Raw genomic sequence first — 72,089 nt, 5'->3', positions numbered from 1 at the left:
GGGTCATGAAATTCTACTTCTGGTGGAGGGCTCAGATTTATCATAATAGAAAGCAGTAGAGCTATTATCTCTAAATGAATGAACAATGAACACAATGATATTTTTTCTTATGTTAGTTTACCACTATCTTCAACTCATGTTTACCTACTCTTTGCTTCACAACTTCAGTATTTCTGTGACAATCTTTCAAGCATTATTAGATATGCAACTCTTAACTGAAACCTGAATTTTGAGCAACATCAAAAACAAAGCTCCTGGGTTGAAATTTTCTTGTTTATATTTCTAACTAATGGTTCTGAAATGTACTATGATCATTCAAACAGAAGTGATGGTTATGAATGTATTACCTTTTCTTGTTTGCCTCCATTGGGTATGTCTAAGAACCTTGTTTTGAAATATTAGCTAGATTCAACATTAGACTGTGTACTGACTGCATACTTAATGCTCTAGTTATAAGGAGAATGTCTAACTGAAGATATTCATGGTAAAGCTTCCACTTTGTAGTGAGTTATTGAAACACCACATGACGGAACAGGCAGGAAAGATAAACCTATTGCAGCATATAATAATGTCCCATCTGCCAGCACTGACAGTCTTTGTTATCTGGTCTTTTCCTCACACAAGGGTCTCTCAATAACTTTGATCACATTATTATTATTCTATCCTACATACATTTTTCATAAGCAATTATTAAGAGCTTTGTTTTTAACAAGAGTACCATGAGTATCACAGTCTTTTTGCACACATTTGCTGGTGCATTTACATATGTGTGGCTTAATGACATTGCAAGCCATACTGAACATAATTCTTGAAAGATGTGATTAGAATTTATGCCCTAATTTCCTAGAGCTCTTACTTCCACCGAGATAAGTAAACATCTTATCACTTAAAGTCATTCATTATAAATTCATGTAAGTTAAATTAGTTTTCAAACTGAATTCAGGAATCACCCAACTGATGAGCATAGTAAATTACTGCACAATGAAGCAGGTTGCCAACTACAGTAGGAATTGTTTACTGAGATTTTTCTGCACAGATCTTAGCACATATAAACAGAGTTAGTTTACCCACTTATCATTTTAACTGCTAAGGCACTATACTGTAAGTGCTATATGTCATTTCTACACTGTGCACATTGGAAGAAGGTGCTTGGTTAGACAATTGCTATAGTTTCTCTGTTTTCTCCCTAAAGCAAATGTAATACACTACCTTAAATGCCAGATGGAAAACTAATTATCTCCAAAACAAACACAGCTGTAGCTAAAATAGTACTACCTTCACAACCAGTATGTCTTAGTCTGGCCTGAAGGAGTATACCTAGAGACAAAAAAGTATAATATTTCCACATCTAGTTTGTCATCTCAGACTGCAAATAAGAAAGCTTATTGTAGGAAGGATAAAAGGAGTTTATTCCTGGTTAGTTTGTAAGGGAGGATTGAGGTTCAAATGTCATGTCCATGACCAAGAATTATAGATCCCAGGGTAGCTCTTATTTTAGGCTATATTAGAATTAGAATGTAGATATTAAAGTTTCCTATCCTATTTCAGGAGAATCTAAAAGGTGAGATTTTCTAAAGACTAAGTGAATTCTGGCTGATTTTTGTATATTGACTACAGATATTTTAAATATACAAATTAATAAATTTACCTATTAATTTAACATATTTTTATTGAAAACCTCCTATATGCCAAGCATCATATTAAGTACTAAGAACTCGGTGGTAAACAAAAGGAAAAACAAATCTCTGCTTTCCTAGAGTTTGCACTGCAGTTAATGAAGATGAACAGCATAAAAACAAATAAAATATAGACTGTAGTAGGTGGCATTGACTGCTATGGGGAAAAATTAAGCAGAAAAAAGGATATTAAATATTAGAGAGTAGAGGTTGCAATTTTAAGGAAGAATGCAAGCAAAGCCTCCTTGAGTAAGTAATATATGTAAAGACCTGAAGGAAGTAAGAAAGTGAACTAAGGGATTTATAGAAAGAGGAAAGAACATATTAAAAGCTCATGAGGTGAAAACATTCTTGGTATGTTTCAGGAACACCAGAGAGGTTAATGATTCTGGAAAAAAATATGAGGAGAATATGAATAATAGGATATGAGTTTTGAGCATTAACAAGGAAACAAATAATGTGGGGCATTATCAACCACTGTGATAATTCTGACTTTGAAAGGGTTAGAAAAGCATTAAAGGATTTGGCCAAAAGTTTAAACATGATCTGACTTACATTTTAAAAGAATCATTCTGGCTGCTGTTATGAGATTAAGTTGATGAGGGCTACAGGAGGGGTACAAGTAAAGGGTGTGTTTTGATCAGTCAGGTAAGAGATGATGGTAGCCTTCACCAGGGTGAAGGTCATGGTATTGGTGAGCAAAGGCTGAATTTTGGATGAAAGCTGAATGTATATTTGCATAGAATTTGCAAGTAAATGTGCCAATGAGAAAAAGAAATGATTCAAGAAGGATGCAGGGGAGATAGAGAAGGATTGTTGGAGTAACATTTGTGAGTATAAGAGAGTAGACAAACTCTAACACACAAAGGCTTGGCCTTGCATAGGAGCCAAGGACATTTATGTAGCAGTGAGTGAAAGGGAGAGTATATGTCACAAATGCTGCTCATGGAGTAACTTTTTCTATTGCTTCTATTTTTCCCAGAGAAAGAGAAAAGAAAATAAACAGATATGACTGACTAATGGTTTCTGGGCATATTTAGAAGCTCACTCTCATTTAAGATTAGTGGGCATGAGTTTAAAAATCATGTAGTTAACACATGCTTTACCAGCCACATTTAGCTGTGCACCTGTGGCATGAAATAGGTTTACAGCTGCATTTAACCTGGGCTGGGTATTAGTCACAAAATTAGTGCCAGAGCTCACAAGCCTAAGGATCAGATCTAGATCTAATGGGCTCACCTTGCTTGGTGTAGCTTCAAACACCTCTTGGAAATGGAAAACTCTCTTCTATCAAGACTACATTTTCCAGTCATTTTTCAGATTTTAGCATAGTTTGATTAAGGTTCAAGACATAAATTTAGATGTTTTTAAAGAAGAGTTTATTTATTATGTCACTTTCAGTATGTAATTAATGTCACATTATAAATATACAGTTTATTATTTCATTTCAGCACAATAATAATATCACTTGGTAATTTTAAATACAATATTTAAAGCATCAATTTTCTTTAAAAAAATTTTTTTAACGTCTATATTGGAGTATAATTGCTTTACATTGTTGTGTTAGTTGCTGCTGTATAACAAAGTGAATCATCTATACTTATACATACATCCCCATATCTCCTCCCTCTCACATCTCTCTCCCACCCTCCCTATCCCGCCCCTCTAGGTGGTCACAAAGCACCGAGCTGATCTCCCTGTGCTATGCGGCTGCTTCCCACCAGCTATCTCTTTTACATTTGGTAGTGTATATATGTCCATGCCACTCTCTCACTTCATCTCAGCTTACTCTTCCCCCCCACATGTCCTCAAGTGCATTCTCTACATCTGCGTCCTTATTCCTATCCTGCCCCTAGGTTTTTCAAAACCATTTTTTTTTTTTTAGATTCCATATATATGTGTTAGTATACAGTAATTGTTTTTCTCTTTCTGACTTACTTCACTCTGTATAACAGACTCTAGGTCCAGACACCTCACTACAAATAACTCAGTTTCATTTCTTTTTATGGCTGAGTAATATTCCATTGCATATATGTGCCACATCTTCCTTATCCATTATTCTGTTGATGGACACCTAGGCTGCTTCCATGTCCTGGCTATTGTAAATAGTGCTGCAGTGAACATTGTGGTACATGACTCTCTTTGAATTATGGTTTTCTCAGGGTATATGCCCAGTAATGGGATTGATGGGTCATATGATAGTTCTATTTTTAGTTTTTTAATGAAGCTCAATACTCTTCTCCATAATGGCTGTATCAATTTACATTCTCACCACCAGTACAAGAGGGTTCCCTTTTCTCCACACCCGCTCCAGCATTTATTGTTTGTAGATTTTTTGATGATGACCATTCTGACTGGTGTGAGGTGATACCTCACTGTAGTTTTGACTTGCATTTCTCTAATGATTAGTAATGTTGAGCAACCTTTCATGTGTTTGTTGGCAATCTGTATATCTTCTTTGGAGAAATGTCTGTTTTAGGTCTTCTGCCCATTTTGGGATCGGGTTGTTTGTTTTTTTCTTTTTGATATTGAGCTGCATGAGTTGCTTGTATGTTTTGGAGATTAATCCTTTGTCAGTTCCTTCATTTGCAAATATTTTCTCCCATTCTGAGGGTTGTCTTTTTGTCTTGTTTATGGTTTCCTTTGCTGTGCAAAAGCTTTTAAGTTTCATTAGGCCCCATTTGTTTATTTTTGTTTTTATTGCCATTTCTCTAGGAGGTGGGTCAAAAAGGATCTTGCTGTGATCTATGTCATAGAGTGTTCTGCCTAAGTTTTCCTCTAAGAGTTTGATAGTGTCTGGCCTTACGTTTAGGTCTTTAATCCCTTTTGAGCTTATTTTTGTGTATGGTGTTAGGGAGTGTCCTAATTTCATTCTTCTGCATGTAGTTGTCCAGTTTTCCCAGTACCACTTATTGAAGAGGCTGTCTTTTCTCCATTGTATATTCTTGCCTCCTTTATCAAAGATAAGGTGACCATATGTGCATGGGTTTATGTCTGGGCTTTCTATCCTGTTCCATTGATCTATATTTCTGTTTTTGTGTCAGTACCATAATGTCTTGATTACTGTAGTAAAGCATCAATTCTTTTAAAGTTATCATTAGAACTTCCTGCTAGTCTACTTAGTATTTGACTGCCTAAAGTTGATAATTTTATTATATTCTCTATCAGTAAGAAATATTAAGTTATAAATTTATAAATTTCCATGTGTCATGATTTCATTGCTAAACAAATCATTTAGGATAGCGATGTTAACATCCAGAAAAAAAATTGATATGCTATACATGATATGATATACCTGTATAAGATATGATATACATATTATATATGTATGTTATAATATATATGTATATATAAAATCAAGTTTCCCTGGAGTTATTTTTGGATATTGTCTACCTAACCTCAAACCCCATCTAGCTCATAAACTTTCTAAAAAAGAAAGAGACTAATTAACTAAGTTTTGTTAAGAAAGAAGGAAGTGACTCCAATTATTTATCTCTCCATTTCACAACCCCACTCTTGGGCTCAGCTGTGGTCAATACTCTTAGAATACAAGTGTTTTTTGTTTAGGAAACATATCAGTTAGGACTAACACAATATTAACAGTTCCTCTAGAACATGATTCAAAATGCGTTATATACTTTGTTTAAAAGCTTGACAGTATAAAGTAACCCTAGCTAGGTAAGTAACAGCCAAATTCTGCAACTTGTAGGTGATTTTAAATATTTGAGTCACTTATGGCCACTTGAGACCACTGAATGCTAAAAACAGGTAACATAATCAGATTTGCAATATCAAAGTTAGTCTGAATGCTTCTTGACAAAAAGATTGAAGGAAACATACCTTAACATAGAAAGATGGATGAGACGCTAATGAATCTACATGGAAAAATAGTAATGTCATTTCCAAAACAGGTCATGTCAGAGAAAATACAAAGAAAAATCAGAGGTAAAATTGTCAGAGATTGAAAATGGAGGGTAGTGAGGATGGGGGTATCAACAGTGACTTCTTATTCTTTGGCTTGTGTGATTGGATGGATGGTACTGACATTCATAAGACTGGAAAACACAAGCAAAAATTATGTTTGAGAAGAAATATTAATTTTTCTGAGGCTGATAGATAACAGGGTGTTGTTCAGTCATCCGTCTCAAAAATGTTACTTGAGAAGCTAATTGTAAAGGTCTATACCTCAGAAGAGATTTTAGGCTAAAAATGTAAACATGAAAGTCATCTTCATATGGCAATATGTGACCTAATTTACATGGGTGAAAGAAGTTACGGAGAAAATACGGATAGAGAACTGAGAAGAAAAAAGGCCACAAGACTGTTACACGACAGGTTACGCAAAAATTAGAGGAAAATGCTGCTAAAAGGAGATTGAGAGGAATAAAGTTTTAGGCTGAAAACCGAGGGGCTATGTCATGGACACGAAGGTAAAAGAATGTTAAAAACAGTAAGCAAACAACAATGTGGAATCATTTTCAGAGGTTAAGTACATTTGAGAATAAAAAAATGTCAAATTAACTTTGATGGAAGACTTTTTTGTTATTAGCCATGATTGTCTAGATAGAGAAATGGTAGTGGAAGTTTATTTAGAATGGTTTGAAGACCAAGTGGGAGATGAGGACATGAAGGCTGTCTATTTTGAAATGAAGCTGTTGGTTTTGATATGGTTTACTTGACATAGTATCTAATAGATTTGGAAGCCTCTGAAGGAGAATATGTATGGGACAATAAGGAGAGTTAAAGAAAAATAGATCCTTTAGATTGCTTAAAAGGCTGGAGGAGATGAAATCCAAAATATTGTAAAAAGGAGGAAAGGCAGGGAAAATTGCACTATTTTAAGCTGGATATAAGTAGGCTGGGTGAAGATATACTTAAGTTTGTGTATTTGCTGCAGGACGTTTAAAAATAATCTATCAAGTGGGAAGTCAATATAACTCAGGATTGGATTGAGATTGCTAGAAAAAATTGTAAGAATATTTTTCAGTACTTATGATGTGATTTGAGGTTTGCAATCTTGAATCAGTAGTGGAGCCCTTCTATCCTGCTGTGGAGTGTGCTAAGGTACTTAGGTATAGGCATATAGAAAGAAAATAGAAAGTTTTCCTAGTTTTATGCTCTGCTTAAATGGTAGGACCAAATGGCAGAGGAATAAGTGATTTTAGGTAATGGCAAGAGTGCTATTAAAATAGTGGTACTTATAATCTTATAAGGAAGTAAATTAAAGAGAATGCTGATGAATTGAAAGAAATATAGAAAGGTCAGTATACTGGAGAATCCTATGAGATCAAAGAGCAATTATCATAGACATAGTTGCACAAGCTAACTGAAAAGAGAACACACTGTGGAGTGCTGGCATTCACACTATAGGAGGAAGTTCTGGGTGGTAACAAGGTCAACATTGTAACAGAGCACCAAGGGACTTCAAGAAAGTGATTATGAAAAGAGATCATCGGAATGAGAAAATAGGGAACGTAATCCTTAATCTCAGTGTCTTCCTGAAATAACGCAGGGCTTGACCTGAAGCCTGAGAACAAAAAACAAACAAACAAAAAAAGTTCTCAAAAAAGGCTCTGCAATCTATCTCTTTTTTTTCTATAACATAAGGAAAAGATATTAGACTCATTAGTTGAAAGAAATGGGGATACATGACAAAAATTCCATTTTTTAATCCTGAAATTCATTGTGTGTGAAGGAAAAACAAACAATTGAGAGAAAGGAAGTGAGAGAAGATTGGGAGTTTGGGACTGACATATGCACACTGCTATATTTAAAATAGATAACCAACAAGGACCTACTGTATAGCACAGGAAACTCTGCTCAATATTCTGTGATAACCTAAATGGGAAAAGAATAAACACATGCATATGTGTAATTGAATGACTTTGCTGTTCACCTGAAACTAACACAGCATTATTAATCAACTATACTCCAATATAAAATAAAATTTTAAAAAAATTGTAGGAAAGTAGCTAGCCATGAAACTACAATTTTAGAAGGTACTTTGTAAAGCTTTGAAAGGAAAGGGTATATTTCTTGTTCAGAAACTAGAAGTCATCGGCTATTGTGGAGACAATGGTTTGGTAAATGTTTGGCCAGGTAGAGGGTCCTATATTTTAAGGGGAGATTGAAAAGAAGAGTGAATGAAAAACTCAATTGATCCTTAACAGTCACTTTGAGGTTGTAAACATACAGCCAAGTTTCTGTAGGTCTTATGTGTCTCAGCTTGGCTGCTGATGAAGCAAAACTCCAGCACCGCACAAACTCTACTGCCTCAAATATGGCTATGTTAATCTCAAGATTGACATTTTAATTTTGAATGGTGTGAAAGAAAAAGAATTATAAACAGCAAATAATCTTCACCAATTCATGAAGATTATTATGGACAATACAGTTGCTTAATAATATATTTTTACATAAAATAGTCTATATGTAGATTTCATATATAGATGTAAAAATATTTTAGCAGGAAAAATAATCATTTCAACTTTTTCTTTGGTTGGTAATAGAAATTCTTGCAACATTAGTGAATATTTAAAGGGCTGAAACTGTGATTATCCAACAACTGTGGAGATTCCTAACCTTGCTGTTGGATGTATACGTGAACAGTAACAGCTGTTGTTTTTACAGTATTATTAATGATTTCCCTCTCATTTCTAATTCATGCAGAAGTCACTGCCAAAATGCCAACATAGATATTCTGAAAAACTGTGTCCTGGTAGTCATCAAATTAAGAGAAAAATCCTAATAGAGTATTAAATAAATGCAAAGCTCTATGCTAGTATGCAGGAACAAAAATAAGTTCAAAAAACATAGATTTCCTAAAAAAAAAAAAAAAAAATGAAGTTGGCTCAAAATGGATATATGCATGATTATTTAAATAATTATATATTTATTTCATGTGTAATCAATAATTTTATGAAATCACTAATTTAGAAAAAGTAAAAGTCAATACCTAATTAAATACCAAATTGTAGTATGGATAATCAAATATATGAATTCAGGAAAGTCAAATTTTAAGTTCTATGGAGTCAAAATGAATACAACCTTACAATGAATTAATTTATATGTCGATTCCTCTCAATTCACATGGATATACAACTTTATAGTTTCCTTGCAGCAATTTCCATTAATTATTTCAAGTGTATAGATACCAAAGATGAGTAGTCAGTAGTTAATACACTCATTCAATATATGTTGATTGAGCATCTACTATGTGCTAGACAAATATTGGGAATTGGTGATTGCTGAGATTTTTCTAGTAATGACTGGGAACTTCAAGTCAGATGCAAAGACTGTGTTTTATTTATTTTTTCTGTAAAACTATATAACGATATTTTAATAGAGTCTGAGTAAAACAGAAATATGGTTTCGTATTGAAGCCTGAAGTCAGTGGAGTCCATGGATTCAATGAATGTCATTATAATTTTCAGTTTTACTTCATAATTATAGACTTAGTATTTTCAATAAAATAAAAGTTCTTTTCAAATTAAATATTTTGATCAAGTAGACACTAGCTACGTAGGTGGGGGAGAGGAGCAAAACATGAAGGTTTTGGGACTTTTGACTGCAATTTTCTCATGTCAAAAATATATGTCATCCAATGAATCATTTTTACTAAGAAATTTTGCAGTAAAAAGTGATCCTCAAATATACCACAACAGTAAGCTTATTTTCCATTTAACGTCCAATAACATCAACGTATTATCTCATGCTTTGGGAAATACTTATTTAACAAACTCTACGAGGCTTGTCTAATGATAGTTTAGAAGATAAAGAATAACACCAGATCTGCTGTTTAGATTGGTATCTCATGCAATGAGTGTGATAAGGGACAGGACCAACCAATCTGATAGGAAACTTCTGGGGATTATTTGGTTCCTCAGGGCCTTGGTGTTCCCCATTGCAGCAGAAATGGTGTAAGCTATATTATGTACATCGTGTAGTTTACCTGCCATTTGGTTCTGAGATTAGATAGACAACTTACTTTCATAATGTAGCTATTTCCAGTGAGTAAGAGATACCCTTAATCCAGCCAGCTTCCAGAGACGTAGGCTCAATAAATAAATCAAAGCAACTTAAAGTCACTATTAATAAAATGCTAATGAGTTCCAGGATCTTTTATTTATTCTTCCAGAGTAATTTTTTCTCCAAGGGGAAAAAAAAAGTTTCCCCTCTAGTAACAATTCAGTCATATCTTTCTCCCAAATGTCTGTCTAAGGGAAAATTGCCTTATAATGCCAAAAAAAGTTTTCATCAAATCCAGTGAAATAAAGAATAATATTGAGAAAACAAAGTCCTGGGTGTGAATATTTGTGAGTCACTCTCTCAGGTGATGTTTTCAAAGTTTAATTCATACAGGTCAACTGCAGTTAGCAGAATTAAACATAAGCAAACATTTCTTGTAATGAGTAATGCACTTTGGTCAATCAACAAAAGTGCTTAAATCTATTGCAAAAATCAAATTACAAATTTTCACTTCCTTTTAATCTCACTAGTTTGCAGATTATTTTGGAGTTAAAAAGACACAACATATGTCTAATGTGTTGGTGATATTCCAGCTTTGGAAACACCTCCTATTTCTGCTTTGTACATAGGACTTCTGATTTACACAATTGTACTAGAACACAGGCATTATATTGAACTTGGTTAAAAAAAAAAAAAAAATGAACTCTTTGCCTCAGTGTCCTGGTACCATGAGTAAAATAGGAAAAGCAGGAAATGTATTTGCTTAGATGCAATTAGCTTAACGTTTCTAATTAAACAAGTATGCAGTTCAAAGCAATTTTTTTCTGTCTTGTGTGAGCAGTGTCTTTTTTTTCCCTCTTTTTATGTCCTTCCATTGAATGGGAAATCTGTCTGGGGACCAGCTTATATTTTCTTTTTTTCAAAATTGCTTCTATAATGTTCTTTCATGTATAATGTCCTTTTCCTAATGATACTAAGGAGTTTGCCAAGCTATTACAGTTTTGGTTGTAATTGCACTAAAAATGTTCATTAATTTTGAATGATATATTAAAGATATTCACTCTCTGTCTCTTCCATTTACTCTGATTTTATTTTATGTTCATCATTTTATCTAATTAAGGATAGAAGTAATTTATTTTTTGATAAAGGAGTAAGCAAGTGGAGGACATTTTCTAGGGCTATTCTGACCCAGCACACCTAAAGTAATTAATATTAATATAAGGTTGACCTTTATGAAAAGAAAGTTTGGGTTTTATACATAGTATTTAGAGGAAGAGAGCAGGTCAAATTTGATTCCTCACCCAAATTTAACCATATCTATTATTCTCTCTATTACTCTATTGTGGTAGATTGCAAAATTAGCACAAAACATTCTCCTTATATATCCACACTAGCAATTACTTTCCTCTCATTAAAAGGTGGAATCTTTTTTCATCCTTTGAATTCAGGCTGACTTCACATCTTGCTTTGGTGAAAGGTATAGTAACAAACATGACAAAGGCATAATCTTGGAAAGTGATTGCACACCAGGGCTTGTCTTCTCTTTCTGCTTTTGACATGTTGCCAATGTATAAACAAGCCTGGGTTACCTTTCTGGAGGATGAGAGACAACATGGTGAGAAGCCCTGATCTACAGCCACCCAAGCCAAATCCTTCATAAACCAGAACCAGCTGATTGCAGATTCATGAGCCAACTGGCCCAGATTAGAGACGTGCATGTGACCCCAAGTGGCTCATCTACTTGTTGTAGACTAAATCCATGGTTTGGATGATAACTTATACTGTAAAATCTAACTGATACTTGAGTGAATTCTGGTTATGGCAGATAGATTCTGATTCTTTTAAAGCCACTGATTCTGTTGTAACATATCTTGCTTCAGAATGGTGGAAATTCAGAGCAAATAAAACAAACAAAACAAAAAATGTAATGTGATTTCTTGTCTTGGTAAGCCCCAACTCTGTCCCTCTCTGTATTTCTGAATGTAATACACTCCTGCTTATCCATTTGTCACCAAAATCCAGATGCCTGATATTCAGAATCATTTTCACTTGCTTTTCTCTCATTTGATCAGCCATTAGTGATCTGGATCTTCTCAGTCCCATTCATTCTTTCTATGCAGAAATGTCCCATCCTTACAGTGACCAGGTCTCCATCCCACCTCCAGCCCTCAGTATGGCCAAAACACACAGGGAAATTATACATAATTCTATGCCCAACATATTTAAACTGCCTCAAAGGACACATTGGGAAGCTAGGAAAATGAAGAGCAAACAGTAACTCTCAAAAAAATTTATATCTACACCTCCTCAAATAAGTAGCCATAGGGAGTGAGGGAGTATCAGAAAGAGTAGATTTAAAAGAGGATTACACAGACCATGAACTATTACATAATGTGCAGGAATCCTTAAGCTATAAGGCAAGAAGAACCTGAGCTATGTAAACATAGCCGTTAGAAATCTAAATTTACCTTTTGAAATTTTTCGTAAAAACACCCCTCTAAGGAGAGAAAACTTAGCATTTGGGCTGATTAAAGATACAGGGAGCTAACAAGTTAAAGCCAGAGAAATTAAGATCATGTTTAACTGTACGACAGTAATAATTATTGCTGTCATTTTATGAGCCGCTTACATATTGAGGGCTAATTGCCAAGCAATATAATAGCAATTGCATTTGTCACTATTTATGATTCAAAATTAGTATCTGCTTTATTTGTTGATAACACATTGCATATATATGCAGGTGTGACTGTAAGGTAATAAATTTGAATCTATGAGTCACGTGTTCAAGTTATCCATATTATTGTGTAGTTAGTTCTTTCCTTCTCCTGTCTCCAGAGTTTGGTTCAAATAGTATGATAACACTTAACATGTTAATGAAATGATTTAAGCGAGTATTACTTTATGGCAGTTGAAGAAAAAAATCAGATCCTTGGTTAATTTTTAAAATCAGATTATTTTAAATTATTCCATCAAAGTTGCCCTTTGGTTTTACCAGTTTGTAAAGTTAAAATAATTTTGTTTACAAGTAACCACATTTTACTTCAAGATAACATGAGAAAATAAGGGATTGTATTAGAGAGACACAGGGAGCTCAGGAATAAATTTTAGAACAAAACTTTACTAGGACCTAAAATAGCACCTGCATAAACTGCAGCTACATGCAGCTCAGTGTACCTTTAACTCTCTTTGTCTTTCTCCTCATCCTTTTGCTTTCTTCACTCATCTTTCCATTTTTGTCAGTTTCAGCTGTCTTTCAGCCTGATTTAACCATCTTACATTGACAACCTCAGATTGTTTTAAATATTCTTTAGACTCTGGCATATTTTAACAGAAGTAAAACATGGGTTATAGGTATCTTGTTTTATGAAACATTCCCTAATAAGCATATATAAAATAGTTTTTAATACTTCAATTTTAATGTACAAAATATGATTTCAAGGGGCTTGCCCTTGTTAGTGTCTGGGTCAATAATTAAATAGACATACTGTTTAAGAAAATATGTCTATTTAATAAAAATAAATATAAACAAACGGGACCTAATTAAACTTAAAAGCTTTTGCACAGCAAAGAAAACCGTAAACAAGATGAAAAGACAACCTTCAGAATGGGAGAAAATATTTGCAAATGAAGCGATGAACAGAGGATTGAACTCCAAAATATACAAACAGCTCATGGATCTCAATATCAATAAACAAACAACCCAATTAAAAAATGAGCTGGGGGCTTCCCTGGTGGTGCAGTGGTTGAGAATCTGCCTGCCAATGCAGGGCACACGGGTTCGAGCCCTGGTCTGGGAAGATCCCACATGCCGCGGAACAACTGGGCCCGTGAGCCACAACTACTGAGCCTGTGTGTCTGGAGCTTGTGCTCTGTAACAAGAGAGGCCATGACAATGAGAGGCCCGCGCACCGTGATGAAGAGTGGCCCCTGCTCGCCGCAACTAGAGAAAGCCCTCGCAAAGAAACGAAGACCCAACACAGCCAAAAATAAATAAATAATTAAAAAAAAACAAACAAACAAAAAAATGGGCTGAAAACCTAAATAGATATTTCACCAAAGAAGACATACAGATGGCCAAGAGGCACATGAAAAGATACTCAACATCACTAATTATTAGAGAAATGCAAATCAATACCACAGTGAGGTATCACCTGACACTGGTCAGAATGGCCATCATCAAAACAACTACATAAAAAAAAAAAAAAAAAACTACAAACAATAAATGCTGGCGAGGGTGTGGAGAAAAGGGAACCTTCTTACACTGTTGGTGGGAATGTAAATTGATACAGCCACTATGGAGAACATTAAGGAGGTTCCTTAAAAAACTAAAAATAGAACTACCATATGACCTAGCAATCCCACTACTGGGTATATACCCTGAGAAAACCATAATTAAAAAGGAAACATGTACCCCAATGTTCATTGCAGCACTATTTACAATAGCCAGGACATGGAAACAACCTAAATGTCCAAAGATAGATGAATGGGTAAAGAAAATGTGGTGCATATATGCAGTGGAATATTACTCAGCCATAAAAAGGAATCAAATTGGGCCAGTTGTAGAGAAGTGGATGGGCCTAGAATCTGTCATACAGAGAGAAGTAAGCCAGGAAGAGAAAAACAAGTATCGTGTATTAACACATATATGTGGAATCTAGAAAAATGGTATAAATGAACCTATTTGTCGGGCAGGAATAGATATGTAGACATAGAGAACAGACATATGGACATGGTGGGGGAAGGGGAGGGTAGGACAAATTGGGAGATTCGGTTTGACATAAATACACTACCATGTGTAAAATAGATAGCTAGTGGGAACTTGCTGTATAGCACGGGGAGCTCAGCTTGGTTCTCTGCGATGACCTAGATGGGTGGGATGTGGGTGGTGGGAGGGAGGTCCAAGAGGGAGGAGATATAGGTATACATACAGCTGATTCACTTTATTGTACAGCAGAAACTAACACAATATTGTGAAACAATTTTTCTCCAATAATAAAATAATAAAATAAAATAAAATAAGTAAATATTTCAAACAATATTCAGTCCACAGTTAAACAATGGCAGCCATAGCTTTACTTAAGTAAGGCTTTTTGGGTCCAAGGATAAGGAAAAGTATGTTGGTTGAAAAGACTTAGGATATTTTTATAATTAGTGATACCTTGGGAAACTAAGGTATATCTTGTTTTGAGTTAAACTCAGAGAGAGAAACTTTTACAAGTATTTTTTTTAATTGCTTGTCTGATACACTTTATCAGACAAAGAAAACCTTGCTTTCTAATTCTCTTCAACTCTTACTCCCATTACAATTCCATAATAATTGATGGATTAGAGGTTTCTAATTTTTCATTTCTATAGTCCAGTCAGTCCAAGGATGGGTAGAACTTAGAACATGAAAAGCCTGGAATTTAGAAAAGTACATTAATACAATAGAAAGATAAATATAATAAGATGTTATAAGTAGAAAGTACAATGATCAGATTTTGGTTTTGAAGTAGATTTTATCTTTGCTTTGTCATTAATGACATTAATGGTAATAGATGATTATATAATACTCTTTAAAGAATAAATTTAGTGGCCTCTTAGGAGTATTCAGGGCCAAATCTGGTGTCATGAAAGAGTCATATAACATTCTAAATGAAATTTCACACATATTACATTCATATATAGTAAGTGAAGAAAACAGGGTAAAGCTCTTAGTAAATAAGTATTTCAGAGACAAAAATAAATATTGGATGTGGAGTTGACAGTCCTAAAAATTAATTTTTCAAATGTATTATTATTGTTTGTATATTGCAACAGTAGTATTCCAAAAACATGTATTTTAGATGAATATAGATATGATACATATAACAAGATTGTTGTGTGTATTACTCCTGAGGTTTATTGTGTGTGTGTGTATGTGTGTGTGTGTGTGTGTGTGTGTGTGATAATACTTTATGTCTTTACATTCTCAATAGTTTTTATTTTTTTGACAACTTTATTGGAGTATAATTGCTTTACAATGCTGTGTTACTTTCTGCTTTATAACACAGTGAGTCAGCTATCCGTATACATATATCCCCATATATACTCCCTCTTGCATCTTCCTCCAGTCTTCCCTATTTCACCCCTCTCGGTGGTCACAAAGCACCAAGCTGATCTCCCTGTGCTATGAAGCTGCGTGGCACTAGCTATCTATTTTATATTTGGTAGTGTATATATGTCCCTGTCACTCTCTCACTTCGTCCCAGCTTATCCTTCCCCCTCCCCATGTCCAAAAGTCCATTCTCTACGTCTGTGTCTTTATACCTGCCCTGCCCCTAGGTTCTTCAGAACCATTTCTTTTTTTTTTTTTTTTTTTAGATTCCATATATATGTGTTAGCATATGGTATTTGTTTTTCTCTTTCTGACTTACTTCACTCTGTATGACAGTCTCTAGGTCCATCCACTTCACTACAAATAACACAATTTAGTTTCCTTTTATGGCAGAATAATATTCCATTGTATATATGTGCCATATCTTCTTTATCCATTGATCTGTAGATGTACACTTAGGTTGCTTTCCTGTTCTGGCTATTGTAAATAGAGGTGCAATGAACATTGTGGTACATGAGTCTTTTTGAAGTATGATTTTCTCAGGGTATATGCCCAGTAGTGGGATTGATGGGTCATAAGGTAGTTAATACTTTTAGATTTTAATGAAGCTCAATACTGTTCTTCACAGTGGCTGTATCAATATACATTCTCACCAACAGTGCAAGAGGGTTCCTTTTTCTCAACACCCTCTCCAGGATTTATTGTTTGTAGATTTTTTAATGACGGCCATTCTGACTGGTATGAGGTGATACCTCATTGTAGTTTTGATTTGCATTTCTCTAATGATTAGTGATGTCAAGCATCCTTTCATGTGTTTGTTGGCAATCTGTTTATCTTCTTTGGAGAAATGTCTATTTAGGTCTTCTGCCCATTTTTGGATTGGGTTGTTGGATTTTTGATATTAAGCTGCATGAGCTGTTTGTAAATTTTGGAGATTAAACCTTTGTCAGTTGCTACATTTGCAAATATTTTTTCCCATTCTGAGGGTTGTCTTTTCATCTTGTTTATGCTTTCCTTTGCTGTGCAAAAGCTTTTAAGTTTCATTAGGTCCCATTTGTTTATTTTTGTTTTTATTGCCATTTCTCTAGGAGGTGGGTCAAAAAGGATCTTGTTGTGATTGACATCATAGAGTGTTCAGCCAATGTTTTCCTCTAAGAGTTTGATAGTGTCTAGCCTTACATTTAGGTCTTTAATCCATTTTGAGTTTATTTTTGTGTATGGTGTTAGGGAGTGTTCTAATTTCATTCTTTTACTTGTAGCTGTCTAGTTTTCCCAGCACCACGTATTGAAGTGGCTGTATTTTCTCCATTGTATATTCTTGCCTCCTTTATCAATAATAAGGTGACCCTATGTGCATGGGTTTTTCTCCGGACTTATTAATCTGTTCCATTTATCTATATTTCTGTTTTTGTGCCAGTATCATACAGTCTTGATTACTGTAGCTTTGTAGTATAGTCAAAGTCCAGGAGCCTGATTCCTCCAGTGCTGTTTTTCTTTCTCAAGATTGCTTTGGCTATTTGGGGTCTTTTGTGCTTCCATAGAAATTGTGAAAATTTTTTTCTAGTCCTGTGAAGAATGTCATTGGTAATTTGCTAGGGATTGCATGAATCTGTAGATTGCTTTGGGTAGTATAGTCATTTTCACAATGTTGATTCTTCCAAACCAAGAACATGGTACATCTCTCCATCTGTTTGTATCATCTTTAATTTCTTTCATCAGTGTCTTATAGTTTTCTGTATACAGGTCTTTTGTCTCCTTAGGTATGTTTATTCCTAGATATTTTATACTTTTTGTTGCAAAAAGTCTGTTTCCTTAATTTCTCTTTCAGATTTTTCATCATTAGTGTATAGGAATGCAAGATATTTCTGTGCATTAATTTTGTATCCTGCTACTTTACCAAATTCATTGATTAGCTCTAGTAGTTTGATGGTAGCAACTTTAGGATTCTTTAGGGATAGCATCATGTCATCTGCAAAAAGTGACAGCTTTGCTTCTTCTTTTCCGATTTTGATTCCTTTTCTTTTTCTTCTCTGATTGCTGTGGCTAAAACTTCCAAAATTATGTTGAATAATAGTGATGAGAGTGGACAACCTTGTCTTCTTCCTTGTCTTAGAGGAAATGCTTTCAATATTTCGCCATTGAGTATGATGTTGGCTATGGGTTTATCATATATGGCCTTTACTATGTTGAGGTAAGTTCCCTCTATGCCTACTTTCTGGAGGATTTTTATCATAAATGAGTGTTGAATTTTGTCAAAAGCATTTTCTGCATCTTTTGAGTTGATTATATGTTTTTCTTCTTCAATTTGCTAATATGTTTTATCACACTGATTAATTTGCATATATTGGATAATCCTTGCATTCCTAGGATAAACCCCACTCTTCATGGTGTATGATCCATTTAATGTGCTGCTGGGTTCTGTTTGCTAGTATTTTGTTGAGGATTTTTGCACCTATGTTCATCAGTGATATTGGCCTGTAGTTTTCTTTCTTTGTGACATCCTTCTCTGGTTTTGTTATCAGGATGATGTTGGCCTCATAGAGTGAGTTTGGGAGTGTTCCTCCCTCTGCTCCATTTTGGAAGAGTTTGAAAAGGATAGGTGTTAGTTCTTCTCTAAATGTTTGATAGAATTCACCTGTGTAGCCATCTGCTCCTGGACTTTTGTTTCCTGGAAGACTTTTAATCACAGTCTCAATTGCAGTGCTTGTGATTGGTCTGTTTATATTTTTTATTTCTTCCTGGTTCAGTCTCCAAAGGCTGTGCTTTTCTAAGAATTTGTCCGTTTCTTTGAGGTTGTCCATTTTCTTGGCATATAGTTGCTTGTAGTAATCTCTCATGGGTCTTTGTATTTCTGCAGCGTCAGTTGTTACTTCTCCATTTTCATTTCTAATTCTATTGATTTGAGTCTTCTGCCTTTTTTTCTTGATGAGTCTGGCTAATAGTTTATCAATTTTGTTTATCTTCTCAAGGAACCAGCTTTTAGTTTTATTTATCTTAGCTATTGTTTCCTTCATCTCTTTTTCATTTATTTCTTATCTGATCTTTATGATTTCTTTCCTTCTGCTAACTTTGGGGTTTTTTTGCTCTTTCTCTAATTGCTTTACGTGTAAAGTTATGCTGTTTATTTGAGATGTTTCCTGTTTCTTGAGGTAGGATTGTATTGTTATAAACTTCCCTCTTAGAACTGCTTTTGGGCCATCCGATAGGTTTGGGGCCGTCATGTTTTCATTGTCATTTTTTTCTAGGTATTTTTTGATTTCTTCAGTGATCTCTTGGTTATTAAATAATGTATTGTTTAGCCTCCATGTTTTTGTATTTTTTATACTTTTTTTCCTGTAATTGATATCTAGTCTCCTAGCATTGTGGTTGGTAAAGATACTTGACATGATTTCAATTTTCTTAAATTTAACAAGGCTTGATTTGTGAACTAAGATATGATCTATCCTGGAGAATGTTCCATGAGCACTTGAGAAGAAAGTGTATTCTGTTGTTTTTGGATGGAATGTCCTAAAAATATCAATTAAGTCCATCTTGTTTAATGTATCATTTAAAGCTTGTGTTTTCTTATTTATTTTCATTTTGGATGATCTGTCCATTGGTGAGAGTGGGTTGTTAAAATCCCCTACTATAATTGTTTTACTGTCGATTTCCCCTTTTATGGCTGTTAGCATATGCCTTATATAATGATGTGCTCCTATATTGGGTCCATAAATATTTACAATTTTTATATTTTCTTCTTGGAATCATCCCTTATCATTATGTAGTGTCCTTCTTTGTCTCTTGTAATAATCTCTATTTTAAAGTCTATATTGTCTGACATGAGAATTGCTACTGATGCTTTCTTTTGATTTCCATTTGCATGGAATATCTTTTTCCATCCCCTCACTTTCAGTTTGTATGTGTCCTTAGGTCTGAAGTGGGTCTCTTGTAGACAGCATATATACAGTCTTGTTTTTGTATCCATTCAGCCAGTCTATGTCTTTTGGTTGGAGCATTTAATCCATTTACATTTAGGGTAGTAATCAATATATATGTTCCTATTACCATTTTCTTAATTGTTTTGGATTTGTTATTGTAGGTCTTTTCCTTCTCTTGTGCTTCCTTCCTAGAGAAGTTCCTTTAACATTTGTTCTAAAGCTGGTTTTCTGCTGCTGGATTCTGTTAGTTTTTGCTTGTCTGTAAAAGTTTTATTTCTCTGTCAAATCTGAATGAGATCCTTGCTGGGTAGGGTAATCTTAGTTTCAGGTTTTTCCCTTTCATCACTTTAAAAATGTTCTGCCACTCCTTTCTGGTTTGCCAAGTTTCTGCTGAAAGATCATCTGTTAACCTTATAGGGATTCCCTTGTATGTAATTTATTGTTTTTACCTTACTGCTTTTAATATTTTTTCTTTTATTTAATTTTCAATAGTTTGATTAATATGTGTCTTGGCATGTTTCTCCTTGGATTTATCTTGTATGAGACTCTGTGCTTCCTGGACTTTATTGACTATTTCCTTCCCCATATTAGCAAAGTTTTCAACTATGATCTCTTCAAATATTTTCTCAGTCCCTTTTTTTTTCCCTTCTTCTTCTGGGACACCTATAATGTGAATGTTGGTGCATTTATTGTTGTCCGAGAAGTCTCTGAGACTGTCCTCAATTCTTTTCATTCTTTTTTCTTTATTATGCCCTATGGTACTTATTTCCACTCTTTTATCTCTAGGTCACTTATCCGTTCTTCTGCCTCAGTTGTTCTGCTATTGATTCCTTCTAGAGAATTTTTAGTTTCATTTTTGTCCTTGTTAAACGTTTCTTGTATTTTCCCCATTCTATTTCCGAGATTTTGGATCATCCTTCCTATCATTACTCTGAATTCTTTTTCAGGTAGACTGCCTATTTCCTCTTCATTTATTTGGTCTGGTGGGTTTTTGCCTTGCTCCTTCTCTGCTGTGTGTTTCTTTGTCTTTTCATTTTGCTTAACTTACTGTGTTTGCAGTCTCCTTTGCACAGGCTGCAGGTTTGTAGTTCCCGTTGTTTTTGATGTCTGCCCTCAGTGGCTGAGGTTGCTTCAGTGGGTTGTGTAGGTTTCCTGGTGGAGGGGACTAGTGCCTGTTTTCTGATGGATGATCCTGGATCTTTTCTTTCTGGTGGTCAGGACCTTGTTCCAGGGTGTGTTTTGGGGTGTCTGTGACCTTATTATGATTTTAGGCAGCCTTTCTGCTAGTGGGACGAGTTGTGTTCCTGTCTTGTTAGTTGTTTAGTATGGGGTGTCCAGCTCTGTAGCTGCTGGTCGTTGAGTGGAGCTGGGTCTTGGCATTTAGATGGAGAGCTCTGGGAGATTTTCACCATTTGATATTATGTGGAGCTGGGAGGTCTCTGCTGGACCAATGTCCTGAACTCAGCTCTCCCATGTCAGAGGCACAGGCCTGACACCTGGCCGGAGCACCAAGACACTGTCAGCCACATGGCTCAGAATAAAAGGGAGAAAAAAAGGAAGAAAGAAAGAAAAGAAGAAAATAAAATAATGTTGTTTTAAAAAAAAATAAAAAATTATTCAAAATAAAAAAAATTTTAAAGTAATAAAAAAAAGAAAAAAGAAAGAAAGAGAGAAGAGAGCAACTAAACCAAAAAACAAATCCACCAATGATAATAAGTGCTAAGAAAGATACAAAAAAAAAAAAAATCACAGACAGACAGAACCCTAGGACAACTGGTAAAAGCAAAATGATACAGACAAAATCACAGAAAGAAGCATACACATACGCAGTCACAAAAAGAGAAAAAGGAAAAAAAAAATGTATATTTAAAAAAAAAGGAAGAGAGCAACCAAATCAATAAACAAATCTACCAATGATAATAAACTCTAAATACTAAACTAAGATAAACATGACCAGAAACAAATTAAATGCACAAAGCAAACCCCAAGTCTACAGTTGCTTCCAAACTCCACCGCCTCAATATTGGGATGATTCATTGTCTATTCAGGTATTCCAGAGCTGCTGGGTACATCAAGTTGATCGCGGATATTTAATCCGCTGCTCCTGCGGCTGCTGAGAGAAATTTCCCTTTCTCTTCTTTCTTCGTACAGCTCTTATGGTTCAGATTTGGATTTGGCCCTGCCTCTGTGTGTAGGTCACCTGAGGGCGTCTGTTTTTGGCTCTGACATGACAGGGTTAAAGTAGCAGCTGATTAGGGGACTCTGGCTCACTCAGGCCAGGCTGAGGGAGGGGTACAGAATGCAGGGCTAGCCTGCGGCGGCAGAGGCCAGTGTGATGTTGCAACAGCCTGAGGCATGCTGTGTGTTCTCCTGGGGAAGTTGTCCCTGGATCATAGGACCCTGGCAGTAGTGGGCTGCACAGGCTCCCAGGAGGGGAAGTATGGATAGTGACCTGTGCTTGCACACAGGCTTCTTGGTGGCTGCAGCAGCAGCCTTAGCATTTCATGCCCATCTCTGGTGTCTGCACTGATAGCTGTGGCTCGCGCCCATCTCTGGAGTTCGTATAGGTGGTGCTCTGAATCCTCTCTCCTTGTGCACTCCGAAACAATGCTCTCTTGCCTCTTAGGCAGTTCCAGACTTTTTCCCGGAGCCTCTCCCAGCTAGCTGTGGCACACTAACCTCCTTCAGGCTGTGTTCACACAGCCAACCCCAGTCATCTCCCTGGGATCTGACCTCTGAAGCCAGAGCCTCAGCTCCCAGCCCCCACCCACCCCGGCAGGTGAGCAGACCAGCCTCTCAGGCTGGTGAGTGCTGGTCAGCACTGATCCTCTGTGCGGGAATCTCTCTGCTTTGTCCTCTGCACCCTTGTTGCTGTGCTCTCCTCTGTGGCTCTGAAGCTTCCCCCCGCCAACCCCCATCTCCACCAGTGAAAGGGTTTCCTAGTGTGTGGAAACATTTCTCCTTCACAGATCCCTCCCAGAGATGCAGGTTCTGTTCCTCTTCTTTTGTCTTTGTTTTTTCTTTTTTCTTTTTCCCTGCCCAGGTAAATGGGGAGTTTCTTGCCTTTTGGGAAGTCTGAGTTCTTCTGCAAGCATTCAGTAGGTGTTCTGTAGGAGTTGTTCCACATATACATGAATTTCTGATGTATTTGAGGGGAGGAAGGTGATCTCCACGTCTTACTCCTCTGCCACCCTGAAGGTCTCACTCCTGAGGTTTTTGATGGAGTAAAATAACATAATCAAAATATTCTGCAATTGGACTGACTAATGCTATAATGGTGTCTATTTCTTTTAAATTGATACAAGTGGAGGGACAAGATGCATGTATATATTACAAGACAAGCAGTCACTGTCCATACCTCATTTCTAAATTAAAGATAAAACATTTTATGTTCTTCTCTTTCCATTTAATGAATTAAAGTTTATAACTGGAAATGTTCCAAATGTTCAATCTTATGTGAGAATCCATTAAAGAGCATCATCCAAGTCAAAATTTGGAAGGACTTCTTTTCTCCAGGGAGAACTTCAAAAGTACCTTTCTTTTAGAAATAATGTCAATTGCTATAACATTTTAATTCTAATAAATATTACCTTTGTCAGCAATCAGTTATTCACACATGTGGAACTATATCTGGGGTCTTTATTTTATTTCACTGATTTATATGCCTATCACTTGGCCATAAACATTAATAAAAAATAATAAAAATTAAATAATTCTTGAAGTTTTCTTGGAAATTCCAGAGAAATGTCATAGAAAACTACATAGCAGTTTTTTAAATAATTTGAGTTAAACTGTCATCTTCACAATGTCAAATTGTCACATTCATATAATGGTATGTTTATCCATTTATTTATGTTTTAAATAATTTAAAATGTTTCCATAGATTTTTTTGTACATTTTTTCATGTTACTCCTTTGACACATATGATTCCTGCTGTAACTGTGAAGGGTCTAATCAATGTAATGATTCTCCAAGTGTGTCCCCAATCCAGAAGCAATTCACTTGTTTAATGGTTTAGTGTCAAAGTAAATGAATACAACTTATTTCTCTAGAATGATCTTAAGCTGACACATTTTCTGAAGTCTGTTGTCAGTTCTAATATCTACCTGTTCATTGTGTTATGATTTCCATTAATGGAACTATTTTATTTGCAAATATAACTATTTTATCTTTTATATGTTTTACTTCTTAAATCACTTTTTTTTCACTTGCTTTTGTTATTGGCCAGGAAACACAGTGAGCAGGTATCATTCTGATCTTATCTTCTATACGTCTATATTTTCTTCATAAAGTTGAATTGTAATTCAGTAGACAACCCTAACCAATTTTTCATACTTCCTGTTTTTTAAATTCTATTTTAGTTACAATGAACTATTAAACTTAAACCAGCAGTCCCCAACCTTTTTGGCACCAGGGACCGGTTTCGTGGAAAACAATTTTTCCATGGATCGGGGGCAGGGGAGATTTGAGGCAGTAATACGAGTGATGCTTCAGGCAATAACGTGAGCTATGGGGAGCAGCAAATGAAGCTTCACCGACTCACCTGCTGCTCACCTCCTGCTGTGCAGCCTGGTTCCTAACAGGTCACAGACCAGTATCTGTCTGAGGCCCGGGAGTTGGGGACCCCGGCTTAGAAAATGCTTTGTTTCTTTATCTAGTAAGTTAAAAAATAATATCTATCTTTTAGATTATTAATGTTGTGGTGTATTTTAGATTTGATATTGAGGCTCTGGCATTGTTGAGATAATTCATTTGATCATTATGCTTTATTTGAGGAGACATCATTGAAATCAGTAGGCCAATATTTCATATTGAATTTTCACATTTAAATTTAATAACTAACTGCATTAGGCCTATAATTTTATTTTCATGCATTTTAAAATGTTTTTTGAATTGGTTAATTTAGCTTCAAATAATCAGTTGGGCAATGTTCAATTATTTTTCTTTTGTTTCTTTATTTTGTATTTTATGGAAATATTGTACCTTGAATTTTTGGTACAAGTAAGTTAAAATTTTTTTTTACTTGGAGAGTTTTGAGAATGAGGAACTTTGATAATAAAGGAGAATTGATAACTTGTGTTTACACACATTGGGTTGTGATGTAGCACTAAGATCTAGTAAGCTGCATGTGTGCGAGACATCTTGACTAGATGTTTAAAACACAGGATTTAAAGGAAAAGAAAATCAACAATAAATTTTATATAGTTTTAAATTATATGCACCAAATAACATCAGTATTTAGATTTTCAAGTATTCAATAATACCTTGAGAATATATACCAAATATAATAGAAAGTTGTTTGAATGAAGGATGAAAAACGGGTGTGGAGATTGGATATGAAAAGGAAAAACAATCTAAAATAAAGCATGAACAAGGTTATGCATTAATATAGAATATGATTGTGCCATGAACTAGAAAGAATAATTTACTCCACTCTGCCCTGACATTAAAAGCAAAAAACAATAAATGCCACCAAAACTAGAAAAAATAGAAAGATTTCCTTTGTTTTGTTTTTAAGAAAATAAATTTATTTGAAACTCTTTTAACTGACAAAGGAAATTATGTTTTAAAATGTTTTCTCTTTTCAGGTAGTTAATCTAGGATTTTAATGTAAAGAAAAAGAACAATTTTCAACAGCCAAAAGTGCTCTATTCACTAAATACCACATACATAAAATGAAGTAAAAAGTGGATTTTATCTAGTCAAAACATCATGAAATACAGAATTTTATTAAAATATCTGACTAAACCATTAAAGTTTTACCTTAACTACTGGTTTGCCCAGATCATGCAAGTAAATTAGTATATGCATTAAATAAGCATCACATACTCAGAGAACTGGTAGACATTCTTGTCAGATGTTAATATCTATCCATAAAGTGATTTTTTTGGTAATGATAGAACAAATATAAGAAAACTTTGATCATTAGTAGTGTTGCCCACTAAATATTTTAATAATTGTTTTATCTTCTTCTGGTATACCTTATTTGATATCACAGTCTACCAAAAGAAAACTAACTATACCACAAATAGGGTTTCAGATAATTAATAATGGATATAAGACCTCATTGCCTATCTTATAATAGTCACAACAGAGAGTTTTTTTCTAACACTTTTCCTAACCTATTTTCTTAGTGAAGGATGATTTGTATGATACTGGTACAGTCCAACCCCAAGGAACCATAAATACAATATAAACAATAATTATTCTCTACACATCTATATTGTCAAACTTCTTTCACTAAATATGAGAGATTTCTAAGTCAGTGCATACTTTGCTCCCTTTGGTATAGTCACATCAGAAGTGACAACATAGTTTATCCAAATTATGAGATGACTGTAAAAGATCCTGCCCTCTGAGACTTCTTCAGGAACCCAGAGAAGTAAAAGTTTTAGCCTTGTTTGTCCCATGTGACCTCACCTATCTCTGGCCAAAAATAATTGGCCGGTCTTAATATACATAAAGAATCTACAGAGTATAAGTCAATCTATAGACTCAACGAAGCAATAAGATCATTCCATATAGAAGTTTAAGGCTTGTATTAATAGGTCAATTATCAGTGAGTGATGTATGTTCACTTAGAAGGTCATATAAATTTGGGACTGGGGCAGCCATGATTGGGCCATGTTCAATGAAACAAAGACAGTGAGTTTGCTAAGAAGAGAGTTAAATATAAAACCAAAATATTGTCTTTAGTGAATCTGCTCTAGACTTCAACTTTAGCAAGGCATACCTTGTTGTTGCAAACAACCCCCTTTGATATTAAAGCCACTTTGAAAAAAATATTTCATTAAATCCTTTTTATTATTTTGAAATAACTTTAGATTATAGATGCATTGTGGAGATAGTGCAGAAGGTTCATGTACCCTTCACCCCAATTTCTCTAGAGTTATCATCTTACATAGCAAATGATATGTCTACCAAAAATAAAAATTTAACATCGGTACAATACTGCAGACTTTATTTAAATTTCAATTTTAAATTACTAAGAGATTGAAAAACAAATATAAAAATGAAAATTTTATTTGGACAGCAGTATATTTTGAGAGTTTAGTAACCCAATGAACATTTAATGATTGTTGTTAGAAGTCTTAGGGTTTTGTTTTGTTTTATTTTCAGTGTTCTGTTAGGAGGTTCTGTGCACCTTTATCATCTCCTAATTAATGTCTTTGGGACAGTATTAACAAAACCTAATTCAGCATCAGATACAGTACCTAGAACATAGTAAGTGCTCATTAAAGATTTCTTGAATTAATTGGTCTTATTCTTCACTTCTGTTAGACCTGGATGATAAATTTCTTATTCTGAAGACATGGAAAAGGGACTTACAAAATGTGTTCCATTTTCCTACTGACCTAAGAAGTGTATGACTCAGGTCCACTGAGCAATGCACCAATCTCCCCACAATAAAGCAGTGAAGACATGTTGAGGAAATAGCAGAAAGCATTTTTGTCTCACTTTCTAACACACTAATCATAAGCCTTAGTGACATAAGTTAGTTTTACATAAAACTACAGGTTTTATCTGTACTCAAATGTGTCAATCTACATTATGGATTAACATCCAAACATTCAATTCTTCACAACAGATCTTACAAAATGTGCTTTAAGGCACGATTTTAAAATTTTAATTCTGCTTCCTTAGCTGGAAAATCATAAAGTATTGTGTTTTTTGTTTACACATAGTGAATATATTTTACTATATTACCTTTCAAACCAGGATGAACTATTAAAGACAAGTGAGAAATTACTAGGGGAAAAAATGATTGTGTGTGGGTGTGTGTCTGTGTACATGTGTGTGTGAAAAAACTGATTCTGAGAGGAAAAACATCATTCTAATTAAATGTTGAAAATATTTTCCTAAGCAAGACTGAATTTAAAGACATTATTCTTCAGGTTCTAGTCTGTTATCTCTCTCTTATTAATTAGATATTAAGTTTAGAAAATTGAACAACCTCAGCACACTTATTTAATATTTCTACTGCTTTATGTCTCATTTGATCTTTTAAGAAAATGTTCTAAAAATAACAAAAATTTTCATAAATACTTTTTTTGAAATTATGAGGAGACTGACTAGAATACAAATTTCATGGATTCATCGAAAACGTTTACTCTGAGAACTCCAATGCTCTTTTAACTGCTTCTAAAGAAGCATAGAGAGCAAAGAAATAGACCTCTAGTGCACCACATAGTGACTGCATCAAATAAATCCCCAGAGATACAGCTTTCTTAAAATAATAATAATAATAATAATAATAATAATAAAAGTGTGCAGTGTGCATGATAACTCTTAATTCACAGGTATACAGGCCTCTGGAAATCAGATAAAATTTTTGCAAAGCCCCTATGCTGAAAATTACGTCAAGAGAAATTAAAGAACATTTACATAAAGATGGATTGCATCAGGTATATGGACTAGAAAAATCAAAAATTAATATTTAAAAAATGTGTAACTGTTTATGCTAACCAAATAGAAAATAGTTAAATGTATATTCTACTGATCATTAAAAAAATACCATTAAGAAAATAGTATGGATCTTTTAGAGGTGGTGGGATCAAGACGGTGGTGTAAAAAGACCCTGAGCTCACCTCTCCTTACAAACACATCAGAACTACAACTATAAAGCAACTCTTATTGAGAATCACATGAACACTAGCAGAATGGCTCTTGTACAACCAAGGCTGTAAAGAAAAAAGACACAGAATTTGGTAGAAGGGGAAGAGAAGAGAGCTAGTCAGGACCCACACATCTAGTGGGTAACCCAGAGGAAGAGGGAGATATCACAGGCTTAGGGAATGTTCCCTGAGGAGTGAAGGATTCAAGTCCCATATTAGGCACACCAGGCCTGGGGTCTGACACTGAGAAGAAAACCCCCTTAGCTGGTTTGAAAATCAATGGGGCTTATTGGAGGGCTGTAAGAAAGAGAGCTGTGCTCTTGAACAGCACGTACACAGACTTCCTTGCTGTCAATCCCATTGTGAAGGCAGCAGATTGAAAATTGCCTATTGTTCTGACAAGCCTGCCAGCACTGCCTCAGCATGCCCCTCAGCCTTAACTCTGCTCCTGCTTCAGCACCTCCTGGTCTAGCCCCACTCCCAATAAGTCAGAGACCACCACTGCTATCATGCACATGTGCACATGCACCTGGGAAAAAGCAGAGCCAGCTCAGAAGTACAGCTCCAAGTACTTGGGTCCTGGTCCAGCTAACCAGAAACTTGCCATCATGTTAGGGCCCAATTTCCTTAGGGCTTCTGCTTTAGCACCTTGGGCTCCACTGCTAGCCCCCCCAGTGCTATCTCCCAGTAGGATGATGAGCCTGGGAGAAGCAACAGCTAGCACCTGACTCCAGGTCTACCTCCCACCAAGGAGATGGCTGCCAGCATAACCCAGGAAAAGATGCAGGCTCTGCTAAATTCAGATCCAGCCCTCCTACGAAAGCAACTGAGCAAATGTAGACTGCATAGGGACTCTCCCACACAAAGACACACTTTTAAGACTGGGATGGGTAACTGTTTCACTTAATTTTATAGAGACAAACAGAGAAAGTCAAACAAAATGAGATGACAGGAATAAGTTCCAAATGAAAGAATGGGATAAAATCCAAGGGTAAAAACTAAGAAAGCAGAAATAAATAGTTTGCCTGATAAGATGTTCAAAACAATAGTAATAAAAACGTTCACTGAACTAGGGAAAAAATAGAGGGACACAGTGAGAACTATAACAAAGAACTAGAAAATATATATTAAAAAAAAATCAGAACTGAAGAACACAATAACTGAAATAAAAAATACACTAGAAGGAAATAGAGGCAGAAGAGGAGACACAAGGGAATACATAAACAAGTTGAAAGAGAGAATAATGAAAATAACCCAAACAGAACAGTAAAAGGAAAAATAAATTAAATGAGGATTGGTTAAGGGAAGTTTGGGATAAAATCAAGCATCCTAATATTCTCATTATAGGGTTCCTAGAAGGAGAAAAGAGACAAAAGGGAGCAGAAAATGTATTTGATAAAATAATAGCTGAAAACTTCCCTAACATGAAGAGGAAAACAGATATTCAGATAGAGGAAACACAGAGAAAGAAACCCAAAGAGACACACATCAACATATATCATAAGCAAAATGACAAAAAAAAAAATGTTAAAAAGATAATTTAAAAGGAAGCAAGAGAAAAAAAAGAGTCATAAAAAAGGGAAAACCCATAACACTATCTGCTGATTTTTCAGTAGAAACTTTGTAGGTAAAAAGAGAGAGGCATGATATATTTAAAGTGCTGAAAGAAAAACAAAAACAAAATCAAAACCAAAAACAAAAACCTAGGATGTTCTACTCAGCAAGTTATCACTTATCACTTAGAATTTAAGGAGAGATAAAGAGTCTCCGAGACAAGCAAAAACCAACAATACATCACCAAAAAAACAGCATACAAGAAATATTAAACAGTCTTCTTTAAGAGAAAAAGAGAAGTATGTAACAAAATATAAGAAAATATACTAAGGGATAAATCTCACTTGAGAAAGCAAATACATACCAAAGGCAGTGGATCAACCACTTAAATAAGTTCGTACAAAGGTTAAAAGACAAAAATTGTAAAATCAACTATAACTACATAGTTAAGTGATAAACATGAAGATGTAAAATATAACATCATAAACATAAAGCATATGGGAGAGTAAAAAATGTAAATATTTTAGAATGTGCTTGAATTTGAATGATTATCAACTTAAAACAAGTTATATTGCTATAAGTCAATGTATATGAACTTCATGGTAACCACAAATCAAAAACCTATGATAGACACACACACACAAAAGGGAAGGGAACCCAAATATAACATGAGAGAAAATCATCAAACCACAGAGGAAGAGACTAAAAGAAAAAGAAAAGAAAGAGAACTGCAAAAACAACCAGAAAATAAGTAACAAAATGTCAAAAGTATACCTATCAATATTCAGTAAAGTTGAAGGATAAAAATTAATATGCAGAAATCTCTTGCATTTCTCTACACTAACAACAAGCTATCAGAAAGAGAAATTGAGGAAACAATCTCATTTGTCATTGGATCAAAAATAATAAAATACTTAGGAATAAACCTACTTCAGGAGGTGGAAGACCTAGACTCAGAAAAATATGACACTGATAAAAGAAGCTGAAGATGACACAAACAGATGGAAAGATATACCATGTTCTTGGATTGGAAGAATTAATATTGTTAAAATGACCAAACTATCCAAGGCAAGGCAATCTACAGATTCAATGCAATCCCTATCAAAATATCAATGGCATTTTTCACAGAACTAAAGCAAATAATTTTAAAGTTTCTATGGAAATACAAATAGCCAAAACTGTCTTGAGAAAGAAGAACAGAGCTGAAGAATCACAATCCCTGACTTCAGACTATACTACAAACTACAGTAATCAAAACAGTATGGTACTGGCACAAACTCAGACACATAGACCAATGGAACAGAATAGAGAGCTCAGAAATAAACCCACACACTTATGGTAAATTAATCTACAACAAAGGAGGCAAGAATATACAATGGAGAAAAGATAGTCGTTCTATAAGTGGTGCTGGGAAAACCTGACAGCAACACGTAAAAGAACAAAATTAGAACATTCTCTAATACCATACACAATAAACTCAAAATAGATTACATACCTAAATGTCAGCCCATAAACCATAAAACTCCTAGAGGAAAACAAAACATTCTTTCCCATAAACCATAGACATATTTTTTAGGATCAGTCTCCTAAAGCAAAGGAAATAAAAGCAAAAATAAACAAATGGGACCTAATTAAACTTAAAAGCTTTTGCACAGCAAAGGAAACCATAAACAAAATGAAAAGACAAACTACAGAATGGAAGAAAATATTTGCAAATTATATAACCAAGAGGGGGCTAATATCCAAAATACGTAAACAATTCATACAACTCAAAATAAAAAAAAATACAACCTAATTAAAAAATGGGCAGAAGACCTGAATAGACATTTTTCCAAAGATGACAAGCAGATGGCCAACAGGTATATGAAAAAATGCTCAACATTGCTAATAATCAGGGAAATGCAAATTAAAACCACAATGAGATATCACCTCACACCTGTCAGAATCATTATCATCAAAAGACAACAAAAAACAAACGTTGGTGAGGATGTAGAGAAAAGTGAACTCTCATACACTGTTGGTTTGAAAGTAAATTGGTGCAGCCACTGTGGAAAACAGTATGGAGGTTTCTCAAAAAACTAAAAATAGAACTATCATGTAACTCAGCAATTCCACTCTTGGGTATATACCAGAACAAAAACACTGATTTGAAAAGATACATGCACCTCAATATTCATAGCAGCTTTATTTACAATAGCCAAGTTGTGGAAGCAGTCTAAAGGTCCTTCGACATATGAATGTGATTATATATATATATATATATATATATATATATATATATGTGTGTGTATATATATATATACATATATATATATGTGTGTGTATATATATATACACATATATATATATACACATATATATATATATATATATATATTCAGTCTTTTACAAAGAAATTCTGTCAGTTGTGACAACATGAATTTGGAGGAAATTATGATGAATGAACTAAATGATATGCAGAAAGAGAAATATTGTGTGATCTCACCTAGATGTGGAATCTAAAATAGTCAAACTCATAGAAGCAGAAAGTAGTATGGTGTTTACCAAGGGTGAAGGGTAGGGAACAAGGAGGAGATATTGTTCAAAGGGAACAAAGTTTCAGTTGTGCAAGATGAATAAATTCTAAGGATCTCAAATACAGCTTGGTGATTATAATAGACAATACAATATTGTATACTTGAAATTTGCTAAGAGGATAGATCTTAAATTAAAGCTTCTCAACACACACAAATAGGTAACTGTGTGGAGCTGATGGTTTACCTTAAGTATTTTGATTGTGTTGATCATATATATGTATAATACTCATGTGTACAATTTTTATCTGTTAAAGATATCTCAATAAAGTTGTTAAAAAAAGAGAGAGAATAGGCAACTCAGAAATTGGAGAAGATATTTACAATATAAGCATATATTTCCTTATCGGCAAATGAACTTTTCCAATGTGTATTAAGAACTCTTATAGATTACTAAAAAGGAAACGAGATTTTTTAATGTGCAAAAACAAGAAAGACATTGAAAAAATGAAAATAGCCAAACTGCCAATAACATATTCTGTTAGTTTATTAGGGATACCATAACAAAGTACCACAGACTGGTGGCTTAAATAACCAAAATGTATTTCCTCACAGTTGTAGAGGCTGGAAATTCAAGATCAAGGTGTTGGCAGTATTGGTTTCAAAATGAAAAGTCTCTTCTTGCCTGGTAGGTGGCCATCTTCTCCCTCTGTCTTCACTTTGTCTTTTCTCTGTGTGTTTGTGTCCTAATCTCCTCTTTTTTATGAAGATACCAGTCATACTGAATTAGATCCCATCCTAATGACCTCATTTTATCTTTGTAATGACACTTTTAAAATACAGTCACTTTCTGAACTACTGTGGGTTAGGACTTCAACATAAGAATAGGGAGAGGGGAATAATTCAGCCTATAACACATGAATATCAGATTTGAAGAAAATGCCAGTTAATACCACAAAGCAATATTACTTTACAGCTCCCTGAAGGGATCTGCTTAAATGTAGTTATAATACTGTATATTGGCTATTGTGTGGAACAATTAGAACTATCATAAACATTGTTGATGATGTCTTAAACTGTAACCACCACTTTGAAAACTACCAGGCAGAGTATAACAAAGCTAAATACCTGTGGTCCTATGACTTACCATTTTCACTAAGTATATATGCTACAAAATTTTTAAAAAGTATTTTGACAGCAGCACTACTAATTTAAACCTGAAATTGGAAAAAGCCTGAATGTTCATCTAACACAGAATTGACCTCCTCCAAAAAAAAAAAAAAAAAAAATCAAACTTTATGCTATTGGAAGACAGAAGAGTTATGACACTAGTGGGTGCAATGTGACAGGAAGGGGGCACGGTTGTTGGTAAAGTTCTATTTCTTGCTCTGAGTGCTGGGAAAACTTGTGTGATCACTTTGTGAAAGGACATTTAGATATATACTTAGAATCTATGGGGCTTCCTTGGTGGCACAGTGGTTAAGAATCCGCCTGCCAATGTGGGGAACACGGGTTCGAGCCCTGGTCCTGGAAGATCCCACATGCCACGGAACAGCTAAGCCCATGAGCCACAACTACTGAGCCTGTGCTCTAGAGCCCGCGAGCCACACTACTGAGCCCATGTGCCATAACTACTGAAGCCCACGCACCTGGAACCCGTGCTCCGCAACAAGAGAAGCCGCCACAATGAGAAGCCCGTGCATCACAACAAAGAGTAACTCCCGCATAACTCCCACTCACCACAACTAGAGAAATCCTGCGCACAGCAACAAAGACCCAATGCAGCCAAAGATAAGTAAAATAAACAAATTAAAAAAAAAAAAGAATCTATGTAGTTTTCTGGATTAATATTATGATTGAATAATAATTTTTGCACTAAATATTTTAAAATCTTCTATTGCTTTCTTTAGTTTTTAAACTGATAATTGGTTTTTATTCTTATCAAATAATAATTTGGTAACTATTTTCAAAAACTTTTAAGATTCCTTAAAACTTATTTGTTAAAATCCACTAATAATTAAGATTAGCAATCCAGATCTCATTAATAAAAATTCCATCTTATAACATTTATATTAATTTATAATTTATAATTCTATTTATATTAATGATGCCTGGATTGTTAATCTTAAATTTATTTTATATTATTTGATTTTGTATTTGTATAATTGAATTATTTTCACATTAATATACATAACTGATACACATTTTTGTTCTTTGTAATGTTTCTAGAACATTTAAGATTAAGAAGTGTATATAGCATGATATGTTAAATTTAGCAGCAGAAGAAAAAAGCAGGTAGTTCATTGTATGTGGAGAAAGTAAAATTAATTAACTCCCAAATTAGATTCAAAGAAAGAAGAATTTCTTGTTTTGCTTTGCTTACATAACCTGAACAACCCTGCCTACATTCAGTAGTCAAGCGGAAAAATACGATGTGTGCTTCTGCTCTTAGGGTTTTAGATTCCAATATTATCCTTCTCCCATACAAGGAACCAAGTTCTTTGCAGAATAGGTGATTTCATGACTTGGTGGCAAAATAAACATTAATGGCTCTGAAGTGGCTTAATGTTTTAAGTATCTAAAAATGCTCTCTATTAATCATCATCATATCTCTGCCTCTGAGTTTTTCAGTTCCTGAGGATTCACTTAAATGTATTCTAACAGCAATTCAGAATTTTTCTTCATGAGCATGGTACTGAAATGTGAAATATCTCTAGTTTATTGTGATATGTGGCCTCAAACACAAGTACTAATTATTAACTAATATTCACTCTCAAATATCAGGTATGTGCTCAGGAACTCTTTCTTGAAAGATTTAGCATGCTGAAAGCTTTAATCAGTCCAACTATGTTCACACTAATTCTAGGTCCTCCCCATGCTTGCTTTTTCAGGAAATAAATTAATGTTTCATTCTGAAACAGTCAAGTGCAAGAAATTTATGTCCTCAAAGATTATGATACTATTTTAGAGTAATTTACCTTTGGCTTTGAAGGAGAATTCTAAGGACCAGAGACAAACACTGCCTCTATTCTCTTGCATCAGGCCTTCCTTGCTGATAAGCATGCAAGTGTTGTTCTTGGCAAATTAGTTTATAGTGAAATAATTTAATATAAGTTGCAATTTTTCTGCTCATAAATTCAACATCTGGGAAGAAGACCCCCAAAAATATATGTTGGTTCTCCTCTTGGGAAGTCACTAATTGTACCTGATGTCAGCCCTGAAATAAAAATCATTACTCCTTCCAACTTACCTTAAAAGAAACAACTCACATTAAACTCAGTCGTTCCCTGACTCTTCCCTTTCCAATCCTTTCCATTTCCTTAGCAAAAAAGATTCTACAGTTATTTGTGTCAAGTTTCTTTCAGGGCAGTAAGGAAATAAATAAAGTAACAAGAAAGAAAAGGTTTCCTAAAAAAGAATTCATATGAAAATTATATCTAAGAATTGGTCAAGAGATGAATGACATGTTTATTTAATAATTATTACATAAGAAGATGAGTTATGCACTTCAGAAATAGAAGTTATTACTCACTTTGTATTACTTTGGATATATTAAAATTCTTTCAAATTTAATCATTTTCCACATGGCTTTATATGAAGTCTCGTCTCATTTTTTCTGTGAATCAAACTCAGCAAATTCTGAGCACACATTTTTTCAAAACATCAGATAGCCCTCCCAAAATTCTAGTGACAGATGTTCATAATTACCATCAGTATATCTTATAGAAACTGACCAAACCTAAAGTAGAAATATAGATGTAAAAATAAGTAAAAATAAGTAAAATAAGTAAAAATAAGATGGTTTAAGTATTTCCATACACTATCTGCCAATTCAGTAGTAAAAATGAAGTGTTCAAGTTTAATAAAATCACTGGGCTCTGGTGTGGCGGGAGACTATGGGAGAAGTCATGAGTAGAGTGAATTTCAGAGAAAGGCTGATGTTCAGAGATGACATTTGTTTTCATTTATTGGTAAGAAGAGGCATTATTTATTATAAAGGAAAAGAAGAAGAAAAGTGTGAGATTAGGGATGTGGTGAGAAATTATGTTTGTGTTAATAACTTAACAATTATAAAACAAACAATTCAAATTTTATTTTCTCAGTATATCAAGATGTCCCATTGCAATATAGCAATGCCAAGCTGGTGATGTCTAGAAGGCCATGTGGTTTGTAGTATTATTTATAGTAGGCAAGGTATGGAAGCAACCTAAGTGTCCATTGATAGCTGAATAGAAAATGAAGACGTGGTATATATATGTACAAGGGAATATTACTCATACAAGAAAGGAATGAAATCTTGCCATTCTTGACAACACGATTCCAGTGGGTATTACACTAAGTGAAATAAATCAGACTAAGACAGATACCATATGATTTCATTTATATGTAGAATCTAAAAACCAAAACAAATGAATAAAAATAACAAAACAGAAACAGAATCATAAACATAGAGAACAAACAGGTGGTTGCCAGAGGGGAGGGATGTGGGGGGATGAGGAAATAGGTCAGGGAGATTAACAGGTACAACTTCCAGGTACAAAATTGAGTCATGGGGATGAAATGTATAGCAAGGAGAATATAGTCATTAATGTTGTAATAACTTTGTGTGGTCACAGATGGTAAGTAGACTTATTGTGCTGATCATATTTTTAATGTGTCGAAATCTCAAACTAACATAATGTTGTAGGTGAGTCAATAAAATAAATAAATAAAAATGAATGTATTCAAATATTTTGTATTTCACAATAAAGTCTTTGACATTTTGTTAACATTTTTTTAAAAAGCTCATGTGTACTGTATAGCACAGGGAACTCTACTCAATGCTCTGTGGTGACCTAAATGGGAAGGAAATCCAAAAAAGAAGGGATATATGTATGTGTATAGCTGATTCACTTTGCTGTACAGCAGAAACTAACACAACATTGTAAAACAACTGTACTCCAATTACAAAAAAAAAAAAAAAAAAGCTCATGAGGCCACCAGAGAGGATTCAGTGAAATCTCTCAGTGCACTACTCTGAAAAAGCCACTATATAAATAAAGGAAAATAGTTCCTTAAACCCTATCCTTTCCCTTGCCCCCTCCTGCTTTTTCTCTGCAATATTTTGTAAGCAGCAAACTATTTCTATTAACTGTGTCTAATTATACATCAACATCCACCTATATAAATATACTAACTGATTGCACTGGTTTACATCTACATCTATGTCTATCTTTAGCTGTATTTGTTTCCAAAGAAGGAGTGTAGTGTATTGAAGAAGATCATGCCATGGGGAATCTAGTCTGCCTACTTAACTCATATCTCCCCCTTTATAGCATTGCGATCTTGAGATATTTATACAAATATTGTGTGTCTTGCTTTTTCATCTCCAAAATGGGACAATATAAGCAGCTATACTATAAATTTATTGTGAGATTTAAATAGAATAGTACCTCTAAAGAATTTAGAATAATTTCTGGTATATCAACACTAGCTGTTTTTCTTAAATTGCAGCTGTATATGTTACAAATGCAGGTTTAACTCTACAATGAAAAGAAGTGGAGGAAAAGGGGGAAACACAAGGGCAGAAATTTTAACAGTGATAAGGTATGGAATTAGAGCTGATCAGCATGCAGGTAACTAAATAATATTTAAATCTTCCTATGAAGACAGATAATTTGAAAAGAGGAGAAGTATAGGGACAGTAGAGATTCCTCTTTCATCGAGATATGCTTCAGAGATTTTTTTCCTCCAAGACCTTTATTGGAAAGTCAAGAAAAATTAACATACATTTAATAATATGGATAACTATAGTTAAATGGAAAAAGCATGAACTACTATGAGGTGGATGATCCAACTGACAAATAAAATTTTCACTTGCCACAGAATCATAAGTCCCATAAGTTTAGTTTCAATTCAAAGTAAGTTTCCAGTCTTGAAAAACTGTGGGTTCAGGCTATATGATCCAAGTTTATCCAAGCGTAGTCTGAATCATATATGTTAGCAAGAATCCTACTCAAAGGAGATTAAATTTATCCAACTAAAATTCACCTAAATATTTCACACTTCACATAAAGTTTGTCCTCTGCCTTGAATTCTCTTCTGTTTTCTGCAGAAATTCCCTAAAGAAAAATATTTTACTCCATATTTTTGTGTTAGATTGGCTTTCAATAAGGAATAGCTTTATGCCTCAGTTTCCAGTAGATGAGCAAACTCAGAAACATTCTACAAAGCGAAATGCTCTTGAGTTTTATTTTACTTTCAGAGGTAACACGGATTTAAGGAGCTTTATTCTCTATTGTCATATGGATGTAGAACCTCTAAAAATATTCCATGCTTCCCAGTGGCACTTCAGTTGGGTGTAAGTTTATGATATTGAAAATTACATGTCATGTTAGTTGTATGGTGAACATTTTAATTGACAATGCACCAAGAATCTTTTCAGCTTGGAATCAAACTATTCCAAACTTAGCTATTCTTAGTTAATATTGGCAGATGTTTAATAAGGTTATGAATTTCTGCTTACATTTAATAAGGGACTTCATTGCTCAATTCCTTTATTCCAGTTGGTGTAATAATTAATGAGCAATTTCTTCTAGTCAATGATTTGTTTCTAGAAAATTGATAATTCATTTAAATGAGTTTTTTTTCCCATCAGGAGTTCTGTGGGACAGTTTTACAAGTTCGTGCATTAGAGTTTAATAGAAAGGAAATGAAAGACATAAAATTTAAACTAATATATCAAGTCCTGTTGTGTTCTGTAATTAGTCCTATGTAATATATATGAAGAAATTCAAAATTTATGCTAAGCTTCAGGATATATTCTGCATTGCTTTGTAATATAAAATATGATAATTAATATGCACATTTCTAAAGATAATTAAATCCATAATTAATGAAAATAATGTTATTTTAAGAATCATATAAAAGCACAATATGTGTATCAGGGAGGAAAAAAGTACTCTTGGAAGAAATTATTTCTGAGATTCCATATTGGGGATGGACTAAAGGGCAGCTTCACCTCAGAAATAGATGGTTGCACTAGAGGCATGTTAAATGGCATTTAGTTTAAGAAAACTAAGCCATGATTTTTATGTATAAGTTGAGAAAAAGAAAGGCTAAATTAAAATTTCTCTGGACATCCAAGAGCTTGGGAATTGGAACCCTGTAAAATGAATATTGTTATGGGAGGATATTGCTGAGAAACAAAAGAAGTGGCAAGGGGAGGACTCTCAATACACTGGTTGCAAGAAGAAAAATAGGCAAAAATAACTTTTCTGTTGTAATGCTAAGAATAAGCAAGTAATTCCAAATGTCCAAAATTTACTTATGAATTCCTTTCTATCTTCTTCCTTTATGGTTTATTCTAATCTTAGTCTATTTTTCCTAAATTTTCAACAGACTTGGTACATACAAGGGCCTTGGGTTAGTCGTGATTTTTTAATTAAAAATAATACAGTTCGTCAAATATAAAGCACAGATAAATAAGAAAACATTCATGGGAAAAGTGATGATAAACAGTAATTTAGAATTCAGTACATTCAGGAACTTTTGGTAAGCGGTAACCATGCAAAAAGGTCCTTTAAATACCCCACCTTTTTTTTTTCTAAAAAATCCAGGGTACAATGAAATAAATATAAACTGGAGTTTTCTTTAAGGACTAGATAACTCCAGCAGGTGGAACTCCCTGAAATATTTATAAATTACAGAGGCAGATTTAATTCCATAGTTCTTTTCTGAACCTTAGCTGCTAGGTCTTAGTGCAATGTTACAAGGCAACATTGTATTGGCAGTAAGGCAAAAGAAACCACTCTGTAGAAAATGAATAAAAACATATTTTACCTACTTTACATGGGCAAAGGAGAAAACTCAGTTGACAGACCATATCCAACTGAAGAATAAGGTTGGTTCTTCCAATATAATCTCTAGTGTAAGTAGAACTTAAATTTGTTTCGCCAGTTAATTTGTATATATTTCTTATACTTAATAACTCTAAAATCAAACACTTTCAACTCCAACTCACTTTATAACCAAAGCCACAAAACAAGGATAATTACATTATTCAAACTAATTTATCTCATTGAAGGGAAAAAAATATTATCTTTTTGGGAATATTTTATGTACATAAATCATATATGATATACATATATATCCCTTTTTATAAGCATATCTGCTGTTATTCATTTTGCTTTTTTAATATAACATTTTAGCTTAGAAATTATTCCATATTAGTGCTGCAGTACAAATTATTTCTTCATACTTGTAAAACTATAATGACTGCATAGTATTTCATTCTAGAAATCAAATCTATGACAGTGTTGTAATTTGTATTTCTTTTTATAAAAGTATAATATTTTTATATATTTAGCAGCAATTATAATTATTTTCAGTGATCTCTATGCCTATATATATTTTTTATATTTGTATTCAGTTCTTGGTAATTTTCTTATTGAGTTTTAGACACACTTTTAAAATGAATTAAATAGACTTGTGTTTGCAATATGAATTACAAAAAAATTCAATGATATGTATTTGTCTTTAGAATTTGCTTATGATAATTTTTCCACTCACATTTTTATGAAATCACATTTATAATTATTTTTCTGTTATGGCTTCTGAGCTTTGTGTCACAGTTAAACATAACTCAGAAAATTTAAATAAGTTCATGTAGATGTCTCCTAATTATTAATATTTTTGTTATTTCTATTTAAATTTCTTAAGTTTGCATAATTTATCCTGGTAAAAGCTGTGAGGTATGGATTTATTTTATGTTTTGCTTCATGGACACTCAGTTGTCCAAACTAGTTAATGAATAATTCATCTTTGTCCTACTGCATTTATCTATTAAATTCCATAATATAGCTGTGTCAGTTTTAGAATTTGTAGCCTGTTCTGTTGATCTGTCTATTTATCCATGGGCGAGCCACACACTATAGTACTTACTAAGTAATTATAATATATTCTAATACTTGATGATATAATAGCTCACTTAATTACTATTTTTATACCTCCAAATTATCTTTAGATTCAAGTGTTTATAATTTCACATAAAATTTAAATTCTATAATCCCCAAAACTAAACAAAAACAAATTATGAAACATACTAGACATTAAGAACATGTCAACATATATGAATAAACATAGAATTGTTGCTTTTATGATGCTAAATTCTATTCAAAAATATGTGTGGCTTTCCATTGTTTTTAGATGACATTATTCTATTACCCCAAAGGTAATTTAGATTGTATTTTAAAATTATAATTTGATAGCAGTGTACAAGATGCCATAGAGGGAGGTAATGTAAGGAAATAAACTAATTCTGTAAATAGCATATAGAAAAAATAGAGGACACGATTTATCATTGAGTTAGCATTGACAGATTTATATGAGGGTACATTAGCATCAAAGTGAATACATACTTAGAACAAAATCTTACATATTTTATATAGCAAAGCAGAAGGAAGAACAATATTTTATCTCAAGAGAGATAATTTTCTAACCTAATACAACACTGGGATAGGTATATAATAAAATTAAATTAAAAATTGATGAGTTACAATAGTTGGAAAATTGGGTATATAGGTTCATCAAAATTACATTTTAATTACTGTGTAATAATGAAACAATATTGCTACACATGATTTGAGGAAAACTTTTAACCACTGTTAAAAATGAACAAGTATACTTTAAAAATCTGAACCATAAGATTTTTGAAGGAGGATTTAGTCTGACAAAGAAACATTTATTTGAGGAGTTATTTCTTAAGTCATAGACAAACACATTTCAGATGCTGTGCTAAATGCTTTACATAAATTGTTCCCTTTATCTTTCACAAAAACTCTGTGAAAGAGTTCCTATTATTATGCCCATTTGGAGTGAAGCAATGGAGGCTTAGAGAATGAAGAAACCTGACTAACGTCATACAGCTATCAATAGTTGCCTATCAGATGATGTCATTGATATTGAGGTTCAAATGTTCAAAACTGCAAGCACCACCCTCACCTCTAAACCATCTCCTTCTCTTTTATTTTCTCCATGAATAGCAGAATACATAGTTATCTAAAGTTTAGAATGTGAATCAAGGTCTTGAGATTATCTCACGATACCATTCCCTGTTTATTTCTTCAGTAATCCTTCAAATTTTAAAACTCATGTGTAATTTCCTTCACAGAGATTTCCCTGATCCCACCAGCATTCTCTTGGTGCCCCTTACAAAGCATCCTGTACTCCTCTCTATCTTAAAGCTTATTATATTATCTTGTTTATTATAAGCATATGTGTGTCCTCCACACATGATGACAACAATATAACATTATAAGACCTGTTCAAATACCAGGTCTTTCTGTTCTTGTTTTCCACATCTAGCTCAGTGCAGAAAAAATTAAGCATTCCAAGAAATATTTAGCTATTAGAATATAAATGCCATGAGTGAAGAAATATAATCCTGGTCAAAGTTGATGCTTGGTAAATATTTGGACAATGAATGAATGAATGACTATTGAATGAATAAATAATTGGAAAGCAATGAGAAAACCAATGCTAGAAAATGTAAGTCACAGTACAACTCCACAAATATATAGGTTATCAGTTTAAGTGGAAGAGTTATGTTTGGAGTAAGTAGGATATTAGGTTGGCTAAAATGCATGAAAACTGATTATGGATATTTTTTAGCACTGGATGAAGGATTTTAGACATCAGGGAGTAGGACTAAGCATGAAAATTTGAAAAAAAATGTAAATAAATCCTACATAATAGAAGAGAGATCTGTCTAGCTATTCTGATTAGCCAAACCAATCTAGAACTTAATAAGATGACAAAAAATTTCATCTTTTACATCTGTATTAGTAAAATGTATCACACTATTTTTGAATTTTGAAAACCTGTCTTATAAAAAATTAGTGCATGTATCAAATTTTTTTAAGTTGCATAAATGAATAGAGCTGTGTGCAAAAAGAAGACAATGCAGTAAACAAAATCCAATTGAAAGTGAAATACCTGCTGTAGTGATATAACACCCTTTTTTTTGCCATATTCAAAGGCTTTCAAGGGCAAAGTAATATTGAATATTAGACACTGAAGTTCTTGAAAGAAAGACACTGCCGCAAACAATTTATATCCTGTTTATAATCTATCATGAATACAAACTTATTATGAGTGCATAGAATTTGAAATTAGTTCTAAATTCATTTGAAAACTTTAATTTTTTTTTTTTTTTTACTTTCTCTGATGAATAGCAATAACTGTAGTGATCAAAGCCCACATTTATTCCAATAAAACAGTTTGAAAGTCTGCATTGAAACTATTGGTACACTAATTTTTTTTTAATTTTTAATTTTTATTTAGCCTTGTTATTTAAAAATTTAATATAATTAAAGGAACTCACAGAAAATCAAGTTCAAACCTTATACTGTGGTTCACTATGAACAGAATCTTTTTCTATTCTTACATTCTGGGTACTCAGTATCATTCCTGTTCCTTTTTCATGATAGAACTTGAATTCATGCGTTTTGATCTGGACTTGACACCCTAATTTTAAAGGAAATTTAAAATTTAGGAGTTACATGACTTACCTAAGACAAAATATGTATGTAATCCAGTAAGTGACAAGAGTCTGAAAAATTTTTCAGGTCTCTTGATTTCCAGAATTTTATTCACTTCATGTCCTGATGTTGGCTCAAAGAAAGAAATACCAATTTTTGATAAGGTATTGCTGAAAATACTTATTTTTATTTTGCTAAGTCATTATAGCTTTGAGGATCAGAGAATAGTATCTTACTTTGTGACCTCTTGGAACCTTACTGTATTAGTTTCCTCATCCATAAAAATGGGTATAACAACAAAATGGCTATAAAGTTATGTGCCTATAAAACATGTTAATATCTGTGAAGCAGTTAGTGTACTCCCCTAGTGTGATGTAAATGCTCAATTTGGTTAGCAGTTTTCTATTTCCTAGCTTACTGCCCTTTTGTCACATAATGTGTATTGTACATATACACATCTTTGTTCAACCCCTTTGGTTGAAGGGGCTAGGGAGCTCTCTATGCCATCTATATGACCACTAATCCCATTCAGGACCCCTCATGACTAATCACTTCCCAAAGTCATCATATCCTAATATCATCATTTTGGGCCTTAAGGTTAGACATACAAATTTAGGGGCAGACAAAAACGTTCAGACCATAGATTTACCTTAACAATATAACTGATAAGTGCAGAGATATTGAAGCTGTCATTGGAGTATTAATGCAGTAATCCTCATGGCATATCTTGGACACATAAAACAATAGATGCCATTTGTATTAGTTTGTTAGGGATGTCATAACAAAATACCAACTGAGTGACTTAACAGTAAGTTATTCTCTCACAGTTCTGGAGGCTGGTATTCCAAGATCTAGGTGTCAACAGGTTTGGTTTCTCCTGGGGCTTCTCTCCTTGGCTTGCAGACGGCAACCTTCTCATTTTGTCCTCTTATGGTCCTTTCTCAGTGCATACATCTCTGGTGTCTCTTCCTTTTCTTATAAGGACCTACTCGATTATAATCTCACTGGATTAAAGTCCCCCTCTTATGACCTCATTTAACTTTAATTACTTCTTTAAAGGCTCTGTATCCAAATACAATCACATTGAGAGTTAAGGTTTCAACATAGGAATTGGGGAGATACAATTCAATCCATAACATCATTCAAATCACCACGTGGGAATTTGATAACGGGGAAAATGTACTAGGGAGTTTTACAGACGTGTGGTTGTGCTAAAGAAGAGAATGATGATGATGTTATTGTGGTTTTACACATATTCTCTCAAAATAGTGAAGAAGACCACCCAGGAAAGTGAAAAGAGAAGGTTATGTAATAAAGAAACTAAGAGAAGACCAGGTTTTAGCCAGTGAAGAGAAATGTCACAACACACACACATACACACAAAGGATTCTGAGAGGAGAGAGTATTAGAGGTGTGGGGGTCCAGATCAAGGAAGTGTGGAAATTAAACGTCAAGGATCAGGAAACAGTCTGAAGCAGAGGGTCTTGGAACGTGTCAGATGTCATAGAGAGATAAGGATAAAAATGGAAATTACTCATTTGGTAATTAGAGCAGCTTATGAATAAACTCCGCAGTTTTGTACACGACAAAGAGGGAATCAGAAGGAAGGAATTTACAATAAGAAGGAAGTAAAACCTTCTTTCAACTAGGAGGATTGGTGATATACCAATAAGGAACAAAGTAAACACAAAAATAAATTTGAATTATTTAGAATATGATTAAATATTATGTGTTTAAGGAATATTATAAAGGACTAAAGATAGGAATTGCAGCAAAATTGTAATTAAAATATTCATGTTAGTAAATTAAGAGTTAAATTGTTTCGTTAAGTTAAATACTTGAATATGATTAAGGCTAAAACAGACTACATTCATCTTTGATAAGTTATACATATATTAATTATAGTAGTTTATAATATAATTATAATAATACAGTACGATATCACTTTAAATGCTATATGTTTGATTCTATATTTAGATACATCAATAACACCTGTGTGTTTTTTCATAGGCTATCAACATTGCTGTAAAAAATGTTTTAAATGTATGAGCAGAGCAGCAGTGAGAAATAATTGACAATAAGACAGCAGCAAAATACTAAAATAGAAAACCTGCATTTTACAAGGTTATAATAATTTTACGAGATCATTTTTATAATTAGAGGGATTCAAGTTGCCTGGATTCTTATGGTTTTAAATTTGGTTCTTTTTCTGAGTTTGCTCAGAAATAGGTATTATATTGGCATCCTTCTATTCCTCTAGATATTTGGCCTAAAGGAAATATTAAATACATTTCAAATCTTCAATATAAAACACATACATTATTCTAGGATGTGGAAATTTTTACTCAGGGCTTTCTTTATTTGCTCTATGACTACAGATTTATAATGCAAAATCTATTCCTTCAAAGAGTTCTCGTTTTATTCCTATCATATTATTGCAACAGATCAGTGGCTAAATGCTTCAACTGCAGAATTACTGAACATACAGCAGGATTATCCTCTCAGAAAATAAATCCAACCCTGGAGGTCTTGATAAAGGGAATGAAGTATGCTTCCTGTGAATAGCTCCAATCAAATGTCAAAAGGTAGTGGATAAATTGTGTTGCTATAAGATTAAACATATTGTTGCTTGCTAGATTCTGCTCGGTGGATTTTTGTTTTCTTGTTTGGTGTGTTCGTAAAAGTCAGATTTCATTATATTGGTGACAGGTGAAGTAGGTAAAACCAAAGCACATGATAATAAAGATGTACACCCAACCCTGGGTCTGCTAAATTCACTGTTTGTAAATGCAGTTCCAAAATACCATGAAAGAAAACACAGAGGTCCTCCTGCATAAAATAACTTGTTTTTCTGTGGTTGAAAATGACGTTCCCTGTTAGTTATCCCCTTAGTTTAAAAATTGGACACTTCACAGCCAGGTTGTGACCACCCTGTAGGAAACATTCTTAGTCTGAAAGAAAATCCCCAATTCCCTAAGTGACTACTACAAATAAATCAGAGAGAGCTGTCAAAATTATCTACTGTGAGTCAGCATGTGAAGAGTTACTCAAAATCAGTTTTATATCTGGTATTATTATCTGCTGGGAACACTCAGTTGAAGGACAGGGAAACTACATTGGCAAAAAGAAATGTAATTCAGTGTTTGGAAAATCTTAAGAATTATCAAAGAGTCAGTTTGAAAACACTTCTGTGAAGACAGCAGTGACTTTCTGTCTTTTATGCCACTATGCTTTGTGTTACAGGGTATCTAGCCTTTCAGAAACCTCAGACTCCATTTATTAAAAGTATTCATCGCTAGGTCCATTGCTTCAAATTACTTGAAAACAGTTAGACATGAAGTTGATGAAATTTGAATGGGGAAATTAGATGAGGAAATGTAGTTCTGTAAATGAATTTGAAGAAAGGAACCACTCAACATAACAAACAAATTAATGTGTATGTATATTTCAGTAACTACAGCAGTAGAAGCAGAAGGAAATGGAGGAAAGCAAGCCTGGATGTGTATGGGAGATGATGGGACTTGCATTGGGTGAAAATCAAATGGGGAGAATACATATTTGTCTTTCTCTGGAACTTACTACCTTATTACAGCTATCATCCCATCAACTGTTTCATTTATAGAAACTTAAATCTCAGTCGTCTGCCTCTTTGTGCAGTCTTGTTATTGGAAAGGCCACTGTCAGTAGAAATTCAAACTCTTTATGCATACTAGGATTACAGTACATATAAAATATATTGTTACTATTTGATAACATTTCTAGACTCCAATGTACTGAGATTGTCTTCAGGGCAGGAAATCAGTCTTCCACATTTTTGAACATTGAGTACAAAACCCAGTACTTAGCTGTAAAAACGAATAAATTTTAGTCCAACTTGCCCAATTTTCTCCAATTCTTCAAAATATGTTCAAAAAATGAAAAACTCTTTATCTAAGTTACTTTAAAAATTATAAGAAAACGTTATAATGTCAAACTAGCAACGAAAGTCAGCTGCCCATTCTCCCACATCAGGCATCAGAGTATAATACGTTTATGAGTGGAGTATTATTTCAGGGTACTTAGGGCTGTTGTCAGATGCTATGAATTCTACTTCTGTAGTTTTCACTACCATATATTATTTTCTTGAAAAAGTATTCATTTATAGGTAAAGTCAGTAATTTTTTCCCCTTTTTTTAGGTAAAATTTAACAATAAGATTAAAATATTCATGCATTTTAGTATTCACTTCAATGAATTTACAGTCATGTAATGACCACCACAATTAATATATAAAACAAATCCATCTCCCCCATAAATTCCCTCACATACTTTTATTGCTAAATCTTCCAACATACCCACTGCCTGGCAAAAACTAATGAGGTTTCTATCCCAATATGTTGCATTTTCAAGAATATTATATAAGTAGAATCATGCAACATGAAAGAAAATAAGCTTTCTTTCCATTAACATAATGCACTTTTTTATACATCTTTATTGGAGCATAATTGCTTTATGATGTTGTGTTAGTTTCTGCTGTATAACAAAGTGAATCAGCTATATGCATACATATGTCTCCATATCCACTCCTTCTTGAGCCTCCCTCCCACCCTCCCTATTCCACCCCACTAGGTCATTACAAAGCACCGAGCTGATCTCCCTGTGCTATGCAGCATCTTCCCAGTAGCTATCTATTGTATATTTGGTAGTGTATATATGTAAATGTTATCTCTCACTACATCCCAGCCTCCCCTTCTTCCCTGTGTCCTCAAGTTGGTTGTCTATGTCTGCATCTTTATTCTGGCCCTACCACTGGGTTCATCAGTACCATTCTTCTAGATTCCATATATATGTGTTAGCATACAGTATTTGTTTTTCTCTTTCTGACTTTCTTCACTCTGTATGACAGACTCTAGGTCCATACACCTCACTATAAATAACTCAATTTCATTCCTTTTTGTGGCTGAGTAGTATTACATTGTATATATGTGTCATATCTTCTTTATACATTCATCTGTCGATGCACATTTACGTTGCTTCCATGTCCTGGATATTGTAAATAGTGCTGCAAAGAACAATGGGGTACATGTACCTTTTTTAATTATGGTTTTCTCAGAGTATATGCCCAGTAATGGGATTGCTGGGTCACATGGTAGTTCTATTTTTAGTCTTTTAAGGGACCTCCATACTGTCCTCCACAGTGGCTGTATCAATTTACATTCCCACCAACAGTGCAAGAGGGTTCCCTTTTCTCCACACCCTCTATTTATTGTTTATAGATTTTGTGATGTTGGCCATTCTGACTGGTGTGAGGTGATATCTCATTGTACTTTTGATTTGCATTTCTCTAATAATTAGTGATGTTGAGCTTTTTCCGTGTGTTTGTTGGCCATCTGTATGTCTTCTTTGGAGAAATGTCTATTCAGCTCTTCTGCCCACTTTTGTATTGGGTTGTTTGTTTTTTTTTAATATTGAGCTGCATGAGCTGTTTGTATATTTTGGGGATTAATCCTTTGTCAGTTGCCTCATTTGCAAATATTTTCTCCCATTCTGAGGATTGTCTTTTCATTTTGTTTATGGTTTCCTTTGCTGTGAAAAAGCTTTTAAGTTTAACTTGGTCCCATTTATTTATTTTTGTTTTTATTTCCATTACTCTCAGTGGTGGGTCAAAAAGGATCTTTCAGTGTTTTATGTCATAGAGTGTTCTGCCTATGTTTTCCTGTAAGAGTTTTATAGTGTCTGGCCTTACATTTAGGTCTTTAATATATTTTGAGTTTATTTTTGTGTATGGTGTTAGGAAGTTTTCTAATTTGATTCTTTAAATGTAGTTCCCCAGTTTTCCCAGAACCACTTACTGAAGAGGCTGTCTTTTCTCCATTGTATATTCTTGCCTCTTTTGTCAAAGATAAGGTAATCCTATGTGTGTGGGTTTATCTCTGGGCTTTCTATCCTGTTCCAGTGATCTATATTTCTGTTTTTCTGCTATTACGATACAGTGTTGATTACAGTAGCTTTGTAGTGTAGTCTGAAGTCAGGGAGCCTGATTTCTCTAGCTCTGTTTTTCTTTCTCAAGATTGCTTTGGCTCTTCAGGGTCTTTTGTGTTCCCATACAAATTGTCAAATTCTTTGTTCTAGTTCTGTGAAAAATGCCATTGTTAATTTGATAAGGATTGCATTGAATACGTAGATTGCTTTGTGTAATAGAGTCATTTTCACAATGTTGATTCTTCCAATCTAAGAACATGGTATATTTCTCCATCTGTTTGTATCATCTTTAATTACTTTCATCAGTGTCTTATAGTTTTCTGCATACAGGTCTTTTGCCTCCTTAGGTAGGCTTATTCCTAGGTATTTTATTCTATTTGTTGCAATGGTAAATGGGAGTGTTTCCTTAATTTCTCTTTTTTGATTTTTCATTGTTAGTGTATAGGAATGCAAGAGACTTCTGTGCATTGATTTTGTATGCTGCTACTTTACCAAATAAATTGATTAGCTCTAGTAGTTTTCCATAGGCATCTTTAGGATTTTCTATATATAGCATCATGTCATCTGTAAACAGTGCAGGTTTTACTTCTCATTTTCCAATTTGTATTCCTTTTGTTTCTTTTTCTTCTCTGATTGCCATGGCTGAAACTTCCAAAATTATGTTAAATAATAGTGGTGAGAGTGGGCAACCTTGTTTTGTTCCTGATCTTAGAGGAAATGCTTTCAGGTTTTCACCATTGAGAATGATGTTGGCTGTGGGTTTTTCATATATGGTCTTTATTATGTTGAGGTAGGTACCTTCTATGCCCACTTTCTGGAGTTTTTTTTTATAATAAGTGGGTGTTGAACTTTGTCAAAAGATTTTTCTGCATCTATTGAGACTATCAATTTTTTTTCACCCATCAATTTGTTAATATGGTGTATCACCTTGATTGATTTGTGTATTATCGAAGAATCCTTGCATTCCTGAGATAAACCCCACTTGATCATGGTGTACGATCCTTTTAATGTGCTGTTGGATTCTGTTTGCTAGTATTTTGTTGAGGATTTTTGCATCTATGTTCATCAGTGATATTGGCCTGTAATTTCCTTTTTTTGTGACACCTCTGTCTGGTTTTGGTATCAGGGTGATGGTGGCCTCATAGAATGAGTTTGGGAGTGTTCCTTCCTCTGCAAATTTTTGGAAGAGTTTGAGAAGGATAGGTGTTAGCTCTTCTCTAAATGTTTGATGGAATTCACCTGTGAAGCCATCTGGACCTGGGCTTTTGTTTGTTGGAAGATTCGTAATCACTGTTTCAATTTCAGTGCTTGTGATTGGTCTGTTCATAATTTTTATTTCTTCCTGGTTCAGTCTTGGAAGGTTGTATTTTTCTAAGAATTTGTCCATTTCTTCGAGGTTGTCCATTTTCTTGGCATGTAGTTGCTTGTAGTAATCTCTCATGATCCTTTGTATTTCTGCAGTGTCAGTTTTATCTTCTACTATTTCATTTCTAATTCTGTGGATTTGAGTATTCTCTCTTTTTCCTAATGACTCGGTCTAATGGATTATCAGTTTTGTTTATCTTCTCAGAGAACCAGCTTTTAGTTTTATTGAACTTTACTAGTGTTTCCTTCATTTCTTTTTCATTTATTTCTGATCTGATCTTTATGATTTCTTTCCTTCTGCTAACTTTGTGGGTTTTGTTTGTTCTTCTTTCTCGAATTGCTTTAGGTGTATGGTTAGGTTGTTTATTTGAGATTTTTCTTGTTTCTTGAGGCAGGATTGTATTGCAATAAACTTTCTGTTTAGAACAGCTTTTGCTGCATCCTGTAGGTTTTGGGTCGTCATGTTTCATTGACATTTGTTTCTAGGTATTTTTTGATTTCCTCTTTGATTTCCTCAGTGACCTCTTGGTTATTTAATAGCATGTTGTTAGCCTCCATATGTTTGTATTCTTTACAGTTTGTTTGTTTGTTTGTTTTTCCTGTAATTGATATCTAGTCTCATAGCATTGTGGTTGGAAAAGATGCTTGATACAATTTCAATTTTCTTAAATTTACCTAGGCTTAATTTGTGAACCAAGGTATGAGCTATACTGGAGAATGTTTCCTGTGCAGTTGAGAAGAAAGTGTATTCTGTTGTTTTTGGATGGACTGTCCCATAAATATCAGTTAAGTCCGTCTGGTCTAATGTGTCATTTAAAGCTGTGTTTCCTTATTTATTTTCTGTTTGGATGATCTGTCCATTGTTGTAAGTGGGGTGTTAAAGTCCCCTACTATTATTTTGTTACTGTTGATTTCCCCTTTTATGGACGTTAGTGTTTGCCTTATGTATTGAGGTGCTCCTATGTTGGGTGCATAAATATTTACAATTGTTATATCTTCTTTTTGGATTGATCCCTTGATCCTTATGTAGTGCCCTTCCTTTTCTCTTCTAATAGTCTTTATTTTAAAGTCGATTTTGTCTGATATGAGCATTATTACTCTAGCTTTCTTCTGATTTGCATTTGTATGGAATATCTTTTTCCATCCCCTCACTTTCAGCCTGTATGTGTCCCTAGGTCTGAAGTGGGTCTCTTGTAGACAGCATATATATGGGTCTTTTTTTTTGTATCCATTCAGCCAGTCTGTGTCTTTCTGTTGGAGCATTTAATCCATTTACCTTTAAGGTACTTATCGATATGTATGTTCCTATTACCATTTTCTTAATTGTTTTGAGTTTGTTTTTGTAGTTCCTTTTCTTGTCTTGTGTTTCCCACTTAGAGAAATTCCTTTTGCATTTTTCATAGAGCTGGTTTGGGTGCTGAATTCTCTTAGCTTTTGCTTGTCTGTAAAGCTTTTGACTTCTCTGTCGAATCTGAATGAGATCCTTGCTGGTAGAGTAATCTTGGTTGTAGGTTTTTCCCTTTCATCACTTTAAATATATCCTGTCACTCCCTTCTGGCTTGTAGAGTTTCTGCTGAAAGATCAGCTTATAACCTTATGGGGATTCCCTTGTATGTTATTTGTTGCATTTCCGTTGCTGCTTTTAACATTTTTTCTTTGTATTTAATGTTTGATAATTTGATTAATATTTGCCTCAGCGTGTTTCTCCTTGGGTTTATCCTGTATGAGACTCTTTGTATCTCCTGGACTTGACTGACTATTTTTTTCCCCGTGTTAGGGAAGTTTTTGACAATAATCACTTCAAATATCTTCTCAGATGGTTTATTTTTCTCTTCCTCTTCTTGGACCACTATAATTTGAATGTTTGTGCATTTAATGTTTTCCCAGTGGTCTCTGAGACTGTCCTCAATTCTTTTCATTCTTTTTTCTTTATTCTGCACCTCTGCAGTTATTTCCACCATTCTATCTTCCAGCTCACTTATTCTTCTGCCTCAGTTATTCTGCTATTTATTCCTTCTAGAGAATTTTTCTTTCAGTTACTGTGTTGTTGATCACTGTTTGTTTGTTCTTTAGTTTTTCTAGGTCCTTGTTAAATGTATCTTGTATTTTCTCTATTTTATTTCTGAGATTTTGGATCATCTTTACTATCATTACTCTGAATTCTTTTTCTGGTAGACTGCCTATCTCCTCTTCATTTGTTTCGTCTTGTGGGCTTTTACCTCACTCCTTCATCTGCTGCATATTTCTCTGTCTTCTCATTTTGTTTAAGTTACTGTGCTTGAGGTCTTCTTTCTGCAGGCTGCAGGGTCATAGTTCCTCTTACTTGTGTTGTCTGTCTCCAGTGGGTAAGAATGGTCCTGTGGCTTGTGTAGGCTTCCTGGTGGGGGAACTGGTGCCTGTGTTCTGGTGTGTGGAGCTGGATCTTTTCCCTCTGATGGGCAGGGCCGCATCTGGTGGTGTGTTTTGTAGTGTCTCTGAGCTTAGTATGACTTTAGGCAGCCTGTCTGCTAATGGGTGGTGTTTTTTTCCTGTTTTGCTAGTTGTTTGGCATGAGGCATTCAGCCCTGGAGCTTGCTGGCCATTGGGGTGAGCTGGGTTTTAGTGTTGAGACAGAAACCTCTGGGAGAGCTCTCACTGATTAATATTTCATGAAGCCAGGAGTTTTCTGTTGGTTTGACATCCTGGACTCGCCTCTCCCACCTGAGAGGCTCAGGGTTGACCCTGGCCGGGGCACCAAGACCCTGCAAGCCACACAGCATGGAAGAAAAAAAGAAGCAAAAAAATAAACAAACAAACAAACAGACAAAACCCTAAGACAAATGGTAAAAGCAAAACTAACATAGTCACACAAAGAAACATACATGCACACACTCACAAAAAGAAAAGAAAAAAGAAAAAAAAAGAGAAAATGAAGAAGAGCAACCAAACCAATAAACAACACAAAAACAAAAACAAACACTAAAAACTAAACTAACAAAAACATAAAACCAGAAACAAATCAAATGCAGAAGCAAACTAAAAAGCAATGAAAACATAAAACAAACAGAGAAAAACAACAAAAATGTAAAGACAAAAGAAAGATGAAAACAAAAGGAAAAAATACAAAACAACAAAGTAGTAAGGTAAAAACAGAAAAATATAAAATATAGTTAAAAATAAAATGAAAACAAAGAAATGAAAACAAATGCAAGGAAAAAATACAATATAACAAAAGAGTACAGTAGGAATATGGAAAAATAATAAATAAAATTTAAAATATATTAAAAATAAAAGCACAAAAAAGAAAAGAAAATGTAAATAAAATTCAAAGAATAATAAAAAAGAGAACAGAACAAAGCAAAAGAAAAAAAAAAATAGTGATATTTTCCTGTGGCTTTAGCTGTCAGTGTCCTTGCCCTCACTGTGAGGCACAGCCAATCTCTGCCTACCCAGAAAGTCCTCCAATACCTGTCAGTAGGTCTCTGGACCTGCTGTGGGCACTGTGGGGCCAGCTCAGACTCTGATTGGGCCTGACACCTGCGTGTACTTGCCCCCAAAGTCCACAGTTGCCCCAAAGTCCACAGCCTCAATTGTGGGAACAATTGTTATCTATTCAGGTATTCCACAGATTCAGGGTTTACCCAGTCTATTGAGGGGATTTAATCCACTACTTCTGGGGCTGCATGGGGATATTTCCCTTTGTCTTCTTTGGTCACACAGCCCCTGGGGTTCAGTTTTGGTTTTGGTACCACCTCTGTGTGTGGGCTGCCCTCAGGCATCTGTTTCCTGCCCAGGCAAGAGGAAGAGAAAGGAGCTGCTGTTTAGGGGTTGCTTACTGACTCAGGCTTGGGGGAGGGAGGAATATGGCAGTCACGGTTGGGATGTGAAAGGAGTGTCTGAGGCAGCAGAGGCCAGTGTGAAGTTGCAAGAGCCTGAGGCCTGCCATACATTCTCCCAGTGAAGTTGGCCCTGAACCACAGGACCCTCGACAGTGGCAGGCTGCACAGACTGCCAGGAAGGTGTGGGCACTGATCTGCCTTGCACACAGGACTCTTGGTGGCAGCAGACTCTAGGGTCCATAATAACAACCATGGCTTGTGCTTGCACTCATGTAGGTGTTGCCCGGCTGTCTGTGAGCACACAAAATGGGAAGCTTCTGTGGCAGGATGCCCCTTGAGCACCCCGCAACAAAGGTCTCCTGCCTCTTTGGCAGGCCCGGTATTTTTCCTGGACTCCCTCCTGGCTAGCTGTGGCACACTAGCATCCTCAAGCTCTCCTCACGCAGCCAACCGCAGTCATCTCCCTGGGGTCTGACCTCCGAAGCCCAATCTTCATCTCCCAGCCCCCACCCACCCCAGCAATTGAGCAGACAAACATCTCAGTCTGGTGAGTGCTGGTTGACACTGATCCTCCATGTGGGAATCTCTCTGCTCTGCCCTCTGTTGCTGCCATCTCCTCCAAGGCTCTGAAGCTCCCCCACCCCATTCCCACCAGTGAGGGGGCTTCCTAGTGTGTGGAAGCTTTTCCTCCTTCACAGCTCCCTACCAGAGGGGCAGGTCCCGTCCTGATTCCTTTTTCTCTTTTTTTTTTTCTTTTTTCTTTTGCCCTACCCAGTTATGTGTGGATTTTCTTGCCTTTTTGGAAGTCTGAGGTCCCCTGCCAGGGTTCAGTATTTGTTCTGTAGGTGCTTTTCTACATGCAGAGGTATTCTTGATGTATTTGTGGAGAGGGAGGTGATCTCCACATCTTACTCTTCTGCCATCTTGCAGGTCTCCATCCAAAATGTGCTTTTGATTATTCCATATTATGGACTGTATCAGCAAAATGTTCCCTTTTATTGCTGTGTATTATTCCACTATATCAACTTACCATGATTTATCAACTCATCTCTGAAGAATACTTAGGTTGATTCCTTGTTAAGTATGAATAAAGTCACAATAAACACTCACATAAAGGTTTTTTGTAAACATAAATATTCATTTCTTTTGGATAAATACACACCTAGGAGTGGGATTGCTGGCTCGTATGGCATATATATATGTATTTAACTTAAGAAGTACAATATTTTCCAAACTGAGTGTACCAATTTGTATTACAACCAGCAATGAATGAGAGTTCCTATGCTTTCCTTCCTCATCAACACTGTGCATTTTTGTTTTATTTTGTTTTGTCTGTTTTTTGTGTATTTGTTTTTAGCCTTTCTAATCAGTATGTAGTGACATCTCTTTGTGGTTTTAATTTGAACTTATTTAATAAATAATTTTGGGCATATTACCATTAGCTTATTTTCCATTTATATACATTCCTTGGTGAAGTATCAGTCTAATATTTTACCCATTATTTTTTCTTGGGTTGTTTGTTTTCTTATCACAGAGTTTTGAGTGTTCTTTTCATATTCTTAATATAGCACCTGTATCAGATAAACATTCTACCAGTATTTCCCCTTATCTATGATATGACTTTGCAAATAGCAGCAATTTTGAATTTATATGAATTTAAATATATCATTATTGAATTAATTTTTGTATATAGCACAAAGTATTCAATTAAGTTCCTTTTTTCCCATATAGATTACTAATTGTGCCCTCATCATTTACAGAAAAGACTATACTTAATCCATTTAATTGCTTTGTACCATTGTCCAAAATGAATAATGCAAACATCTTCAACAAAATGTTAGCAAATTAATTCAGGCAATATATGAGTCCTACAAACTTGTTCAAAGATGAATATGGTTCTGTTGTTTATTTTTCTTGCAATGTCTTTGATTAGCTTTAGTATCAGAATAAAAATATGCACATAAAATCAGTGAAAATGTGCTTTTGCATCTTGTATATTTTGAAAGACTTTTTGTGAAATTGGTATTGTTTCTTATGTAAATGTTTGGTAGATAACTCAGATTATCTATTTCTTCTTGTTTGAGCTTTAGAAATCAGTGCATTTCTAGAAAAGTATCCATTTCATTTAAGTTGTTGCTTTTATAAATATAAAGTTATTTGTAATGTCAATTATACTTTAAAAATCTATTTAGTATCAAAATCCTCTAGCTTTGTCTTCTTCTTAACACAGAGGATGGTTTGCTGGAGGGTTTTGTCTACTCTCAGTTTTAGGCTTTCCATGCATGTGGTCTCTCTCTATGTTTTGCCCACTACCAAGTGGTAAATTTTTGTGGGTTATTATTCAGGTCTTGTACTCTGGTTAATTTAACACATCAATGTGACCAGGTCACAGGGTGCCCATATATTTGGTTAAACATTATTCTGAGTGTGTCTGTGAGAGTGTTTCTGGGAGAGATTCACATTTGAATCAGTAGACTGAGTAAAGTAGATTGTCCTGCCTAATGTGAATGGGCCTCATCCAATTCATTAAAGACCTGAATAGAACAAAAGGAGGAGTAAGAAAGAATTTGCTTTTTATTTCTACAGGTCTTGAGCTAGGACATCAGTCTCCTCTGGGCTTCAGAACTAGACTGGGATTTTATACCATTAATTTTCCTGGCTCTCAGGCCTTTGGTCTGCAGACCCTGGGACTTGGCCTCCATAGTTGTATCAGCCAATTCCTTAAAATAAATAATAAATAGAAAATAGATGATAGATAGGTAGATAAATAGGCAAGTATCTTATTTGTTTTATTTCTCTGAAGAACACTGACTAATACATCTTGTTACCCTGGTGATGGGGGTAGAGTATATTCACTATTGTTCTGGTCTGTTCTCAACCCTAGGCATGCCCTGTGTCCTTGCATCTCAGGGATGGGACTTTCTCACTGATCCTGCCACTACCCTATTGATAAGAGACCCCTTGTAATCTGGGCCCAGGACACTCTCATGTCCTTTCTTTAGGAGTACAGGTTTTATTTTTATTTTCAAAAACAATACAGCCATAATGAGTCTTCAACTATATTTGGAGGGTAACAGAGTTTGCTACACTTCCCCAGCAGTTTAAGGCCTAGTTTTAAAGCAATTATACTCCAATAAAGATGTTAAAAAAAACAAAACAAAACAAAGCAAACAAACAAACAAAAAACCAAATGAACTATCAGTCATAAAAAGACATGGAGGAAACATTAAAAAAAAAAAAAAGTATCAAGCAGATATTCCCGTCATTATGACAACAACAACTACTACCCTCATCCTCTCATGTACAAAGAGGGAAGCTTTCTCCAGTTTCCTCACCTACCTCTGATCTTTCTTGTGAATGCCCAGTGTAGATCTCTGGAAAGAGAATGCCATAGGTGCAGACTTTCCTTGTATCTGTAGTTTCTATGGGTTTTATACTCTCATGCCAACTCACATTTAGCCATTAGCCAATTATTAAAAAATTTAGCTTGAAACTCAACTCTTCCCTCCAATGGTCTGCTGCCAGTGAGTCAATACTCACTCTTCCCATCATTCCTGGGTACAGCTGTCTTCAACAGAGTCTATGTTAGTTGTTGGTCCTGTAACTTCAACTTACTGATGGGTTCAAAGAATATTTGGATTTAATAGGTTATTTATTTTTTCTTGTCAGGATGTGAGCGCTGTTCATTCAGTTTTCTGAATTCTAAGCAGAAACCAATAGTACATCAGATAATGTTTGATATCAGACCATTATTGAAACAGGTTGATGTAACTAAAACCACCTCAGACTATGAAACATTCAGACCATTTATAATACCATGATCTCAGTTCATCTCAGAGTACAGCCAGGTCTTCAACTGATGCTCTGAACTGACAAGTATGGGAGTAATTGTTATTGACAGACATTTTTAGTCTTATGGGTACACTTTTTAAGAATGCTATTTTTTTCCTGACAAAATTTTTATGACCAGATTTTTAGAATCTGTATATGTTGATTTTCATTCTTCTAAAAAGAATATTGTTAAAATATATGTGATAAATGTTTAATAAATAGTATTATAGTTTAGTTATTTTACTTACTTCAAAGCTGGGATAATCCTACACAAAAATGTCTTACACATCTTATGCAAAGGTTCATTGATAGGCAGCCAATAAATGTTAGTTAAATAAGTACAGTGTGTGCATATTTTGTATACTTGAGAATTAGAAACATACTGTTCTCATAGATTTAAAATGGCAATTGCCATCTTAATATTTGGCATTGGATCCACTAAATTAATCTTTCAAAGTGACTAAGTATTATTCCCGACATTCCCTTCTCCTGCAAATCTAGCTTAATCTCTTTTAGCAAGTTTATTCTCCAACATATTTTTCCAATTCGTCTCACTTCTCTCTCATTCCAATGTCTCCACTCTAATCCAAGCTTTCATTCTCCCTGTCCAAGCATATTGTAATAGCGTCCCACATCACACACCTGTATTCACTCTTCCTTTATACAAGGCATATTCCTTCCAATAGTCAGAGAAATCATTTAAATGTGAAATGACCCTGCCCCTTAGTTTCTAACTATAACCATTCATTAAAAGCTTCTGAAGTCTAAACTGTTTAATACGGCTTTCAAGATTTTGTATAATCTGACTCCTCACTACTCTCCACCCTTATATCAGGATGCTCTACTCCTTGTTATATTTATTTTGCCAGATTTTCCTCCTTTAATTTTCTTGAATTTGTCATGTTCCTTCTCTCATTAAGATCTTCCAAGATATTATTACCATTGCTTGGAATGATCACACCTCCTGCTGATCACTAGCCTGGCTGCTTACAACATCAGGTATTTGTTTACATGTCATTTTCTTCAGCAAACTTTTTCGTACTTTTCATTCAGCTTTAAACTGAGATAGGGATGTGAATCTATGAGGATTATACTGAATATTTTGTTCATTGAACTTACCACAATAGAAATCAACTTTTTTGTGTAATTATTTTTAATAGATATTTTCTCAATAAACTAGAGACTCCATTTAAGCTTCTTATATTCAAAAAGAGAAAATAATTTCAAAAACAAGGTTTTTAGAATAAAAGCAAAAATGATTTTTGTGAGAAAAGAAAATTGGAGAAACTTCCAAAGAAATAATGTTGACACCATATGGAGAGTTACAGAGCTTCAGATCTAGAGATATGCCAATTTAGTGTCCAGAATTGTAATACTATTCTCACAAAAATTAAAACTTACACAGAATTTAATTTTGTGAAAATTCAAAAGACAATTGAATGTGTTTACAGTTAAAAAAGTAATTAGAGGTGATAGGTCTGCTCATTGGAACAAATGATATAATATTTTAAAGTATTTTTTAGGAAGCTAAATCATTCAACTATTACTTTGCTTTAAGAACAGCACTTAGCTGAATTAATTGAATTTACTTTAAATCATGTTGATTAATTGTCTTCAAATTCACTCGAGCTTCATTTTTTCCATGAATTTTACTCATGATTTCATGAAGAACTAATATGTGTTTATCAAATCTATAATTGTTACAAATAACGGAGGTGAGCAGCAAATTTTGATAAACTTTTAGAGAGTAAAGGGTTTATTAGCTTAAAATAGTAAAATAGACACCATTAAGGATAAAGTTTGAGAACAAAACAAAATGGGTTTCAGAGAATACAACTCAAAAGCCCAAATCTGAATTAAACTCTGCAGCTGATATTGATGCAATAATTATTTAGCTCAACAAAAATACTAATTTCACTATGGTTTTCACACATGAATTTCTTATATGTATTTGAAAAGACTGGCTTTTTTGATTCTTTTATTTTTTAATTTATTCTCTTTTCAATAAGATGTTTTTGATTTTTTTATATGGTGAAAAATTACCATGTGTTGATTTCAAGTCTATGGTGCAATACATTTGTTATTTTTTTTTATTTCAGAGTCATTTTATTTTAATATTTTCATATAAAAACTAAGATGATATTATATAAATGTATGTATAAGATGATATGTGTGTTTGTGTGTGAGAAGATATATATATATATTATACTATTTTATATACATATATAATCTTACTCTCTGCCTCCACTCACATTTTTCAGAGATAACCAAAGGTTATTTGGGGCTAATACAGAGACCTTTCTTTCCTTCCTTCCTTCCTTCCTTCCTTCCTTCCTTCCTTCCTTCCTTCCTTCTTTCTTTCCTCCCTTTCTTTTCTTCCTTCAATTTATCTTTCCTTTTTTCTCCTTTTTCTTCTTTCCTCCTTTTCTTATTTCTTCTCCCTATCTTTTTCATTGGTTTTGTCATTAAAAAGTGTAAGAGATACTAATCCACTCAAAACCTGCACTTGTTTTTATGCTTGATATGTCATGAACTCTCTTCTGTGTAGAGAGAATACTGTTTCTTTTTTAGTATAAGCAATATATATTGTATGTCTACACAACAATTTATTTGACTATTCCACCTCTGAGGGACAGGCAAGTTGTTCTATTTTTTGTTTGTGTCTAGATGCAGGGTTGTAGTAAGCATCAGTTTGTTTGTGTATGTGTGGTTGTGTGTGTGTGTATTTCTTGCTTTTTTTGAGTGCTTTTGTTTCTCTAAGATAAGCCATGTATTCATACACTTATGCATGAATATGCACATATATATGTGTTAGAAATACTTAATTTACATCAATAATTTGCCTAATTCCAACCCATTCCCAGAGTTTCTTTTTGCTTTCCCTCATTTCTTATTTGCCTTTTTTTGACAACCTATCTCTGAACAATATCTTCACGTTGATCTAGGATTTTGGTCAGTTCTATAATAACTATGCAATAGTTTCAAAGTTTCTTCAGGGGTATATGCGTTTTTAATGTCCTTAGTTGTGCCTATAAGATTGTTAACTATAAACATTATTTTTGACTTACCAGTATAAAAGACAAGGGGAGTTAAGGCATTTGCCCTTTCACCTCTCCCTTCTTCTCTTTTCCAGTTCCAGATTGTGTTAGTTATATCAGTATTGTTTTTTCAAAATACAATTTGTTGGACTTTTATCTTTTGAGATGTGTAGATTGTAACTGAGGGTTTGATTACTAGGTGGAGGCAATGAACTATGTAGCTAATAGTCTCGAACAAGTTTTTTAGATGTCCCTTCAAATGTAAAGAAGTAATTTATGTGATTTTTATTAATTAAAGTTTGATGTCAATGACTCTTATTTATATTGTTGATAAATTATACAGTGTATTAAATTAGTTTAGAACGTATAGCCCAAATAACATTACTGGAGATTGAGGGAGAAATCTGTATTGAGCAAAATAGCTCTCTAATAGGAATGTCCTCTTTTTAAGTACGACCAAATATAAAAGAAACATTAATTTATGGACTCAACACAAGCTAATTTTATAGGTCATAATCACCAAGGTTCTAGGTGCAACGTTATAAATATAAGCACTCTTTTTGATGTATTTTGATGTCATAAAGCTAAGTTATTAATATGTTTCATATAACTCTAATTTCTCCTTCTCCTGACAGCCAGAAAGAGTGTTTTTTCATTATTTACTCTCTCTTTGGTTCTAAGAAAAATGGATTTTTTTTTATATATTTTGACGTTTTGTTTTGTTTTGTTTTTTAATTAATTAATTAATTATTTTTGGTTGTGTTAGGTCTTCGTTTCTGTGTGAGGGCTTTCTCCAGTTGTGGCAAACGGGGGCCACTCCTCATCGCGGTGTGCAGGCCTCTCACTATCGTGGCCTCTTTTGTTGTGGAGCACAGGCTCCAGACGCGCAGGCTCAGTAGTTGTGGCTCACGGGCCTCGTTGCTCTGTGGCATGTGGGATCCTCCCAGACCAGGGCTCGAACCCGTGTCCCCTACATTGACAGGCAGATTCTCAACCACTGCGCCACCAGGGAAGCCCAATATTTTGTTATTTATGAGTTGATGTTTGCAGCAAAATTTGTTCAGAATTTTTTCCCTCTTATTATATAAATATTAAAGATGTCTATTGTAAGACATGAAGCGTGAACAGTCTTGAATTATAGGAAATAATTAGCAAAAAAAAAAGAAAACTAAGTTGTTATGGTAATTTTGCCACTATTAAACTGGCCTAAATTTTTCAATATTTTAATGGAAAATATACCACTTCTGCATAAGGAACTATTGTTTTATAGTAAAGTACATTGAGTTTCAAATCAATAAATCTGAACATGGATTTCAGTTTTACTAAAGAAGAGAGAATTTAGGATTTTGGAAAGAGAAACTACAGGTAAGTGTGTGCTATGGGTTGATTTCTTCCTTTCTATTAGGAAAAAACTCAGATTTTTTCCTTCCTATGTGGGAAAATACCTAGTTCTTCCCTACTGTCTTTCTTCCCTGTGAGTCACCTTTAATTCTCACACAGAACACTTCACTTCTGACACTTCTGGTCACCAAATGTGTAATGTATGTGGATTTTTCCCCATAGCAACAAGCAAGTCTACAACACCAGCTGTGTCCTAACTCAGTTCTAACACTATCTACCTGGAGACAGCATCCAATCTCACTGGTAGGGACTCAGTCCCATAAGACTGCCTCCCCCACCTCCATTTCAGATGCCAGTCACAAGCTCAGGTTATCACCTGCACTTCTGACCTACTGGTTATAGATAGGAGGTTCTAAGAACCCCTTCCTCAGGTTTTGCTGATTTGCTATAGTGATTCACAGAACTCAGAAGAACACTTACTTATGTTTACCAACTTATTAAAGGATATGATAAAGGATACAGATGAACGCCAGATGAACAAATACATAGGGCAAGGTCTGGGAGGGTCCCAAGTACAGGAGCTTCTGTCTCCATGGAGTTGGGGTGTATCACCCTCCCAGGGTGGATGTGTTCACCAGTCTGGAAACTTTCCAAATCTCACACTATTGGTATTTTATGGCGGCTTCCTCAAGTAGGCATGATCATTTACCAACTCCATTTCTAGCTCTTCTGCCCTCTCTGGAGGATGGAGGGGAGTTGGGGCTAAAACTTTCAAGCTTCCAATCATGGCTTCCTTTTTCTGGTGACCAGCCCCCATCCAGGAGCATTCAGGAGCCTACCCGGAGTTGCCTCACTAGAACAAAAGATGCTCTTAGTGCTCTTTTCCCTTAAAAAATTACAAGTGTTACTGAAAGTCAAGTCCAGCTGCTCTCTGCTTGAAAGGCAACAATTGAGAGGCAAGGTTGGTGGAAAAGAAAGTTTGCTTTATTTCAGAGGCCAACAACCGGGAGAGACGGTGGACTCATGTCCAAAGACCGACTCCCCACAGATAGTCAGTGGGCAAGAGCTTTTAAAGGGGGGTTTCAAGGGTGTATTGGCAGAGGGAGGGGGTTACATGCAGAACAGCACAGTCAGCTCTGATAGTCATTTTGAAATTGGTCATGTGGTGGTCTGATCAAAGTCATCTTGATTGTTTTGAGTAGTTAATCTTTAGTTCCAGGGTCAATTTGTTCCCATTTATTGGAGGCCAGTTCTAGGAATTGTGGCAGCTTATGTCATGGCTAGAGTCTGGTCACCATGTAGTTAAATTCCTCCACCTGGTGGGGGTTTCAGTATCTTCAAAAGGGCTCAAAGGATTTGTCTTGGAATCTTATCTGTAGCCCTTGAAGAGGAACTAAAGGTCCTTGGCTTTGGTTAATGACTAAACTATTATTATTTTGTCCTGTTTGACTCTTTTCCTTTGTTTCTTCAATTTCTCACTTCACTGATTAAACTTATTATTTGGCTAAAGTTTTTCTACAGACAAAAGTCAGACTGGGGACATGGTAGGGTAGGGGAGTTCTGTCTTAGGAAGACCCCATAGGGTCCTTCTCAATTTCACAAGGGTTTTAGGAGCTCTGTGCCAAGAACTGGGGGAAAAGCCATATATATGTATTTTTTTTTCTATTATTTCACACCCTCAAAATTCATGTTAAAGCCCGAACTCCCAATACCTCAGAATATGACCTTATTTGGAGATAGGGTCTTTACAGAGGTAAACAAGTTAAAATGAATTAATTAAAAAAAAAATGAATTAATTTGGGTGGTTCTTAATCCATTATGACTGGTATGCCTTTAAAAAAGGGAAAATTTGGACACAGAGACATGCACACAGGGTGAATGCCCTGTAAAGATTGCAGGTATTCTTCTACAAGCCAAGGAACAACCAAAAGCTAGGAGAAAGTTCTGGAAGAGATTCAGAGGGAACATGGCTTTGCCAACACCTTGATCTTAGACCTTTAGCTTCCAGGGCTCTGAAACAATGACTTCCTCTTAAGACACTCCCAACTATCTCATCCCCAGTTCTATATGTGGGTTCACATCATGCTATACTCACTGTCAATTTCATAGTATAAACTGCAAACCCGGCTCTTCTAAATTATCATAATAATCTTCTAAGTGGTTTGTGTTTTCAGTGTTGAAACCTCTAACCCATTCTCCACACTTTGATGAGAATCATAGTTCTAAACTCCAAATCTGAATATGGGTGATTTTTCTGTTTAAAATATTCAAAGATTTTCCTATGCCATCTGAAGAAGTTGACTCTAAAACAACTGCTTCTGGCCAAAATAGAGTAACAGGAGAACCAGATTTATTCTCATGCCTGAAACAATTGAGTAATCAGAAAAAAATATTATAGAAGAGTTTTCAGTTATCAGATGATAGATAGCTCAGTACAGTGATCAGTGAGAGAGGTGAAAAAAAAAAAAAAAATGAGATGACCCTATAGTGATTGCACAAAGTTAGTGTCTGGAGAATATTTCCAGGCCACAATACACAGAGCTGAAGAGTCCAGACCACAATGCAGAGATGATCAAGGCTAAAGTTCATCCACCATAATACAGGAGGGGAGAACTATGGAAAGAGAGACTGTCCTAGGGATTGCATATGGTGCTCTCCTCACCCTAAGTCTTCAGTTGAGTATTTATAAACATGTGCATATGAAGTAACTACTTAAATTTGGGGCAAGAATTACCTAATAGGATAAGAAGAATAATCTATGAAGCTGAAACTTACAGAATATTGATTAAAGAAATCAAAGTATAGTTGAGTAAATGAAGAAATATATGATGCTTATGGATTGGGAAACTCAGTGTTGTTACAATAGCATTTCTTTCAGTGCCGATTAATAAATTCAATGAAAACCCAGTCATAATCCTGGCAGTTGTATTCTTTTGTAGAAAATAAAAAAGCTGATTCTAAAAGTTTGTGGAAAGGCAAAGGAATTAGATTAGCCAAAACACGATTGCAAATGAAGAAATTTAGAAGTCTCTACCATATTTCAAAAATTATTATAAAGTCACAATAATCAAAATAGTATTGTTTTGGTGAACACTTATATACATAGATAAACTGAAAATAATAAAGACTCCACATAAACCAACATATATATTTTTCAATAAACTTGCTAAGGAAATTCAATGGGAAAAGGATAGTTTTATCATTTAATGGCCTAGAAAAATTGGGTTTTCATATGTGAAAAATAAACCTCAGTGTATACCTCCACAAAAAAATTAACTAAAAATATATTTTAGACCTAAATACAAAAGATAAATTTATAAAATTTCTGAACGAAAACATAGAATATCTTTGTGACTTTGGGTTAGTCAAAGATTCATTAGATACAACAACAAAAGGATGATATATAAAGAAAAAGATTTATAAATTGGGCATCAAAAGTAATTAATCTACTATTGGATAGTTACAGTTAAAAGAATGAAAAGGCAAACTACATGTGTGTAGATGGGGAATGCATTTGCAAGCCACATGTCTGATAAACAACTTGTATCTAGAATATATAAAGGACTCTCAAAATTCAGTTATAAGAAAACAACCAAATAAAGAATGGGCAAAATATTTGAAAATTCAGGAGACATTTCACCAAAGAAAATATGCAAATGGCAATTTAGCAAAGAAATGATGCTCTGCCTCATTAATCATTAGAACAATGCAAATTTAAACCATAACTACATGCCTGTTAGATTTGCTAAACTGAAAACCTGATAATGACAAATATTGATACAGATGCAAATCAACTTGAACTTTCATACATTGCTTGCAAGTCCTTTGACAGATACATTTGGACATTTTGGAGGTTTCTTATAAAGTTAGACCTGTAGATATGATATAACTCAACCATCTCCTATGTATTTACCCAAGGGAAATAAAAAATTATGTTCATACAAAAACCTTCATATGAATATTTATAGCCACTTTTTTCATAATCAATGAGAAATGGAAATAACCAAATGTCTTTAATCTGCTAAATAAACTGACTTTGGAATATACATACAATGGAATACTACTCATAAAAGAAAAGGAGCAAACCACTGTTACAGTCAATAATATTAACTAATCTCAAATGCATTATGCTAAGTTAAAGAAGTGAAACTATAAAGACTACATCTTGTACAATACCATTTAAATGAAGCTTCAGAAAAGGTAAAACTATAGATATAGAAAACAAATCAGTGGTTGCGTGAATCTGGGGAAGAGTGTGGCTTCAAAGAAGCATAGAGAAATTTTATTTGTGATGAAAGTGTTCTACACCTTAAAAAAAAAATGAAAAAAATTCCTAATTATGACTTAAAAATCAGAGGTTTTTCGTTTTCTCTGTTTTCATTCTCACTACTTATGCAATCCATTCACTTCCTGCTTTAACCAGATCTTAGAGGACTCATTCTTAAAAATCCCATTTTTCTATACATTTTTCCCTTTGCCTGAAATTTTCTTACCATAGCCGTCTCTCTTGATTAACTTTTAATCAATCTTTAGACCAAACTGTGATCACTTTGTATTGTGCCACCTTGACTCAACTGGACTTCATTTCCCAGAATTCCTCTTCTGGATAGTATTGGGTATAAGCGTGATTCCAGTTTGAGATTCAGAGGAAGGAAATGAAGCAACTGCCATCTGTGGCTCATAAACCTCGCTTCTTTGTTGAAATAAGGCAGCAGCCAGGCTTAAAACTTCCACCTTCCCTTAGATTTTCCTTAAGCTTCTCCAACTTTCTGGGCCATTTCTGTCTTCTTAGCTCCCCATGAGGAAGGGCTCTTGTGCAGAACACTCATACCATCATCAAGCCAGAGGCAACAACTGCTGGCAGGAGTGTCAGTACATCCTCATTGGCTCAAGATTTTGTACTCCAGAATTGTCTTGCTTTCCCATACTTGACATCTCTCTTTCCTTCCCAATCACCTACCTTATGTACTTCAAGTTCCAGTGGCAGAATTCAACATCAGACATGTTGTTACAAAGACTGCTTAAACAGCTCCCAGAGTGTGTATGGTCAAATCCTCCTCTACCCTCATCTGTCTGTCTGTCTGTCTCTTTTTCTCTAGATAGATATATTAGATATAGATATAGCTACTGTTATACAATTTAAATTGAATTTTCTACTGGAAGTGTTCTCTCATCTCACAACTTTAAGTGTCTATTTTATTATCTACAAACAAATTTTATTTTCCCATCATAGCACACTTAACACTGTCATGTACATACACGTTTACTTGTTTGTATGTTTCACTGAGTTGATCTCCATTAAAATGAGGAACCATGATTTTCCTGTTCATCATTATATCATAAATGCTCTGTAAAGTGTCTGAAAAAAAGAATTTGTTACTTTTTTATTGTTTTAACTTAATTAATTAGAATGTAATACATTTTTTAAAGGCATTCATTCCAGCCAAGGAATTTGGTATTTATTTGACATGCATATGGAAATCATTGAAGGCTTTTGATTTAAAGGTGCACAATTTGCAGGTCCCTGTGGGTGAAAGGAGAGCAAGGACCCACCTCAATTTATTGCAATGTTCAAATAAAAAGACATACTGGGATTAATAGGGCAAATGTAAAAGAGCAAATGCAAATAAAAGTATGAAAATAAACAGATTCTGACAAAGAATGAGAGAAGTCAGAGTGGATACCAAAGTTTTCAGTCTTGATATTTGGAAGTCTGCTGTGTGGAAGTCAGTAGGAGGAACACATTTGGGGAGTGGTTAAATCATGAGATCAGTTTTAAGCATGTTGAATTTGGTGTTGGATTGACAATCCTACAAGGTATTTATCAGGTAGTTAGAAATTGTTGGAATGCAATTTTTAAGAAAACTTATTGAGGTATACAAAGATGTGTAAATTATACAGAGCTAATATTGAATCTTTTAGAGTGGGATTACATCACTTGTGTATGTGCGTAAAGACTTGACTAAACTATTTAGAAATTTTAGAGTAATTGTCATTTGGCAGTGGGCTTATAAATAGATTGTATTCTCCTCTTTTTATTTATTTATGTTATGCACTCTGTGCTTTCCCAAATACTTTGAATGTATTGCATTAAACAATAGTGTGTTTGTTTATAATCAGAAAAATACTTTTTTTTAACAAAGAAGAACTTAGTTTATGTTTATACAAGTCTCAACGTGTTTTAGTCTTTTCATCTGTGAAATGGAAATGGAATATCTATGATTATTGTGAATATTAAACAAATATATAAGAACCTAGAACAGGTTCTATAAATAACAGATGGTCAATAAATGGGAGGTAAATATATATGTCACTCCCATATACATTGGAGTTCCAAGGCATTAGAGAGAGACAACAAGCTATTGGGTACTTGAGAGATGCTTAATAGGTTGCTGTAAGAGACAGCACAGGTAGCTGAGAAATGGGAAATAAGCAAATGGAAACTCTGGGTACTTAGAAAGATTTCCTAAGAATTAAGCCAGATATCCCAAATCATATTATGAAACTAATTTTGCATAGAATTTATTCTTTATATGTGATCAAATTGGGACTCAAGAATTTTGGCAAACAGGTTCCTCTACATTTTAGTATGAGTTTGCACTGAACTAATAATTCATTTATAAGGTCCTGAAGGTATTTGGCACAGTAGTCTATGTGTTACATTAGAGTTTTTGAGGAATGATCAAGTAACACAAATAATTAATCTACATTCTAACAGGAATTAGAGGGGAAAGTGATAGAAGTCTAATTTTGTTTTCACCACTTTTATTTTCCTGAAAGATGGTATTCTTCAGGAGGGATTACTAACACAATACCTTACTCTAGTGGATAGGGAAATGCCTGCTTGTGGAGAGTTTGGCCAACTAAAGGGCATGTGGCAGTGTGATTTTGACCACATCTCTCTAGAGTAATGCAACATCCTCTATTTTCTAAGGTGAGAATATAGGGAAATTAAACAGATTAAATTTATGAGTTCATAGACTCACTTTTTTCCCTGAGTTTTAGCTACTTCCCATTCTTTATGACACTCTGGGTTTCCTTTTTTAATAGGTTTATGTAAGGTATATAAGACTCACAGTCATAAATTGTGTGTAATATACTATTCCTCCAAAATTAGTTCATAGATGTCATAATATTTCATGTTTTAGAATGTTTATGCAAAGACAGTTTAAGAACTCTCATGTCTTGAATGGTTTCTCCAGTCAAGCATGTTGATTACATTTTTGCCTGAAATAAATGGTAACTGATTTTAGTTCTCTAAGAGAATCCAATCTCATTCCTTGAATATACACATAAACTGTGAAGAAGATGAATTTGATTTAAATAGAAATACACACTTAGGCACACTTCACTGTGTAAATGTTGACATATCTCATCAACAAACAAAATAAATGATACAGTTCAGGTTGAAGAGGTTTTTATTTGTTTTGTTTTGTTCTATTAATTACAACCTTCCATCTCTTTATTACCTAACACGTTAACTTAGAAGAGTAAAAGCATATTTATTAGTTTAAAATCTCAGCTTTCAGAATGTTAGGTAAGCTCAGAAAATATATATCTTATTCAACATTAAATATTAATAAAATAGAGTTTTCAACAGCTTATAAAAGGACATCTATAATATGGGATGAATATATTTTAAATATGACATGAATATATACGTCTACTAATTAGAAACTGACTTATGCTTCTGTTCATTCTGTATTCACTTTAAAACATTTTGAACAGTTCTTGAAACAGAAAAAAATCAGTGCAGACTATTTTTGTGCAAAATGAAAAAAACAAAACAAAACTTGACTAGCTTACTACTTTTTCATAATTTGTGTCTCCTCAACTCTATTTAAAACTCTTAAGTAGAGATAATTTTTAGCATATATCTACTTATTTACTTGTAGATAAATACTTGCTCGTGAGAATCTGAATCATGTTTCTGTGATTCTTTTTTTACTTTTAAATATTTGGATAGATGTCAGAACTTTGTGTGGGCAGTGTTTATTCTGCTGCTTCATTCCACCATTCAAATATGGCTAAAATCATGTTGAAATAATGATTTTTTTTTCATGCACCATATTTATTTTCACTACTGTGTTCCATAGACTTTTCTGGCCACTGATGATAAAATATTGAACAAGACAGAAAAAGTCCCTGATTCCATGGAACTTATTTTATATGTTGATAGACTAGCAATAAACAAATTAGTATATGATATAATAAATGATAAGCTTATGAAAAAATAAAATAGGGCAGAGGGATTCTGGAGTGGTCAGGGAAAATTAAGGATGTGACATTCCAGCAGAGATCTGAAAAACATGAAGCTTCAAGTCATACAATGTCTGAGGCAATATACTTCTGGGCAAAGGGAATATCACATGCAAACTCTGAGCTAGAAAACTCTTGGAGTATTTGAGAAAGAGCAGGAAGGTCAGGGTGGCTGGGGCCAAAAATGTGAGGGTATAGAAAGAGAAGAGAGGTGATAGAAGAGACAGAAAAAGACAAATGAATGCCAGACTATAATAAGTCTTACAGCCAATAACTTGGGTATATTCCATGTTTATTGGGGGAGAGGTAAGAGAGGAACCAATAAGATCATTTAGGAGATGACTTAGATTATGACAATATTCCAGGCTAATCATTAGAGTTGCTAGGATTAGAGTGGTAATGGTTAAAGAAGTGAGAAGTTGTATTGCAGGCAGAAACATGTTATTGAGTTTGGATTAGTACTCTATGGGAATTTTTTTTTTTTTTTAATTTCCTGAACATTGGGATAAATGGTAAAGTAATTATGATCCGAGAAAGACTGAAGAAGGGCTCTCACTTGACAGTGTAGGAAGTCTGGGAGTTCTTCTGGATGCCCTAATGGAGATATAAGGGTGGGTCTTGATATGCAAATCTTGACCT

The sequence above is a fragment of the Balaenoptera physalus genome, assembly GCF_965194825.1.
Source record: "Balaenoptera physalus genome assembly, chromosome: 17".
NCBI lineage: Eukaryota > Metazoa > Chordata > Mammalia > Artiodactyla > Balaenopteridae > Balaenoptera > Balaenoptera physalus.
Note: the sequence above shows the minus strand (reverse complement) of the source record.